The following is a 72,089-nucleotide window of genomic DNA, read 5'->3' as shown; positions in this document are numbered from 1 at the left end:
CCCTTGCATTAGGCTCCCTAGTTCACTGTCTACAGTTTCCACAATGACATGGAATCTACAGTCACTGAGCTCTGATGCCAGGGCTCTTCTCATAAATTTATTCCTCGCATTTATGGTAAACAGGATGCCTTCTGGACCCTCCCAGTGTGACTGAATAGGTCCTAAGTGACAAATCCACCCTAACATTTCAGTCCTCCCTAAGTCTTCAAATGTCTTCCTCTATATTCCACCTATGCAGGTCCAGCATTTCCTGTTCTCCCAGAGCGGTCTACCTCTTGGGTCATGCTTCAGGCAACCAACCAGACAGATGCAGCCCTCCCTAACCCCTAGAGTTGCAGCAGTAAATGTAAAATCTCTGCTTAGTGGGCCCTCGTGTATGAATTTGGCTTAATTAAACTTTATTCTCCTTCCACCATTACTCCTTAGCCTTACATTCAAGTAGTTCTTAGAGAGTGTAATGCACCTCCTCATGGGTCACACCTCACTTTAAGGGCCTGCTGGAACTTAAGTCTAGTCAAAGGTCTAGAAGCACAGAGGGAGCTAGAGTGGGTCCTAAGGAGAATAGTATTTCGCAAGGCAACTGCCTCAGGGGATGCCAATGCAGTTTCCTTAGGCAATGCAAGGTCCAATCCCTCAAACAGAAGTAGAGAGGCTATTCTACTGGGAAAGAAGAGTCATCAGAATTTAAGGGCTCAAAGTCTCCAACTCTACCAGGGTCCTCCCACACAACCGCTTTCCAACTTTCAGAGTTCCATTCCTTCCTAGTCAATACCCTCACTTTAACAGTAGATAGCCTATGAAGCTGGGTATTCAGTTTGCATTGTAATGATTGCATTGCATTGCATTGCATTGTAATCCAGCAACTTGCAAGATGAGATCGTGGGTTTGGTTTTCAGCATCTTAGCCCTGCAGGTATAGGATACGAGGGCCTCTTTCGGGGAAGACATAAAGATTTCAGTTCACGTACATTTGCCTGGATTCTTAGAGCAGTCTTGTAATTCCAGCCCTTTACTTTCTCCAAACCATTTTTTTTTTTTAAGATTTTGAGAGAGGTAGACAGAGATAGCGACAAAGAGTGCAAGTGGGGAGGAGAGGAAGAAGCAAGCTTCCTGCTGGGCAGGAAGCCCAACATGGGACTCAATCCCAGGACCATGGGATCATGACCTGAGCTGAAGGAAGATGCTTAACCAGTTGAGCCACCAAAGCACCCTTCTCCAAATCATTTTATAGTCTACTTCATGTTATTCTTAAAAAGCAGCTCCAAGTGTGCCATTCTCCTGCTCAAAACCTTTCAGCAGTAATCCATTGACTACCAAAGTAACCACACATTCTCTGTCATAAGAAACTTAAAAAGCCACAATAGCATATTTCCATTTCTCTACACATTTGGTCAACATCGTGTTTCCCACATTTTCTGATTTCAGGATCCCTACACACTCTTAAAAATTATGGAGAACTCAATTCCAGGTGTGCAGGAGTTATGATGGTGGAGGAATATGGGGACCCTAAGTTTGGTCTCTTGAATACAACTAGATAGTTATCAAATCATTCTGAATACCTGAGACATCAATTGGAGGTCTGAGAAAATAAATACTGCAAATCTACAAGTAGAAAAACAACCACCTTTTGGAAGGTAGGAGATGTGGAAACTTGACTCCGGGGTGATATATCTAAGGATATGAAGGGAAGGAGTCTGCTTAAAGAGGTACTGCAAAATATTATAAGCAGTGGAGTGCAAAATTGGAACTTCTAGAAGTCTGCTACAATGGGAGACATGCCTGGCTTAAAGGTGCTCAGGTAGGGAAGTGGGGTGGAATCCCAGGTGTGACAATGTGGTTGGAGGATCTCCAGGGTCACAAGAAGGAGTGATACCAGAGTGCAGCACTGTTCCCAGGAATAGGAGCAAGGAAGCCAGCTGAAAAGTGAGTCCAGGTGCTAACTTTCTGCTCTGTGGTGCCATAAACTGGGAACTGCTGCATGGTTCTGCAACAAATTTCCTGGGAGGGGTCCAGCAAAAGGCAAAAACATGGCCAGATGCCTCCCCTCCCTGAGAGGAACAGCACAGGCTGCACCAAATGAGTCCTTAAAATTTGGAGTTTTGAAACTTAGTCTTGTGCTTGAGATAAAAAAGCTCAGACACAGCCAGGGTGAACACAGAGTCCTGGTGGAAACTGGAGACAAGAGGAATTAATTGTTCTTCTGTGAGGGCTCAATGAAGAGTAGGCAGCACAAATTTTCAGTTCCAGGGCTAGAAAGCAGGGATCTGCCATATTCATCCCACCAGTCAATGCTGAAAGCATCCAGGGAGCAAAACAATGCCCCCTAGTGGAATTTGAAGCCACATACACTGAGCTCTGCTTCTGCACACTGGAGGCACATTTCCGCTAGGTCAAAACCACCTGAGAACCAGCCCAACAGGCCCCTCCCCAGAAGACTAGCACAAACAACTCACCAAGCTTACTGATCATAGAGGGCTGCAAAGCTTCAGCTCTCATCCTCTGCACTTTTATTCTTCATCTTTTTAAATTTTTTCAGTTTTCTTTTTTCAATCTCTTATTTTTTAAGCTTTTTTATATATACTTGTTATATATTTTTGTTTCCTTTCATTATATTATATATATATATAGATATAGATATAGTATAGAAACTATATATATTATTATATAATATTATATATATATATAGTTTCTTTCTTTCTTATTTTGTAATCTAGTTTCTTTTAACAAGCAGAGCAAAACACACCCAGGATCTGTTGTTGTTGTTTCTTTTTCTTTCTTTTTTTCCTTCCTGGACAAAATGATGAGATGAAGAGAGTCATCCCTAAGAAAAGAACAGGAGGTAGTACACACTGCCAGGGATTTGATCAATACAGATATAAGTAAGATGTCTGAAATAGAATTTAAAACAATGATTATAAGAAAACTAGCTGGGCTTGAAAAAAACATAGAAGACACCAAAGAATCGGTTAATGTAGAGATAAAAGAACAAAAATCTAGCCAGGCCAAAATTAAAAATGCTATATCCAAGATGCAGTTCCAAGTGGAAGCCATAAGAACAAGGATAAATGAAGCAGAACAGTCAATCAGTAACATGGAAGATAAAACTATGGAAAATAACAAACCTGAAAAGAAAAGGGAAAGAAAACTATTAAATCTAAAAGTAGACTTAGGGAACTCAGCAATTCCATAAAGCGAAATAATATCCATATTATAGGAATTCCAGAAGAAGAGTGGGAAAAGGGGGGCAGAAGGCTTATTTGAACAAATTGTAGCTGAGAACTTCCCTAATGAGAACTTCCCTAATCTGGGCAAGGAAACAGGCATTCAAGTCCAAGAGACTCCTCAAAATCAGTAAAAATAGGAGCACCTGGGTGGCTCAGTCAGTTAAGCATCTGCCTTTGGCTCAGGTCATGATCCCAGGGTCCTGGGATTGAGACCCACTTCAGGCTCCCTGCTCAGTGGTGAACCTGCTTCTCTTTCTCCCTTTGCTGCTCCCACTGCTTGTGCTCTCTCACATGGGCGCTCTCTCACTCTCTTTCTCTCCCTCTGTCAAAATAAATAAATAAATAAAATATTTTTTAAAAATCAAAATAGGTCAACACCACAACATATTATAGTGAAACTTGCAAATTACAAAGATAAAGAGAAAATTTTGAAGCAGCTCTGGAGAAATCCTTAAGCTACAGGGGTAGATAACATAAGACTGGCAGCCAACCTGTCCATAGAGACCTGGCAGGCCAGAAAGAATTGGCATGATATATTCAATATGCTAAATGGGAAAAATACACAGCCAAGAATACTTTATCCAGCAAGGCTGCCATTCAGAATAGAAGGAGAGATAAAGAGTTTCCAAGACAAAATCTAAAGGAATTCATGAACATTAAACCAGCCCTGCAAGAAATATTGAGGGGACTCTTTGAGTGGAAAGAGAGACCAAAAGTAACAAAGACTAGAACAGAGACAAACTACAAAAACGACGACTTTACAGGTAATACAATGGCACTAAATTCATATCTTTCAATAATTACTCTGAATGTAAATAGGCTAAATGCTCTAATCAAAAGACATAGGGTATCAAAATAGACTTAAAAAAATACCCATCAATATGTTGCTGCCAAGAGACTCATTAGACCCAGAGATACTTCCTGATTGAAAATGAGGGGGTGGGGAAACTTTATCATGCTAATGCAAATCAAAAGAAAGCTGGAGTAGCCATTCTTATATCAGACAAACTAGATTTTAAGCCAAAGATTATAATAAGAGATGAAGGACATTATATCATAATAAAGAAGTCTGTCCAAAAAGAACATCTAACAATTATAAATATTCATGTCCCTTATTTGACAGTAGCCAAATGTATAAATCAATGAATAACAAACTTAAAGAAACTCATTGATCAAAATACAATAATAGTAGGGGACTTTAACATCCTACTCACAGTAATGGACAGATAGATCATCTAAGCAGAATATCAATAAGGAAACAAGGGCTTTGAATACACACTGGACCAGATGGACTCAACCAGATATATTCAGAGCATTTCATTCTAAAGCAGCAAAATACACATTCTTTTTTTAAAAAAGATTTTATTCATTTATTCATGAAAGACACAGAGAGAGAAAGGCAGAGACGTAGGCAGAGGGAGAAGCAGGCTCCAGGCAAGGAGCCCGATGTGAGACTTGATCCTGAGACCACGGGATCACACCCTGAGCCAGAGGCAGGTGCTCAACCGCTGAGCTACCCAGGTGTCCTCACATTCTTTTTTTTTTTTAATTTTACTTATTTATTTTAGAGAGAGAGAGAGAGAGAGGGAGAGAGGGAGAGAGAACAAGCAGTGGGTAGGGGCAGAGGGAGAAAGAGAGAGAAGCAGCCTCCTTGCTGAGCAGGAAGCCTGATGCCAGGCTTCATCCCAGAACCCCGAGTTCATGACCTGAACTGAAGACAGACACTTAACCAATTGAACCACCAAGGCACCCCCAGAATACACATTTTTTCATGTGTATATGGAACATTCTCCAGGATAGATCGTATACTGGGTCACAGCTCAGTCCTCAACCACTACAACATGATTGACATCATACCATGCATATTTTCAGACCACAGGGCTATGAAACTTGAAGTTAACCACAAGAAAAAGGGAAGGGCCATAAATACACAGAAGCTGAAGAATATCCTGCTAAAGATTAAATGAGTCAGCCAGGAAATTAAAGAACATTTTTTTAAAATATGTGGAAACAAATGAAAATGAAAACACAACAGTTCAAAACCTTTGGGATACAGCAAATGTGTTCCTAAGAGGGGAGTATATAGCACTACAGGCTTTCCTCAAGAAGCAAGAAAAGTCTCACCTTACTAAAAAAGCCACCACAGCATATTTCCATGTCTCTATTCATTTGGTCTATACCAGTGGTTCCCACATTACACCTAACTTTACATCTAAAGGAGCTTGGCATTACTTTGATTCCCAAAACCAGAGACTCCTCTAAAAATGAGAATTACAGACCAATATTCCTGATGAATATGGATACAAAAATTTTCAACAAGATTCTAGCTAATCATATCCAACAGTACATTAAAAGGATTGTTCACCACGACCAAGTGGGATTTATTCCTGGGCTACAGGGATGGTTCAACATCCACAAATCAACCAATACGCTAAACCACATTAATAAAAGAAAGGATTAGAACCATATGATTCTCTCAATAGATGTAGAAATGCATTTGACAAAATACAGCATTCTTTCTGGATAAAAACCATCCACAGTGTAGGGATTTAGGGAACATTCCTTAATATCATAAAGGCAATATATGAAAGACCCACAGCTAATATCTTCAATGGAGAAAAACTGAGAACCTTTTCCCTAAGGTCAGGAACATGGCAAGGATGTCCACTCTCACCACTGCTGCTTATACAGTACTGGAAGTCCTAGCCTCAGAAATCAGACAACAAAAAGAAATAAAAGGCAATCAGATCAGCAAAGAAGAAGTCAAACTTTCACTCTTAACAATGACATAATACTCTATGTAGAAAACCCAACAGTGCCTGGGTGGCTCAGTCAGTTAAGCATCTGCTTTTGGCTTACATCATGATCCTAGGATCATGGGATCAAGTCCCACATCAGGGCTTCTCCCTCGCCCTTTGCCTGCCACTACCTACTTGTTCTCTCTCTCTCTCTCTCTCTCTCTCTCTCTCTGCCAAATAAATAAATAAAATCTTAAAACACACACACACAGAAAACCCAAAGTCTCCACCCAAAAATTGTTACAACTCATACAGGAATTCAGCAATGTCACAGACTATAGAATCAGCACACAGACCTCAGTTGCATTCCAATACACTAAAAATGATACAGAAGAAAGAGAAATCAAAGAAGCAATCCCATTTATAATTGCACCAAAAACTATATGATACCTAGGAATAAACCTAATCAAAGAGGCAAAAGATCTATACTCTGAAAACTATAGAACATTTATGAAAGAAATCCAATGGAAAAAAGACAGTCTCTACAACAAATGGTGTCAGGAAAATGGTACCAACTACACACAGAAGAATGAAAGTGGACCATTGTCTTTTACACTATACACAAAGATAAACTGAAAATGAATGAAAGACCTGTGAGACAGGAATCCATCAAAATCCTAGAGGAAAACACAGGCAACAACCTCTTAGTCCTGGGCCACAGCAATTTTTTTTGCTAGACATGTTTCCAAAGACAAGGGAAACAAAAGCAAAATGAATTGTTGGGACTTCATTAGGATATAAATCTTTGCACAGCAAAGGAAACAATCAACAAAACTAAATGGCAGCCTACAGAATGGGAGAAGATTTTGCAAAAATCATATCAGATAAAGCTAGTGTCCAAAATCTATAAAGAACTTAGAAACTAACCATCCGAACAACAAAAAAATCCAGCCAAGAAATGGGTAGAAGACAGGAACAGACATTTCTCCAAAGAAGACATATAAATGGCCAACAGGCACATGAAAAAATGCTCAACATCATTCATCATCAGGAAAATACAAATCAGAACCACAATAAGATACCACCTCAAACTGGTCAGAATGCCTAAAATTAACAACTCAAAAAATACAAGATGTTGGCGAGGATGTAGAAAAAGAGTAACCCTCTTACACTGTTCGGTGGGAATGCAAACTGGTGCAGCCACCCTGGAAAACAGTATGGAGGTTTCTGAAAAAGTTAAAAATAGAACTACCCTAGGACCCAGTAATTTCACTACTAGGTATTGATCCAAAGGAAACAAAAATAGTGATTCAAAGGGGCACGACATGCACCCTGATGTTTATAGCAGCAATGTCCACAATAGCCAAACTATGGAAAGAGCCCAGAAGTCCATGCACAGATGAATGGATAAAGAACATGTGGTATACACAGGCAATGGAATATTAGCCATCAGAAAGAATGAAATCTTGCCATTTGCAGTGACATGGATGGAACTAGAGTGTATTATCCTAAGGAAAATAAGTCAGTCAGAGAAAGACAAATGCCATATGATTTCACCCATATGTGGAGTTTAAGAAACAAACTAGATGAACATAGGGGAAGGGAAGGGAAAATAAAACAAGATAAACACAGAGAGGAAGGCAAACCATAAGAGACTCTTAAGAATAAGGAATAAACTGAGGGTTGCTGGAGGGGAAGGGGATGGGAGATGGGATAATTGGGTGGTGGGCATTAAGGAAGACACTTGATGTAGTATGGGGTGTTATATGCAACTGATGAATCACTAAATTCTACCCCTGAAATTAACAACACATTATATGTTAATCAAATTGAATTTAAATATTAAACAACTATTGAGGGGTGCCTGGATGGCTTAATCGGTTAAGCATCTGCCTTGGGCTCAGGTCATGATCTCAGGGTCCTGGGATTGAGCCCCCTGCATCAGGGTCCCTGCTCAGCAGGGGAGCCCACTTGTCTCTCTCCCCCTGCTCCTCCCCCTATTTGTACTCTGTCACCCTTTCCCTCCAATAAAGAAAGAAAATATTTTTCAAAAATTTTTGAGAACCCCAAATAGGTTTCATTTATTACATAAATGAAATATTTCTAACAATATTTCCCATATTAGAAATTAAAGCTGAGAAATAAAAAAAAAAACCAAGAAATGTTTAAAACACAGGAATACCTAATACTCATTCCATTACCCCATTTGTTGTCAAAATAATGGCATCATCACAGATACTATAGCTCCAGAAAACTGCACTGTACACTCCTAAAGAAAATGAGTCTGTAAAATGCAAACATCATTTATAATTATAAAAACAGTTTTGATCTCACACACCCTGTAAAGAGTCTCAATGATCACCAGGGATCCCCAGAGCACATGTTGGAAAATTGCTGCTCACTGTTCAAGTCAAACAGGATTAGTCTATTCTCCCAAACAGACCTAACACCTCCCAAGCTCCTCCTCTTTAATGAGACTGTTTCCTCAATCAGAATCCTATCTGTCCCACTACCTCTAATCATGAGACTTCTTTCTTTTCCTTTGAAAGAGGAACTTACATGTGATTTCTTTTGTGCAATTTTTCATGATGGGCCACCACCGTTTGTGTGTGTGTGTGTGTGTGTGTGTGTATGTTTCCTTCTTCAGACTCTTCAAAGTATTTTATTTATATCTCTTCTATGGTACTTATAACATGGTCCCTTCAATTATTCCTGTTTATGTATTTATCTTATTCCTTCCTAATACACACCTGTTGTTCTCACTTTTCCAACACTAATTCCTCCTCCTCCTAGTACCATCTCAATTTTGCTTTGACAAACTTCCCGCCCTCAAGTGTATACTATTTCATGGGATTAGCCATCAAAGAACCCCACCTTTCTCTGGAAAAAGGGTAAAAACATGAGCCAAACTAAGCCAGTCAGATACTTAGCTTTAGAATTTTAAGTATGAGCAGACACTGGATTTACTTGGTGCTCACTTAACTTGAGAGAAGTGCCCTGAAGAGAGATTTTTCCTTAGGTATTCTACCTAGATTCTTAGAGCTGCTTCACTTCTTGCCCTAGTTCTTTCTCTTTTCTTTTGGTTTTGTGAGCTAACCTGTATTTAAATAAAATATTTGTGTCTAACTTAACCATGGTCAGTTGGTGTTGCTTACAAACAAGCCCCTCTTCAGATTGCCCCAGAGTTCTTCCCCCATCATACCTATCATAGTACAGCCCTCCCCTTCCCCACCGGTAGTTAGACCCAACCCAGCATGTAAGACTGCCCTAGTTCATCCAATCCACAAGGTGAAGTCCAAGGGTTGCCTCTACCCACCACCTCCCCTCTGTCTCTACCTGGTGTTTGACCATCTTCACTTGTCATAGTTGGAACTCTCGCTCAACTTCCCTCTAGGCTGCATCCAACATCACCTACCTCTGCCCCAAGTCCCTATGTTCCATTAATGCCTCCCCTCCCTGACACTGCAAGTTATATCTGTTTCTGAGCCAAAGTGTCACTGATCAATCATGTCCATAATCTGTAATACTCAGAATGTATTTCTGGAAGCAATACAAAAATGTATCCAGTATGAAAAGTAAAAGAGCAGGATGAAACAAGAACTATACATGAACACATTGAAAATCATGTTGCCACCATCCTGTCCTGCTGTACTGCTGTGGAATATAGTGATTCAGAAGATGATTCAGAATTTGATGAAGTAGACTACTTGAAGTAAGAAAAATACATTGATGAATATTATAGAACAAAATGCAAGCTTCCTTTGTGGTGCTTGTTCTTTGAAAATTCTTGATCTTTCTGGTGTTTTTGCTTTCTTTCCCTTATGATAACCCCTTTCCTCAATAAATTTTTATTTCTAAGAAAATATTAGAATACATTTCAAACTAAATGTTTTGTGGTGGCTTATCTTTTTTTCCCCCTGAAAAGACCTAATTCGGTCAAATAAGCCACTAAGTATTAAGCGTGGAAACCTCTTGCTAGAGTAACAAATTTAATAGGGTCTTTTTGATAAACATTAATTATGCACTTTGTGAGTTTTAATTTATTTATTTATTTATTTTGTGTGAGTTTTAATTTTTTTTTTGAGTTTTAATTTAAAGAAAACCCATAAGATTGAAATCTTAAGGGCAGTTGCATCTATTTATATGTCATAATGCATTTCCTGATGTTTTAAAAGAAGAAAAGCTGCCTCAATGATATGAACAACTCAGAAAGTGCATGCAAAAAAAAAAAAGAAAAAAGAAAGTGCATGTAGCTTGTAGTGCTGAATTCTCTTAAGGAAATACTTGAAATTTTTAAAATTATTTTATTGTTTTTAAACACTTATCTTATTTGAATGTTTAGTATTATCCCCTCCCCATGTATACAATTTTATGTATACACCCAAAAGAAATGAAAAAGATCGATATGTTATATTCCTCCTCAGAGAGTGGATTTGATGGGGGAGAAACAAGCAGTGTATGCTTGTCCTGGACACAGACCCCCCAGAATTCTGTGTTATGTCTCTCCCACTGGTGGTCACCCTCTGCTTGAACCTCTGTTCATCTCTGCCTAGGGCTATACAATGGAAAGCATGGCCCAACACCACTTCCACTTCTTCTGAGACAAGGACACAGGCCCTTTTGTTTGTTTGGTTGGTTGTTTTAATTGAGACATAATTGATGTACAACATTGTATTAGTATCAGGTGTACAACATGATTCCATAGTATTGTGAAATAATCACCACAATAAAGCTAGTTAATATCCATTACCACACATAATTATAAATTGTTTCTTGTGTTGAGAATTTTTAAGATCTACTTTCTTAGCAACTTTCAAATATGCAGTACAGTATTATTATTATTATTTTTTTTACTTATGATAGTCACACAGAGAGAGAGAGAGAGAGAGAGAGAGAGGCAGAGGGAGAAGCAGGCTCCATGCACCGGGAGCCCGACGTGGGATTCGATCCCGTGTCTCCAGGATCGCGCCCTGGGCCAAAGGCAAGCGCCAAACCGCTGCGCCACCCGGGGATCCCCGCAGTACAGTATTATTAACTACAGTCACCATGCTGTATATTACATTCTAGGACTTACTTATTTTATAACTAGAAGTTTGTGTTTTTTGACCACTTCCACCTTCACCCATTTTGCCCATCTCACATGCTCCACCTCTGACAACCACTAGTTTGTTCTATCTGTGGGTTGAATTTGTTGAGTTCTCTTTTTTCTTTTTTTTAAGATTCCACATCGGGATACTTGGGTGGCTCAGTGGTTGAGCATCTGCCTTCGGCTCAGGGTGTTATCCCAAGTCCGGGGATCAAGTCCCACATCAGGCTCCCCATGGGAAGCCTGCTTCTCCCTCTGCTTATGTCTCTGCCTCTCTCTCTGTGTCTCTCATAAATAAATAAATAAAGACTTTTTTTAAAAGATTCCACATATAAGGAAGATATAGTATTTGTATTTCTCTGTTTTGTTTCACTTAGCATAATAGCCTCAAGGTCCATCCATGTTGTCACAAATGGCAATATTTCCCTTTTCTATGTCTGAATAATTTTCCAGTGTGTATATGTAAATCACATTTTCTCTATCCATTCATCCACCAATGAACGCTCTTGAATATTTTAAATAATGATACAAAAATCAGTGTACATGAATGTCTATATATCTTTTTGAGTTAGTGTTTTGTTTCCTTGGGATAAATACACACTAGTAGAATTGCTGGATCATATGGTAATTCAAGTTTGAGAGAGTGCTCTGTCCTCTCACTGTGGTCTGATTTTCATGGAAGAATGTTCATTCAGTCATTTCCTTCCACAGTTAGGAATTAATTCACCTTGTGTTGCACTTTGAACAGAAACCCAACCCTGACTCTGTATACCTAGGTGTGTTCAATGCTATCAAAAGTAAACTTTTTGATTAGGGCCCTAAACAGGGTGACAAATGAATTGCAACCCTACAGGCTACACGATTGCCAAAAATGTAGCCACATGCCTCCATAGTGGGATCAGTGGTGAATGGACCTCCATGTTGCCATTTTATCCTGGATCAAGTTGCTCAAACAGCCTAAAGGTGAAGCCTGGTAAAAGTCTCTAAGGAATATCTAGATCTGGTCCCCGACTTCCTTGCCTGAAGATATACCACTTGCCTTTAAACACCAACTGTAAGTAATTATAAAAACGGAGAGAGATTGTATTTGCAGCTCTTCTATTAGTCTTTTAAATGAAATGGATTAAAATATTGAAAATGAAATATGTTATTAATTTTGAAAGGGGGTTAGATTGTTAGCCACTTGAAAAACAAAAGTAAAGTTCAGGTGCACTTGACTCCTAAGAGAAACGGTTTTTTACTTCTTTTTTATTTAATTACTTCCCACCTTTATTGACATATACTTGACATATTACTTTATGTAAGTGCAAGGCATATAGTGTCAACACACTACATACACTTACATGTTTCAAAATGATTACCACCATAGCATTAGCTAACACCTCCATTATGTGACATAACTACATAACTAAAAAAGTGACCCAATCTGAAATATTCCTCATGTTTTGGAGGAGAGAAAATTTAAGGTGTACTCTCTTTTAACAACTTTCAAATTCATAATACATTATTGTTAACTATACTCACAGTGCTGTACATTAGATACCCAGAAATTATTCATCTTACATTTGGAAGTTTATACCCCTTGACATTTTCTCTACCCTCCAGACCTTGGTAATCACCATTCTGCTCTCTAATAGTTCGGTTTTTTAGATTTCACATATATGTGAAATCATGCAGGAGTTGTCTTTATCTGACTTATTTCAGTTAGCATAACGTGCTGAAGGTCATTCCATGTTGTCACAAATGGCAGTGTTTCCTTCTTTCTCATAACTGAATAATATTTCAGTGTGTGTGTGTATGTGTGTGTCCCTTCTTCTTTATCCATTCATCTGTTGATGGACACTTTGGTCATTTCCAGGTCATGGCTATTGTGAATAATGCTACAAAAAAACATGGAATAGAGATGTCTCTTCAATATTCTTTTTTCATTTTATTTGGATATATACCCAGAAGTGGAATTACTAAATCATAAGGTAGTTCTATTTTTAATGTTTTGAGGAAACTATATTGTCTTCCACAGTGGCTGCGCCAATTTACATTCACACCAACAGTACACAAGTTCCTTTTTTTTAACATACTTGCCAGCACTTGCTATTTCTTCTCTGTTTGATAATAGCCATTCTAACAGGTATGAGGTAACATCTTATTATGATTTTGATTTGTATTCCCCTGATGATTAGTGATGTTGAGCATCTTTTCATGTACTTGTTGGCCATTTGTAGGTCTTTTTTAGAAAAATATTCTTCAGTTCCTCTGGAAAAGAAAAGTTTTTAAACAGTGATATTGCTCCACACTCTGAAATATCAAAGTATCCTTTACACTTAATGTATAAGACTACAAAGATGAGCAAACAATTCCTTTGAAGGAGAAGATGAATTATAAGTGATTTAGAGATGTGACCCAGAGAACATATGGGGAAGGGACTCAGGAGTAGGCTGTTCTTTGAGAAAGTATCTGTGGCCCTTTGTGTCCAGATATTGAGGCTGGAGCTCTGACCTCAAAAAAAAGTGACCCAATCTGAAATATTCCTCATGTTGTACCAGTGCTACTTTACAATCACCAGAAAACAAAGCTATAGAAGTTGGACTTAAAACATGCTGTACTGGTGTTTAAAAGCCTGCACTAGGGATGCATCCTGCTAGGGTTCAAATTGTGGCTCTGTTGCTGTGATCCAGAGTAGGGTATTTACTCCTCAAGTCCCTCAGTGTCATTGTGCTGTGACAACAGTAGTAGCAGCCACCTCACATTAATTTAAAGGTCTAAATTAAATAGTTAAAAATCTGAGGGGTACCTGAGTGGCACAGTTGGTTAAATGTCTGCCTTCGGCTCAGGTCATGTTCCCCACACTGGGCTCTCTGCTCCATGGGGAGGCTGCTTCTCCCTCTCCCTCTGCCTGCTGCTCCCTCCTACTTGTTCTCTCTCTCTCTCTCTCTCTCTCTCTCTCTCAAATGAATAAATAGAATATTTTTTTAAGTTTTAAAAATGTGAGGTTCTTAGAATGGTGCCAATTATATGATATATTATTGTGCCATCATCATGAAATGCCATAAAAATATTTTAATTTAAAGAAAGGGGAGAAGGGGCAAGATGGCGGAAGAGTAGGGTCCCCAAATCACCTGTCTCCACCAAATTACTAGAAAACCTTCAAATTATCTTGAAAATCTATGAATTCGGCCTGAGAATTAAAGAGAGAACACCTGGAATGCTACAGTGAGAAGAGTTTGCGCTTCTATCAAGGTAGGAAGACGGGGAAAAAAGAAATAAAGAAACAAAGGCCTCCAAGGGGGAGGGGCCCCGCGAGGAGCCGGGCTGAGGCCGGGCGAGTGTCCCCAGGACAGGAGAGCCCCGTCCCGGAGACGCAGGAGCTGCACCGACCTTCCCGGGCGGAAAGGGGCTCGCAGGGAGTTGGAGCAGGACCCAGGAGGGCGAGGATGCCCTCGGGCTCCCCGGGACACTAACAGACACCTGCGCCCCGGGAGAGTGCGCCGAGCTCCCTAAGGGCTGCAGCGCGCACGGCGGGACCCGGAGCAGCTCGGGGGGCTCGGGGGCGGCTCCGCGGAGGGGGCTGCGGGGCGGGAGCTCGAATCCAACAGCGCAGGCCCCCGGGGCACAGGGCGCCGGGACACAGCCCAGGATCCGGCCTCCCCCCGGGACAGGCAGAGGCCGGGAGGGCCCAGGACAGCGAGGACGCTCCTGCCCCGAGCTGAGCAGATCAGCGGCCCCGCCCCGGAGCCTCCAGGCCCTGCAGACGGAGAGCTCCGGAGTTCCTGCGGGGGCTGAATCCAGGGCTCCAGGGCTGGCCCCACCATTGGGGCTGTTCCTCCTGGGGCCTCACGGGGTAAACAACCCCGACTGAGCCCTGCACCAGGCAGGGGCACAGCAGCCCCCCCAAGTGCTAACACCTGAAAATCAGCACAACAGGCCCCTCCCCCAGAAGACCAGCTAGACGGACAAGTTCCAGGAGAAGTCAAGGGACTTAAAGTACACAGAATCAGAAGATACTCCCCCGTGGTTCTTTTTTTTTTTTTTGCTTTTTGATTTGTTTCCTTCCCCCACCCCCCTTTTTTCTCCTTTCTTTCTTTTTCTTTCTCTTTTTCTTCTTTTTTTTCGTTTTTTTTCTTCCTTTTTTTCTCTTTCTCTTTTCTTTCCTTCTTTCTCTCCTCTCTTTTTCTCCTTTTCCCAATACAACTTGCTTTTGGCCACTCTGCACTGAGCAAAATGACTAGAAGGAAAACCTCACCTCAAAAGAAAGAATCAGAAACAGTCCTCTCTCCCACAGAGTTACAAAATCTGGATTACAATTCAATGTCAGAAAGCCAATTCAGAAGCACTGTTATACAGCTACTGGTGGCTCTAGAAAAAAGCATAAAGGACTCAAGAGACTTCATGACTGCAGAATTTAGAGCTAATCAGACAGAAATTAAAAATCAATAGAATGAGATGCAATCCAAACTAGAAGTCCTAACGACGAGGGTTAATGAGGTGGAAGAACAAGTGAGTGACATAGAAGACAAGTTGATAGCAAAGAGGGAAACTGAGGAAAAAAGAGACAAACAATTAAAAGACCATAAGGATAGATTAAGGGAAATAAACGACAGCCTGAGGAAGAAAAACCTACATTTAATTGGTGTTCCCGAGGGTGCCGAAAGGGACAGAGGGCCAGAATATGTATTTGAACAAATTCTAGCTGAAAACTTTCCTAATCTGGGAAGGGAAACAGGCATTCAGATCCAGGAAATAGAGAGATTCCCCCCTAAAATCAATAAAAACCGTTCAACACCTCGACATTTAATAGTGAAGCTTGCAAATTCCAAAGATAAAGAGAAGATCCTTAAGGCAGCAAGAGACAAGAAATCCCTGACTTTTATGGGGAGGAGTATTAGGGTAACAGCAGACCTCTCCACAGAGACCTGGCAGGCCAGAAAGGGCTGGCAGGATATATTCAGGGTCCTAAATGAGAAGAACATGCAACCAAGAATACTTTATCCAGCAAGGCTCTCATTCAAAATGGAAGGAGAGATAAAGAGCTTCCAAGACAGGCAGCAACTAAAAGAATATGTGACCTCCAAACCAGCTCTGCAAGAAATTTTAAGGGGGACTCTTAAAATTCCCCTTTAAGAAGAAGTTCAGTGGAACATTACACAAAAACAAGGACTGAATAGATACCATGATGACACTAAACTCATATCTCTCAATAGTAACTCTGAATGTGAACGGGTTTAATGACCCCATCAAAAGACGCAGGGTTTCAGACTGGATAAAAAAGCAGGACCCATCTATTTGCTGTCTACAAGAGACTCATTTTAGACAGAAGGACACCTACAGCCTGAAAATAAAAGGTTGGAGAACCATTTACCATTCGAATGGTCCTCAAAGGAAAGCAGGGGTAGCCATCCTTATATCAGATAAACTAAAATTTACCCCGAAGACTGTAGTGAGAGATGAAGAGGGACACTATATCATACTTAAAGGATCTATTCAACAAGAGGACTTAACAATCCTCAATATATATGCCCCAAATGTGGGAGCTGCCAAATATATAAATCAATTATTAACCAAAGTGAAGAAATACTTAGATAATAATACACTTATACTTGGTGACTTCAATCTAGCTCTTTCTATACTCGATAGGTCTTCTAAGCACAACATCTCCAAAGAAACGAGAGCTTTAAATGATACACTGGACCAGATGGATTTCACAGATATCTACAGAACTTTACATCCAAACTCAACTGAATACACATTCTTCTCAAGTGCACATGGAACTTTCTCCAGAATAGACCACATATTGGGTCACAAATCGGGTCTGAACCGACACCAAAAGATTGGGATCGTCCCCTGCATATTCTCAGACCATAATGCCTTGAAATTAGAACTAAATCACAACAAGAAGTTTGGAAGGACCTCAAGGAGGTTAAGGACCATCCTGCTAAAAGATGAAAGGGTCAACCAGGAAAATAAGGAAGAATTAAAAACATTCATGGAAACTAATGAGAATGAAGATACAACCGTTCAAAATCTTTGGGATGCAGCAAAAGCAGTCCTAAGGGGGAAATACATGGCAATACAAGCATCCATTCAAAAACTGGAAAGAACTCAAATACAAAAGCTAACCTTACACATAAAGGAGCTAGAGAAAAAACAGCAAATAGATCCTACACCCAAGAGAAGAAGGGAGTTAATAAAGATTCGAGCAGAACTCAACGAAATCGAGACCAGAAGAACTGTGGAACAGATCAACAGAACCAGGAGTTGGTTCTTTGAAAGAATTAATAAGATAGATAAACCATTAGCCAGCCTTATTAAAAAGAAGAGAGAGAAGACTCAAATTAATAAAATCATGAATGAGAAAGGAGAGATCACTACCAACACCAAGGAAATACAAATGATTTTAAAAACATATTATGAACAGCTTTACGCCAATAAATTAGGCAATCTAGAAGAAATGGACGCATTCCTGGAAAGCCACAAACTACCAAAACTGGAACAGGAAGAAATAGAAAACCTTAACAGGCCAATAACCAGGGAGGAAATTGAAGCAGTCATCAAAAACCTCCCAAGACACAAGAGTCCAGGGCCAGATGGCTTCCCAGGGGAATTTTATCAAACGTTTATAGAAGAAACCATACCTATTCTCCTAAAGCTGTTTGGAAAGATAGAAAGAGATGGAGTACTTCCAAATTCATTCTATGAGGCCAGCATCACCTTAATTCCAAAACCAGACAAAGACCCCACCAAAAAGGAGAATTACAAACCAATATCCCTGATGAACATGGATGCAAAAATTCTCAACAAGATACTGGCCAATAGGATCCAACAATACATTAAGAAAATTATTCACCATGACCAAGTAGGATTTATCCCTGGGACACAAGGCTGGTTCAACACCCGTAAAACAATCAATGTGATTCATCATATCAGCAAGAGAAAAACCAAGAACCATATGATCCTCTCATTAGATGCAGAGAAAGCATTTGACAAAATACAGCATCCATTTCTGATCAAAACTCTTCAGAGTGTAGGGATAGAGGGAACACTCCTCGACATCTTAAAAGCCATCTATGAAAAGCCCACAGCAAATATCATTCTCAATGGGGAAGCACTGGGAGCCTTTCCCCTAAGATCAGGAACAAGAAGGGATGTCCACTCTCACCACTGCTATTCAACATAGTACTGGAAGTCCTAGCCTCAGCAATCAGACAACAAAAAGACATTAAAGGCATTCAAATTGGCAAAGAAGAAGTCAAACTCTCCCTCTTCGCCGATGACATGATACTCTACATAAAAAAACCAAAAGTCTCCACCCCAAGATTGCTAGAACTCATACAGCAATTTGGTAGCGTGGCAGGATACAAAATCAATGCCCAGAAGTCAGTGGCATTTCTATACACTAACAATAAGACGGAAGAAAGAGAAATTAAGGAGTCAATCCCATTTACAATTGCACCCAAAAGCATAAGATACCTAGGAATAAACCTAACCAAAGAGGTAAAGGATCTATACCCTCAAAACTATAGAACACTTCTGAAAGAAATTGAGGAAGACACAAAGAGATGGAAAAATATTCCATGCTCATGGATTGGCAGAATTAATATTGTGAAAATGTCAATGTTACCCAGGGCAATATACACGTTTAATGCAATCCCTATCAAAATACCATGGACTTTCTTCAGAGAGTTAGAACAAATTATTTTAAGATTTGTATGGAATCAGAAAAGACCCCGAATAGCCAGGGGAATTTTAAAAAGAAAACCATATCTGGGGGCATCACAATGCCAGATTTCAGGTTGTACTACAAAGCTGTGGTCATCAAGACAGTGTGGTACTGGCACAAAAACAGACACATAGATCAGTGGAACAGAATAGAGAACCCAGAAGTGGACCCTGAACTTTATGGTCAACTAATATTCGACAAAGGAGGAAAGACTATCCACTGGAAAAAAAGACAGTCTCTTCAGTAAATGGTGCTGGGAAAATTGGACATCCACATGCAGAAGAATGAAACTAGACCACTCTCTTTCACCATACACAAAGATAAACTCAAAATGGATGAAAGATCTAAATGTGAGACAAGATTCCATCAAAATCCTAGAGAAGAACACAGGCAACACCCTTTTTGAACTCGGCCACAGCAACTTCTTGCAAGATACATCCACGAAGGCAAAAGAAACAAAAGCAAAAATGAACTATTGGGACTTCATCAAGATAAGAAGCTTCTGCACAGCAAAGGATACAGTCAACAAAACTCTAAGACAACCTACAGAATGGGAGAAGATATTTGCAAATGACATATCAGATAAAGGGCTAGTTTCCAAGATCTGTAAAGAACTTATTAAACTCAACACCAAAGAAACAAACAATCTAATCATGAAATGGGCAAAAGACATGAACAGAAATCTCACAGAGGAAGACATAGACATGGCCAACATGCATATGAGAAAATGCTCTGCATCACTTGCCATCAGGGAAATACAAATCAAAACCACAATGAGATACCACCTCACACCAGTGAGAATGGGGCAAATTAACAAGGCAGGAAACAACAAATGTTGGAGAGGATGCGGAGAAAAGGGAACCCTCTTACACTGTTGGTGGGAATGTGAACTGGTGCAGCCAATCTGGAAAACTGTGTGGAGGTTCCTCAAACAGTTAAAAATATACCTGCCCTACGACCCAGCAATTGCACTGTTGGGGATTTACCCCAAAGATACAGATGCAATGAAATGCCGGGACACCTGCACCCCGATGTTTATAGCAGCAATGGCCACAATAGCCAAACTGTGGAAGGAGCCTCGGTGTCCAACGAAAGATGAATGGATAAAGAAGATGTGGTTTATGTATACAATGGAATATTACTCAGCTATTAGAAATGACAAATACCCACCATTTGCTTCAACGTGGATGGAACTGGAGGGTATTATGCTGAGTGAAGTAAGTCAGTCGGAGAAGGACAAACATTATATGTTCTCATTCATTTGGGGAATATAAGTAATAGTGAAAGGGAATAGAAGGGAAGGGAGAAGAAATGGGTGGGAAATATCAGAAAGGGAGACAGAACGTAAAGACTGCTAACTCTGGGAAACGAACTAGGGGTGGTAGAAGGGGAGGAGGGCGGGGGGTGGGAGTGAATGGGTGACGGGCACTGGGGTTATTCTGTATGTTAGTAAATTGAACACCAATAAAAAATAAATTTAAAAAAATAAAAAATAAAATAAAATAAAAAGAAAGGAAGATGCTAGCAATGATCTAAGGTGGTTTATTGAAGTTTGTTCATCAGAACATAAACACATTAAAGAACTATACTATAACATCAAAACAAAACAAAAAAAACAATACTACTCTCATTGGCTGACATCCACATCATGGAGATGTACATAGAAATAAAATATCATCCTAGGTAAGTCTGCCGTGTACCTATACAACTATAAAGTTTAATGACTATCACAATTTCTGGAAAGAAATATATCAGAATAGGAATTCGTAGAAGAACTGAGGCCCGAGAAACAGCAGCAGTGACCAAGACCCTGTCACTGATTCCATTCAATTAGACTCAGAGGTACAATTCCCCACCACCGTGGAAGTCATCCACACTCTACCTGTTGTGAGGCACGAACCCACAACATGTTCCTGAAGTTCTTCCTTCAGAAGTCAAAAATTCCGTCCTTCAGTTTACCCTCCACAATCTGTTTCTATGAAATTACCCCAAGCACTCTGAAGAACCAGAGTAAACCCACCAGATTTGTTTACATAGATCCCTCAGTTGAGATGCAGAGCTGAGGAGCATTTTAAAAATTAAAAAAAAAAAAAAGACTATTCTCTGGAGAAAAATATCATTATATTCTGATTACAGAAAAGCATCATATCAGTTGAAAATTGGGAAAATACAGAAAAGAACAAAGAAAAGAAAAGGCAACTGTCATTGTATCCTAGTTACTCATCATTCCCAAAACTTGACAAATCCTGTCTTTTCACTCTTACACATTCTAGTGGTTGGATAGTTGTATTGGGGGTTTAATTTTTTATTTAATTTATTGATTTGATCTATTCTCTGGTAATTAATGATGTTAGTATCTTTTCATGTATTTCTTGGCCATGTCATATTTGTGAAGTACCCTTTCAAGTCTTTAGCCCATTTATCTCTTGGGATGTTAGTCTTTTCCTCACGGATTTGAAGGAGTTCTGTGTATAACCTGGATATGACTCTTTTGAGAAATACTTTCTCCTACTTTGTAGATTGCCTTTTTATTCTCTTAAGGTGTTTTTGATGAACATAGTTCTTCACTTTAATTTAATCCAATTTCGTGATTGTTTTCCTTATGGTAGATGTTTGTTTTAGTCTATTTAATAAAGGTTGGCTTTTCCAAAGATCATAGAAATATCCTTTCATGTCCTTCTAAAAGCTTTATTGTTTTACTTCTCACATTTAGATCTACCATCTGCCTAGAATTGGTTTTCAGGTATGGCATATGATGAGGTGAGAATTCAGCTTCTTCCAGATGGATATACAATTTCAAGCACTATTTATTGGAAAGATTGTGCTTTCCTCTTCTCCTTTGCAGTGACACCTTCTTCATAAACCCAGTAGCTGTCTCTGTGTGGGTCTGTTTGTGGATTCTCTCTTCTGTCTCATTGGACTATTTGTCCTTGCACAAGTACCACACTGCCTTAATTCATGTGCTCTTATAGTAAAACTTGATATGACGTCGTTTCAGTTAAAAGCATTCAGATTTGGGGCCATAAACAACCAAGGGATAACTTGATCTGAACTCATAAAACTTAATTTATATGCTAAGTGCATGAGAAACCAAACAAGAAGAGGTCAGAGGTGAACAGATCTGCTAGAAAGTTCTGCAATATCATACTTCATCTGAGGGGGACGTGGAAGAAGCCAACATGCGGAGCAGTTTCTAACTGGAAATTCTTTGATTGAAAGAACCACAGGTTTATTCACTGCTTACAGTTGCATTCCGTAACTATATGTTAGATGAATAACCGATATTGTTAAGTAGAGGGCCTTCCCCATCCTTAGTCCAAGATGATGTTTCAGATGTGTATGCTGGTGCTACCATGACCAGAAGACAGCTCGTGACAGGCAAAACACGCGGCGCAGGGTCGCTCTGATTTTGGCAGAACCTTACTTAGCAAGTGGTTGGAAATTATGGTTTTGTCAGTTAAACAGTTAATGTGAGTTAATGCTGAGAACTTATGAGTCAGCCAAGGTTCCAAGAGTTAACAGCACTGGAGTAAGTGAGGTTGTCAAAGAGAAGAGAGCAGAACGAAGAAAAATGGATCGAGATTATAGAAAGAAAAAAAAAAAAAAAACTTTGGAAAACAAGGAAGAGGTGTCAATGAAGAAGCATCCGGAGGTTCAGAGTCAAAGGAGACAAGAAGACATTGGCAGGAGGGGTGACCAGGGTTTAAATTCCAGGAAGAAAAATACTAGGTCACAAATAAGATTGGGAGTCAGCAGGACTGTAGCGGTTCAGAGATTATTTACCACAGGGATGGATTCTAATTTTCAGGTAGCCAAGGCCATTAGGGAATATACTCAGCCTCCATGGAAGTATGCCCTCTAGGATAAGGCACGGTAGAAATAAATACACACATAGCTGGACTCTAGATTTCCGTTCTCTATGCATTCAGGTTTGACTGAATACACTTTGGGAAGAAGGCATTTTAAAGCATTTGCCCCTGGGGCGCAGCGGTTTAGCGCCGCCTGCAGCCCAGGGCCTGATCCTGGAGACCCGGAATCAAGTCCCACGTCGGGCTCCCTGCATGGAGCCTGCTTCTCCCTCTGCCTGTGTCTCTGCTTTTCTCTCTCTCTCTCTCTCTCTCTCTCTCTCAATAAATAAATACAATCTCTATGAATAAATAAATAAAATAAATAAAATCTTTTTAAAAAATTAAGCATTTACTATGTAGTAGGCAAGGTGTTTTCATTAACATTGCTGTTTTTAATCTTAAAACATTAGTTGGAGACAGGAACAGTCACCCTCATGCTGAAAGTGAGTCAGACTAAGAAGCCAAGCAAAGGAAGGAGAACACTAAGGGAGCAAGAGTCTATTTGGAGCTGGATGCATCTGTTCCTGAAGCCAAGTTCCATTTTCCCACAGGTCCAAGTGTTTTAGACTCTCTGTAGCACCAGAGGAGCTGCAGCAGCGTCAAAGCCAGGTTCAGCCACCAGGCTCAGTTACTGACAGGCATGCACAGACGCTAGGCAGTGAGCTCAGAGGAAGGAACGGTGTGTTCATCCAAACATCCCTGAAGTTCACATAAACTCAAGGGACCTGAGATTTGCAGAGAGGTCAAAGCCACATTTGACCTTGTTTATATTTCTTTCACCTCAGGCCAGGTCACAGGGCTTGTTCCCGTTTAGTACCAATTCTCACAGAAATGGCTCCATCTTGTGTTGATGCCAAGAGCTCCCAGAGGAACTTTACCTCCCGAAGGCCCCACGTGCCTCAGACACAGTAGTAATTTGAGCCTCTGCAATTGCCATACCCAGGGAATGCTGCCCTGCTTCCTTGGAATGTACTTTATGTGCCCACTGACCCTTGATCAGAACTTTGGGCTGCTGATTTTCAGCTGGAACTTGAAGGTAAGAATATGGCTTAGAAGAAATCCTTAACTTGATGATTTTTTTTTTATTTCTATTATCATGATGTACTTACTGCTGTATAGACAGAAGTGATTAACTAAAGCCAGAGAATGTTTTAAGGAACCTAAAAGGTAAAAGAGATTTATAACCAAGATATCAACCTAACAGTGGAAAGCCTAGAAATTCAGGACCCAGAGGCAAAAATCTCCAAAATCCCTGTCCTATAATACCATCTCTCCTTCCCACCTGGATCTTCCCCTACATGCTGAACCTACAAAGGGGATTAGACCAGGTCCCTGAGCTCCAGGAGAACTAGACACGAAAACAAGTAATTGCAGGGCATTTACATTTCCTAAAAAGCTCTAAAGTCCTGGCACTCATTTTATGCACCAGTTAAAATGAGTTATTTATACAAGGCACTAAGCCCAGCACATGGCTATCTCAATAGCCAATTATTCTGGAGTAGTATGGCCCACTTCTCCTGGTTTCCTCATTTTGTGCATTTAAAGCAAAAAAACTTGGGACTCCTGGGTGGCTCAGCGGTTGAGCATCTGTCTTGGGCTCAGGAGTGATCCTGGGGATCTGGGATCAAGTCCCACATTGGGTTCCTTGCAGGGAGCCTGCTTCTCCCTCTGCCTATGCCTCTGTCTTTCTCTGTGTCTCTCATAAATAAATAAATTAAAATATTTATTTAAAAAATATAGTAAAAAAACTTAAGAAATGGGCAGAAAATTTAAGTGGATATTTCTCCAAAAGAGATATATGAATGACAAATAGGCACATGAAAGGATGCTCAACATCACTAATAATTAGGGAAATGAAAATCAAAACCACAGTGAAACATCATATCATACCTATTAGGATGGCTAACATAGAAATTAAAAAAATTTTAACATATACTTAATAAATAAAAATAATAAACAGAAAATAATTAGTGTTGGCAAGGCAAGGGTGTGACAAAATTGGAACACTTGTGCCTTTCTGGAATGTTAAATGGTGTAGCTACTGCAGAAAACAGCATGGCAATTTCTCAAAAATTTAATGTTCTCAAAAACATAAAATTATCATATGATTCAGCAATTCTAATTCCAAAGAATTATAAGTAGGATCTTGGAAAAATACTCGCTTACCAGTGTTCATAACAGCATTATTTACAAAAGCCAAAAATTAGAATTAACCCAAGTTCCATGCATGGATGAATGGACAAACAAAATGTCACATATACACATGATGGAACATTATTCAGCCTCCCTGCTACAGCATGAATGAACTCTGGAGGCATTTGGCTGAGTGAAATAAACCAGTCACAATAGGACAAATAGTGTGTGATTCTATTTATATGCAGGATCTAGAGAAGATCAATCTATAGAGACTGAAAGTGGAAGGGGATGGGGTAAAAGGGCAATGGGGAGTTCATGTTTAATGGCATAGTTTCATTTTGGGAAGATGAAAAAGTTCTGGACATGGATGGTGGTGATGGCTGCACAACAATGAGAATGTACTTAATGCCACTGAACTGTACTTAAAAATGGTTAAAATGGTAAATTTTATGTGTATTTTACCACAATTATTTTAAAAGTGCCCTCTGTCTTCTGCCCACAGGGACCTCCCCTCTCATTGCAAGACAGTATGGCCCTGGCCACAGCATTGGAGGCACAGCTACAACTGAGAGAGGTGGCAGGCATCCCCCTGCAGGCTAGCACTGTGGACAACTGGAACCAGATCCAGAACTTTGAGGCCAAGCCAGATGATCTCCTCATCTGTACCTACCCTAAATCAGGTGATTGTGGGACCAGGGGGACAATCAGACTTCAGCCTGTGGAGTCAGCAAGGGCTGCTCACATCAGTTAAAATCCCCCTCAATACAGTGCACTCATTCAAGGAAAGCTGCTTCTTTTTACTGGCCCATGATGAGGTGATCTTGGGATGCTTAGTGTCCCTGGGTTTAGCCAGGGTCAAGCATGATAGGGTTAGGGGACCCAGCCTGCTGTCCTCTGTCATGGACAGCTCTTGGGTGACAATGTCATGTGGCTTTGCCTCTGCTGCTCTTTCTCTTCATGGAGACTTCGTGGGTTTTTCTCACATGGCCATCCATCTGTCATGGCTGACAGGATCCTGACCTGAGGGGAGGTTGAACCAAACATCATTAGTCTCCACATCCCCTTTTCTCCCCCAAACACATAGGACAGATTGTCTAACAGGTTTCTCCTTCTCATCCTTTCCACATGGGTTCCAGGGACTACATGGATTCAGGAAATTGTGGACATGATTGAGCACAATGGAGATGTGGAGAAATGTCAGAGAGCCATCATTCAACACCGCCATCCTTTCATTGAGTGGGCTCGGCCACCCCAGCCCTCTGGTGAGAGCTCCCTGCGTACTGCCCTGGCTCCTTTCTTTTAAGATCTTATTTTTTAGAACAGTGTTAGGTTTACAACAACATAGAGGCACAGAGATTTCCTACACGTGCACAGCCTTCTCCATTGTTCAATATTCACTCCTCCCCCAGATTGTATTTGCTACAATTGATGAGCCTACACAGACATGTCTTAATCACCCAAAGTCCATAGTTCACATTAGGATTTGCTCTAGATGTTGTATGTTCTTTGGGTTTGGACCAATGTATAATAACGTGGATCCAACAATGTACCACCATACAGAGTAGTTTCACTGCCCTAAAAATCCTCTATGCGCCCCCTCTTCACCCTCCCTTCTCCCCAGCCCCTGACAACCACTGATCTGTTTACTGTCTCTACAGTTTGCCTTTTCCAGAATGTCATATAGTTGGAATCATACAGTACATGAACTTTTCAGACTGGCTTCTCTCACTTAGTAATGTGCACTTCAGTTTCCTCCATGTCTTTTCATAGCTTCAGAGCTCATTTCTTGCCAGTGCTGAATGCGATCCCATTGCTTAGATGTACACAGTGTATTTATCCTACTGAAGGGCAGTAGGCTCTCCTGTGGCTGTCCTTCTTCGTTTCTCTTCCTCTCTCTCCTGTCTCTGTTTTCTTTTCTCCTCTGTTTTGTTTCTTTGTTCTTCCTCCCCTCTCATTTCTATCACCATGGGTTTCCTCCTCCTTTCTTCCTCTTTGTTTCTTTCTACAAATTACCTAAGTTTGTTTGCCAAAAATGAATCATCAAGTAAAAAGGAATCTGCCTTATTTTCTTTTTCAATGCTCCCTCTGACCATTGCTGCTGTAGAACATACAGAGAGGGTGGAAAGCTATATGTGGAACACTTCACACTCTCTTCTTTCCTTACTCTACCCATACAAATTCCCAGTGGAGTCAAGGAGGTGCCAGATAACTAGAAAAAATAGTGCATTTGCAGCCAACTATTTCTGTTCTGTAGGGAAACTTTTTAGAGTAATACTCAACCCAGAAATTTTTTTCTTCACACCAAAAAAAAAAGACAATCAGAAGGCAAAAGAAGCCATTCCAGGTAACAGGCAGCTACTGGATGCATTTTGCAGAACAGAGATAGGAGGAAGGCCTACTTTTCTGTTTCAGCATTGTATAGTTCAGCACAATAAAAAAAAAATGGAAACACACCTAGCTAGAGCCACAAAACTATAAGCAATACAACTCTAGTGTGGAAGTTTAATTTGGAGAAAGTGTGGACAGATAAATCTACCAATGCCTTGCCCAGCTGCTCAGACTCCTCTGGTCCTTAGTTCCTATCCGTCTGGTTGACCACTAGCTTAGCAATCTAATGCCTGGTCTGACCCCTGCTCTGAACTACCTGTGGGGCTCTGACCCCACACACAGGGTCAGAGCCCCACAGCACTGCCTGCTTAACTGTGATCCCACTTTGGCAGAGTCAATATGTGTAAAAAGGTTAGAGCAGTACCTGGGACAGAGTAGATCTTATTTAAGTGTTAAGTATTACTGACCACCTCTTAGGCTAAATCCTTTGCCCCACAAAAGCATGTGTTCCCTGAAGCATCCAAGCCCAGTGTTTGATCTCACTTCTACATCCCACACCTGCCACCATTGTCTTACCTCTGACAATTTGGGGGATTAAAGAGAGGGGAAAAAAAGCCTAAGCATGATTTCTAGTGAGGATTCTTGACAGTGGGGAGCAAAGTATCCAGTCACTAAGTTATCATAAGAAACAGGATAGAACTTATCTCAAGGCAATGCCAGGAGCTGCAGAATTCAAGAAAAGTCGATAACCAAGAACCGAGCATGGCACATCATATACAAACCAAGATAGTTTCTTAAAAATCAAAGTGCCTCATGTCCAAAGAGATGACAAGCAGTTAAGGCTTTACAGTCTTTCCATCCAGGCAGTGGTTTTATTTCAGAGTACATGATCCCTGCCATCAAAGGCAAGGACTTACCATTAGGAGGGTAGGATGGTTGTCCAAATAGACTGATGGGAGCTGGTCAAGTATACTGACCACACTCAGAGGATTCAGGAGTGGACGAACACTGCTGGATATAGTGCAAGTTTGTGTCCCACATAGCGAATCTCCCTCCCAGGCCTCCTTCCACTCCCCCTGCCCCCCACACTACCACCACCTACAGCTAGAGAGCTGTTTGACATCAAAGGTATTGCAGGGCTGACCTAATGAGAGCAGGGCTGGGAAGAAAGAATATATAGATGAGATCTAGGAATAACCCTTTCAGCTCAACAAGCATTTATACTACAGGCCCTAGGCTGTACTTATAAGACTCTACACCTCCACTTGCCCTCAATAATCCATGGTCCAATGGAGGAGACAAATGCAGACCATATGATGACAAGCAGTGGGTATGTTGGGTGGAGTTAGCATAGGACTTCATAGGACTTCACCATTGGCAGGGTAAAGAATGGGCCTGAAGACCAATGCCTGGGAAGGTGACACCTGCAGTTACAAGCTGCTACTGCTATTGCTGTGTCTCTCCTGCCAGACTGCAAGTTCCTCACGCAGATGATGAGAGCCAAAAATGACTCCCTTGGCCCCCTTCCTTCATGGGTCAGGCTCAGGAATCAACTCTGTGGCTTGAGGTGTGTTCACGGACACTCTCTCCTGCGCTTCTCAACCCCAACCCTAAGGCTGAGCACTCATGTCAGTGACAAAGGAATAAGGCCACCCAACCAGCTCCTCTGAGGTACTGATGTGAGAGAGAGAGAGAGAGAGAGAGAGAGAGATGTATAATTTACCTGAACCTCTGAAAAAAGACATTCGTGGATGCTCCATGTAAAGCCCTAAACCCACAAAATTTCTGTCTGCTATAGGGGTTCTTCAGCAGCAAACTTTGAAACTGGAGCTGGGTCAAGCCTGCTGGGAGAGTTGCATGTAGGAGGAGGAAAGCCTAAGCGTACCAGCCTCCTTCCCACATAGAGGTCATTGGGCCCCAGAACTAAGGGGCAAACATGCTCAGGTCATCACAACCTCTCTCTCTCTTCTTCCTTCTCACCTCTCTGTCCTGTACTCCCTCTGCACTTGGGCCTCTGGAAAGCCCCATTAGTTTCTTGCCTGGCTATACATTTAAAGGCTGTTTGTAGTGTTTCAATCAGATTTTGCATGTGTTTTATAACAGGACAGGTCTTCATAGTGTCCAGGCCACCATACTACTAGCAGTGGAAGTGTCTGGAGAGACTCTTAAAGAACAAATGGGACCAACCAGGTGCCCAGAGACATAGACAAGAAGGAAGGGGCCTGGAGCAGCAGGATGAATGTAGATAGCTCTGAAGGGGAACATGTGAGCAGGAGACATGACAGAACATGAGGAAGGGAGCTAGAGACAGGACAGTTTTACACGTCTTGCTAAGGAATATAAACTTTAAGTATAAACCAGTGGTTTTAAAAAATAAATAAATAAATAAACCAGTGGTTTTCCAATTTTTCTTTTCAGTACCAGGATTTTTTTATTTAAAAAAAAATTGTTGGGGCCCTGTCATCCAACAATTCCACCTCTGGGTATATGCCCAAAAGAACTAAAAAACAGAGACTGGAAAAGATAACTTGCACACTCGTGTTTATGACAGCATTATTCACAACAGCCATGGATGGAATCAACCAAAGTGTCCATGACAGATGAACAGATAAGTAAAATGTGATACATACATGCAATGAAAGACTATTCAGCCTTAAAAAGGAAGGAAGTTCTAACACTGGCTACAACATGAATAAACCTTGAGGATATTATGCTAAGTGGAATAAGCCAATCACAAAAAAAGATGAACACTGTATGATTCCACTTTTATGAGGTAGCCAGAGTAGTCATAGAATCAGAAAGAATAGTGGCTGCCAGCGGCTGGGGGAGGGTGGAATGGGGACTTAGTGTTTAACAGGAATGGAGTTTCAATTTTGCAACATGGAGAGTTCTGTAGGCTTCTTGCACAACAGTATGAATGCACTTAGCACTACTGAACTGGACTCTTTAAAAGGATTAAGATGGCAAATTTTACTTTATATGTATTTTACTACAATTTTTTAAAACTACTAGGGATTCCCAACATATAAAATAAGCAAAATCAAAAATGACCAGAATGAAGCACATCCTTTCAACTCCACTTTGAATCCAGCCTCTTAAACACATAGCTTGGGGAGCAAATGTGAAAAACCACCTTGAGTATGGAAGGTTTCCAAACAAGAGTCACGTGGTCTGAGCTGCTCAAAAGCAGCAACAATCTGAAAGCACCAGGGAGCATTTACATTTTCAAGTGTAGGTAACAAGACCAGTTCCAGACCTACTCCCTCCTAGGGTGAAGGGCCTTGTCTTCCTCCTCTTTACTGTGATCTGCAGAGATTCTTGCTCCTCCCAAAGCCGGGGATAATAACCAAAGCCGTAATGCTCATACAGACCACGTGGACAATTTATATCAGCAAGAGGGCAGTTTGGACTAAGTGACCTTACCTGGGATCCAGCTTTTTACAAGTCAAACATAACAACAGCACTCTCAAGATGTCTGTCAGGGGCATCTCCTTCACACCTTTCTTTCTACCCCCCTTGCCCATCTTTGGAAAACCAACCACTCACTGGAGTACTCAGGGATGAAGAGATGTGGAAAGCCAGTGTAGAAGGTTGCTTCAGAGCTTAACTTGTTGATACACATTTACAATAAAATGCTTCTTTATTACCAGGTTTGTTTCCCTCCTACATTCCAGCAGCCTTTCTGACCCTTCATATAGAGGCATTTTTCCCATCAACTACATATCAGGGTCCAAATTCAGTGTGTCCCTGGACAACATCAATGTACTCCAGATCCTTGGGGCTGATTCATTTCTCATAACTAACTCTGTTCACTTTGCATAAGCCTGTGATTCCACTAGAATGGAAGCTTCTTAGAGAAAAGGAGCATGTCTTCTTTAACTTTTCCTTTCTGCTGTATTAGACTCAGACCCCAAATCCAACATGTGTCTGACCGCGGCTGGGGGGTCCTTCACACCAACAACAGACTGTCTATGACACCAGCCATGTGTCCTACAATTCAACTCAAATCTGACACTACCTACCTGCAGATGGTATCAGATCTCACAGGTGAAGTGCTCACGAAACTGCTCTCCCTGCACTTTAGGTGCCAACTGCAAGTAGTAGATTCCCAGGTTACCCACAACTTCTGTCCAACTTGACTACTAATCAGGTGTTCCCACAACCCTCTCTTTGGCTAGATGGAAGAGACACCTCAGACAAACCATAGGGAGAGGACTCGAAGCTTCTATGCCTTCTTCAGGCACCATCCTCCCCAATCTCATGTTCATCAACCCAGGAGCTCTCAAACCCTGGACTTTGGGGATTTAATGGAGCTTCATCACACAGGCATGATCTATCATTTATTTCATTTTCAGCCCTTCTCCCCAATTTGGAGAAAATTCCAAGCTTCTAATCATGGTTGGTTTTGCTGGTGACCAGCCCCCATCCAGGAACCTCCCCCCTGGAGTCACTTCATTAGAATAGGACACACCTGGGGCACCTGGATGGTTCAGTCAGTTGAGTGGCTGACCAGATTTCGGCTGGGGTCATGATCTCAGGTCGTCAGCTTGAACCCTGCATCAGGTCTGTGCTGAGCAGGGAGTCTGCTTGGAATTCTCTCTCTCTCTCTCTCTCTCTCTCTCTCTCACCATCCACTCCTCTCCCTGATGATGCATGTGCACAGTCTCTTACTCTCTCTCAAATAAGTAAATAAATCCTCAAAAAAAAAATAAAGAACAGGACACCCCTATACCCAAACAACAGGGGTTTCAGGAACTCTCTGCCAAGAAGCAGGGGCAGAAACAAATATAAATTTTCTATTATCTCACATCGCTTAACCTCAGTCTATGCAATGATTGCACAGAGCGGGTGCCCAGTCAGTGTTTTAGAGTACAGAGTGGAAATCACGACTCACATGCCATGAAGTACATGTGTTTTTAGAGATGAAACAAATGACTAACACGTAGGTCAGGTACATGGCAGCCTACTGCAGACATGCAGGGATGGGCGCTATCTAGAAGGCAAGAAAGACTTGCACTCTGGTCCCCTTGGCTCTGCCACAACAAGACCTAGCTTGTCCATTCTCAGCTTTCATCTCCTCATCCTTAAAGTGGCATATTAATTGAAGCTCCCTTCCAGTTCTCTAGCTGTAGAAGTCTACAAAAGTGGTAGTCATCTCAATAATCTCATTATGAAATCAAAAAGGAAAGTCAAGAGATAAGCAGAAAAAGGGAAGGGAGGTGTTAGGACATTCTGGACAGAGCCCAAAATATAAGTTTCCCATGCAATGCTTGTACTATGCAGATGTTTCCTCTTGATTTACTTAAAGGGGTGGAAAAGGCCAACGCAATGCCCTCTCCACGGATACTAAGGACTCACCTTCCAACTCAGCTGTTGCCTCCATCTTTCTGGGAAAACAACTGCAAGGTAAGACAGCAACAGCTTCCCTGGGGACAGGCAGGAAACTGGGGCCTCCTGGGAGCAAACCATCCAGTCCCTAACTCACAACAGTGTCATTATATTTACTCTTCCACCATCTCTGATGTATTAACTGTTGATAAGCAGGAAAATAAAATGTAAAGTTCTATCTATACTCAGCAGGATATTCACCTGAAGGATTTCAAACAAGACATGAAGGCAAAAGCCAGACTGAATTTTTGGTATGAACTGGAGACACTGAGTGTTCAGAGTGACGCAAGGGTGTGAGCAATTAAGAGAAGAAACAGAGCAGAGAAGAAAAACTGAGGAGAAAGAAAAAAAAAAAACCCTAAATATTGTTTAAAAGGGTGGAGCAATGTTTCTTAAAGGGAGCCTTGGCTCTGGCCTCTCACAAAATCTGGGCTCTGTATTTATTCTGGGACTTTATTTATTCTGCACTCCAGTGCCTAGTCAGCTCCTGGCACAAAGAGGACATTCAGATGCTGAATGACAGCAAGTGAGTGGCTGTAGAGTGAATGGAGGTGAGGGGAGAAACTGAGGTGTCAGCCAACACTGGTAAGAAAGTTTTCTCCAAAGTGGGAATAAAGGGGACAAAGGACTAACATGGGTGTATTTCTAGGGAACAGTAGCAATCACGGGAGTCCTTTCAGCCCAGTTGTCTCAGGGAACAAGAATCTCCACTTCTGGATTATAGCCAGCTAAGTACCCTGAGAGCTTCTGTACGAAACACCTTGCAATAATACATAACACACGACAAGTTTCCTTGTAAATGTGTCACTGAGATCCAGAGAGAGGAAAGGAAATCTCTAAGCTCCTCAATGAAAAGGAGAGGTCACTGAGCCTGGAGCTGTGCTGCAGGTATTTGACGACCTGAAGAAGCCAGCAGCGTGGGATTCATGGCTTGGGTCTCATGGAGTCAAAGAATGAATCTCAAGGACACAGGAGAATGAGCAAAGCGATAGACGTCTATTAAGCAGAGATACAGAGCAAGCTCTCAGAAGCGAGCGGGGTCCTGACAGGGTTGCCACCAAGGGCTTGTAGTGGGAGCTTTTATTGAGAACCTAGCCTGGGAGCCCATGGCCTTGAGATTCTTGTGCTGTCTTGGTTTGAGGAGGGATATTGATAACACCTTAATGATTTATTTCTTTGTGGTCTGGGGAGTTTCTGTGATTACTTAGTAACTATCAAAGGGGGACACTCCCTAACATTTTGGAGCTGGGAAGCCAGGTTTATCTTTTTTCCTGTTTTTGCTGCTGTATCTCTGTTTCCTTGGGATGGGTGGGAGACTGACTCTGGGGCCTCTCAATGGCCTTGGCATTTATGGGAACCCACAGATCTATGGGAGCCTGACTTTGGGCCTTTCCCTTATCTTTCCCTGCCTAGCCCCATCTGCCCCTAACTCATTCCTACATCAGCTGCACTGGGTCAAAGCCCAGAGCAGAAGGTATCAGAAAAGTGAGGAACCAAAGCTGGGACAGTTGAAGGGCCTCATCCTCAATGGGTGGATGGAGGGGGCCAAGGCCGAACCGAGGAAACCTCTCTGTCTTCACCTGGGCTCTCAGCTGCTCTGAAAATGTGTGGCCATAGTCCTCCTGTCTCAAGGAAGGAGGTTCAATGTTATAATTCTTGCATTGTCCAAGAAGCCCCATGCTGAGAAACTAGCATAAGGTGGTTCCCATTGCCAGCCTCCCCAGGATGACCTGCAGAAACAAACACTGGGGGACGTAACTCCAGCATGGGCCACAATGGCCTGCTTGAGCTCACCACCTCACATTAAAAAATAAGGAAAGGGGGATCCCTGGGTGGCGCAGCGGTTTAGCACCTGCCTTTGGCCCAGGGCGCGATCCTGGAGACCCGGGATCGAATCCCACGTCAGGCTCCCGGTGCATGGAGCCTGCTTCTCCCTCTGCCTATGTCTCTGCCTCTCTCTCTCTCTGTGTGTGACTATCATAAATAAATGAAAAAAAAATTAAAAAAAAAAATTATAAAAAAAAAAAAAAAAAAAAAAAGGAAAGGAACAAGCCAGCAAGAGAAAGTCTGCAAAAAGCACAAACAGCAGGGGTAGACCTCGAGGACTTCAGATATAGAAATGTAAGAATGTTGAAGTTGTGTGAGTAAATGAAAGATTGAATCAAACATAAAAGAAATAAGATACTATTTTTAAGATAGAATTTTTTTTACTAAAGTAAATAAATAAATAGGATTTCTGTAACTGAAACAATATATAAGCATTTGCTACAAAAATTCAACCATAGGTCTCTGGTTTGCCAGCACCTGGGGTGACTCTCCCTCAGGGACTGGGGAGGGCACAGTGCCACAGGCATGGAGGGGCCGCCGAGCCTCAGACGGACCACCAAGGCCCCAAGGGGGCCAGGGCACCAGGGCTGGTTAGAGAGCTTCATGAGTGGCAGGGTGGCCATGGAGACAGAGACCCTGCTGTGGGTGAGGGAGGAGGAGCCCTGTCCCACGTCATCTACACACTTGCTTCTTGGTCTCCTGTGCAGTAGGACCCCATCTCCCAGTCTGCACCTGCAGAACTGACTTCCTCCCTCTGTCTCTGCATTTGTGGACTTCAGCTTCATCACCACCATCTCTGCTTTACAAAGATACAAAGCACCAGTCTTAGAGATTAAGATCGTGTTCCTAGCACCCGAACCAGCAGCACAAAACTGGTAGTAGAACCCAAGCCCTGACGATCAAATTTCCTCTCAGTGTTTGTGGGATGTGAGATTGCCATGAAAATAATTTTTGTTGCCACTTACTGTCATGCATCCTTCACAGAAAGTGTTATTGATCACCTGTGGCTATTTCACATTGGTTTCTTAGTTCTTTTCTTTCTAGTCCTTTCCATTTCTGGATTTAAAAACTAACAAAAAAAATAGTAATACATTAACACAAATTCAACAACAGGTAAAATGCAGAATAGACATAGCAGAAGAGAGAATTGGTGAACTTGCAGGGGGAAATGGGAAGAAGTTTTGAGGAGAGAGCCTTGTGGTTTGAGGTGAGAAATACGAGAGGAAGATTGATAAAATGAATATCAAGCAGTAATGAAGCCTCACACCTGAAAAGCACCAGGGTCCATCAGGAGGCAGAGGGAGCAAGGGTAAAATGTGGGCAAGAGTCTTTATTGTAGTTTTTGATGGAAGGAATGGGTGAGATAGGTAATCAGGCTTAGGACTGGGTACTTTGGGTGATTTCTGGAGATGCTGGGACATAGGGACTGCCCCTGGTTATATGGTCCTGGCCCTGGGGTGATTAGAGCAGAAGGATTGTGACCCAAAGCATGAAAGCCCAATAAGGGAGATAAAGGCTCCGGACTGGTTGCCTTACATGCAAAAAATGAGCTTGATAGTGAGTTGTCACTATCTGTAGTAACCGGCTAAACCTGGCAAAAGCAATCCCTCTAAGGTCAGCAAGGCCCCAGGATGTCAGAGTATCAGAATGCAGAAAATGTCACTATTGACATTTTAGGCCAGAAAATTCTTTTGAGGGAGTTGGGGTGAGGGGCTCGCCTGAGTATTATAGAATGTTGAGCAGCATCCCTGGTCTCCACTCATTAGATGCCAGTAGAACTACCACCCCCAGTTGTGACAACCAAAAATACCTCCAGACGTTGCCATAGGTTGCCTAGTGTGCAAAATCATTGCCAGTTTTAGGGTTAAAAAAAAAAAACAGCATCACTATGAAATGACTAGTTATAGATCTGAGGTGGCTGGCCAGTCAACAAGGCCAGCTTGGGATTGATGCATCAGAATTTGAGTGGAGTACGTAGCACTCACAATGAGATCAAAGGTCAAATTAGGTTAAAGTGGGAGGGTAGAAAGATACAAGTTGTAGTCAAAATGAAACAGGATGCTTTGTAGAGCAGGAGTTGAGTGATTTGAGATGAAAATAATAGAGCTGATGAGAACAGGAGAAAAATAAGAACATGAAGCCATTCCGATTTTCCAGGACATGGAGATGAAGGTATTAGGAGGATCATCAGCAAGCACGTGGAAGTTTCTGTCTCATGGTAGTTCATAGTTGCTAGAGAAGGATTGGACCCTGACAACTAAAAGGGCAATCAGGAGTCAGGCTACTTACCAGGACTGAGTTTGGAATAAAGAGGAGAATCAGCAGAGAAACAGGGACAGCCAGAGGAAGACGAGGTCATAGGTCAAGTGGAATCAACAGAGAAGCAAGAACAGCCAGAGGAGGAAGAGGTCACCAGCCAAATTGAACTGCCAGCACAGGAGAACTGAACCAAATGTGCAAAGCATGAAATTCACCTGAGTGAATTCTGTGAAAATTCACTTTTCATACCATCTTTTACTCACCTCTCTTCTTAACCCAAAGTTCCTTTATGTAGCTCGAAATGCCAAAGACTGCATGGTTTCCTACTACCATTTCCAAAGGATGAATCAAATGCTTCCTGACCCTGGTACCTGGGAAGAATATTTTGAAACCTTCATCAGTGGAAAAGGTAAAGAATAATCCTTCACATCTTTGCATGCCCACTCCATGTAGGGTCAGTCTAGGAATCAAGCATAGCATTTTGAGTCCTGAGAAGCTTATGTTCCTCCTTAGGCATGTCCTACCTCAGACTGGGACTTGGAGGCGCAGGGTGGCTGAGCTCAGAATGAATACCCCCAGTCCCAGCAAATATCTCTCACCCAATCTGAAAGGCTTTATGCTAGGTCACTTGACCTGTAGAGTCACCCTCCTTCCAAAGGGTATCCTTGTGCTGATATCAGGGCATATATGATTATACACAATAAATAGGAAGCCACGTTAGGTAGCATGTTGGGATAAATTACCCCGAGGCTGTACCATACCACGTCACCCTCCAACTTAAACACATGTGGACTCAGGACATATCTGAGGCTTTGAATGATCCTTTTGCAGACTGTTCTGTTTCCTGTGTCTGTTACAGTGGGCTGGGGTTCCTGGTATGACCATGTGAAGGGATGGTGGGAGATAAAAGACAGATACCAGATTCTCTTCCTCTTCTATGAGGACATAAAACAGGTGAGTAAAAGCCCTTCAGAAGGACTGCTCCAGGCTGTCTCAGGGCTGTGCTTCTGGGAGGGACATCCTGAAGAATTTAAGTGCCATCCTGATACCTCCTTCCACTCCAATGTGATGTTATTATCACCACAGGACCCAAAGCATGAAATTCAGAAAGTCATGCAGTTCATGGGAAAGAACCTGGATGAAACAGTGCTGGATAAAATTGTTCAGGAGACATCATTTGAGAAAATGAAAGAAAATCCCATGGTGAATCGTTCCACGGTTCCTAAATCTATCCTGGACCAGTCCATTTCCCCCTTCATGAGAAAAGGTTTGTGTGGCCTCCAATACTGTATAAATACAAGTATAAATGAAACACTCAGTTTGTCTAGTAATATGCTGTCTGCTTCTTAGCAAGGAGATGTTAGGTTTTATTAATTTCAAGAAAAAATATTTGGCTTATTAGGAACAATTTACCACTAATAAGATGGGGATTTGATCCTGGGTGGCTCCCAACACAAGGGGCTTTTTAGAAGGAGTCATGTACAGGTGTAAGGGAAATGTGGTCTCACAGGTAGTTAAAAGCAGGAGCCACTGTTGGTCCAGACCTCATGGGGATCCCTGAATCTCAGGGACAGGACCTCAGCAGTAGGGGGGTACAGCTCTTTGCCCAAAGTCCCCACCACTTAAAGGACTCAGCTGCCCTCCACATGTCTGCCACGAGTCCTTCCTCCATTGATCAGCTTCCCATCTCTCTACCAATTACACCTTTTTCCTACTTTCTATCTTCTGTTGACTCAGCTTCTGCTCTCAGCTTGGTCTTGATCATGGCCCAGACATGCTCTACATCATGACTTCCAACTATAACTACCGTTGAGCACTGCCTCATTCTTTTAATATTTCTTAGTTTCCAATTCCCAAAAGAGGAATTCTAATTGCCCCAGCTAATATTTTTTTGAGAAAAAAAAACATTCTCATCTTTCAAAAGTTCCATCTCATGGCCCTTTCCAGTCTATCTTCACTCTCAGATACAACCACCATTATAATTTCTATCACTACAGATTGATTTAGCCTGTTCTTTGACTTCATATAAATGAAATCATACAGTATGTACCTTCTTGTGCCTTGTGTCTGTCACTCAATGTAACATTTTGATATTCCTCCATGGGGCTATAACAGTAGTTCCTTTTCATTTCTGTGCAGTGGTCTATTATGTGAATATACCACAGGTGGGGTCAAGGCACCAGCGCCTTTGTGCCTTGGCATCAATAGTATCCTTGAGCTAGGAGCCCACCCCCTGCACAGAGCACCCCAGGGCCCTTCTCAGAACTGAGAGCTGCAGTGGATGGGTATGCATTCAAGGGGAAGTGGAACAAGGCAGGAGTGTTTTATGGCCACAGAAACTTTCTGTCAGAGTGACACCTGCATCTCGATTTTTTCCTTTTCTAGGAACTGTGGGGGATTGGAAAAACCACTTCACTGTGGCTCAGAATGAGAGATTTAATGAAATCTATAGGCAAAAGATGGAAGGAAGCTCAATACATTTCACAGAACTCTGAGCAAGACATACATAGAAAGTCCTTCAGCCCAGCCAGAGTATCTCTGAAAGCATTTTGTAAAGTACACAATTATGGTACCACTGAACCTGTGATTACTATGTACTAGCTTTATTTTTTTAGAAGGATCATGTCTAATGCTTATTTTCTCAACCATTCTTTCCAAAGTAAGAAATAAAGAGGCTTATTCAACAAAGTAAAATATAAGACTTGAATACTGCAAGGATTCTTTAGGTCTCCATCATTCTGGAAAGTTCATCCTTGTTTTTTAGTCTGTAATATACCTTGGGCATAAATATGAAAATATTAGTTTCTATCTATTTTGATAATATGGAATCTCCAACATCTGTCTTGGCCATTCAAACTAGCTGTGCTAGTTTGTGGGGTTCCACCTGATTACCATGAAAGGGACACTCTGAGGGCAGTTCTGATGCAGTCTACTCTGTGAAAACATGTCCCAAGTGCCATCCCTGGTGGTGAGGAAGGAAAGGGAAAGGCACGGAGGGAGAGGCCAGAAGACCAAACACTGATAAGGAGTCATAGTGCTTAATTTCAGAAACAGAAGGGGTGTCCATTCTGGAGCCTGAGTTATATCCTGGTAAAAGCAGAAAACACAGACAGAGGAGCGCAGCACCAACAAAGTCAGCCCAGGCATGGTTGTCAGACTTGGAGATAGTCTTTTCTGCAACGTTGTGCCCTCTAGAGGCCAACGTTACCAAGCTACGTGCCCTTTTCACTGGTTTCCCATACTTATCCTGCTGAAGCCCTGTTGCTTCATATTTGTTGATTTACTTGTCTATTTCTCCCACCGGAATGTAAATTCTTTACCATTTGGTTCCATGTCTTATTCAACATCTCACTCCCAGTATGCAATGCAATGCATGGTACATAACAAGTGTTCTGCAAGTACTTGGTAACAAGCAAATGAATGCATAGATGAATAACTACAAGAAGGTAGGCACATTTCAGATTACAAATTCCCAACTTTGAGTCCCAACTAGTCGCATTCCAAAGCTAAGGGCAGTAGGTGCTCCTGCTTCACCCGAGGGGAAGGCAATAAGAGGTTAAATTAAGCCCAAATACAATTCTGACTGCTTTTTATTATCACCCACCTCTAGCAGCTCTAAACAATGTCAGTGATAAAAAATACTCTGTGGTGAAGGAGAAGGATCTTCTATTAGCCCTAAATTCTATTTATTTTTATCTACATTTTTTAGATGGGGGTGCAAAGAGAGAGGAGAGAGAATACCAAGTAGGTTCCATGCCCAGTACAGAGACCACCGTAGGACTCCATCCTACAACCCTAAGAGCATGGCCTGAGCCAAAATCAAGAGTTGGATGCATAACTAACAGTTACTCAGGTGCCTTCTTGACCCTAAATTCTAAGCAATTGCTTGGTCACTACCACGTTTTAATCATACATATATAACTTCAAATTAGCGCCTTCTAATTGTGTAAAAAAAGCTGTCTATATCCCCCACATTTGGCAATTTTAGATTGTAAATTTTTTTTTGCTGTTTGGTTTCATGTCTGTTTACATCTGTATGGAAGTTAATTCAGAGAACACCCAAGCACAGAGACAGCTTCTGTAACTGACACACAGATGCAACTAGGCCTGCTTCCTCAGGGTAAGCTCATTACAGCTCAGGATCCTTCAGGCTCCCTTCAGGTACAATTTGCGTCCCTGTTGTGTATGAACATCCCTGTGTTTAAACAGTAGTAGATTCAGAACAAACACTGATAGCATAGTTATTATAAGAATGAAGAAGCAAATTTTGAATTTCTTCAATTCTATCATGCTTTGTGACTCCTTGGAGTTTTTGTTTGTATTCAAAATTTAAAACGGTGAAATTTTAAAAAATGGGAACTGCAAGGTATAAAATTTTTGTTTAATAAGTGCAGAGTTTTGTTGTTACTGGAAATAGTTTGCTAATTTTGAATATCTGTAAATGGAAATTTACTCTCTTCTCTAATTATTAGTAATGGTTTTAAAACTCAAGAATGAATAAAGAGAATGAACATCACCTCAGTGGTATGATTCAGTAATTGAATTGTACAGGAAATGTAGTTCATCTTTAGGAACAGGACGAAATTTCCTGTCCCCCCTCCCTCCACCCCACCAAGAGAATACTTATAGAGATTTTCAACAGTAGAAAACCATGGTAAAACTGTGAGGGATTCTGGGATGCCTGCATGGCTCAGCAGTTGAGCACCCGCCTTTGGCTCAGGGTGTGATCCTGGATTCCCGGGTTCGAGTCCCACATCGGGCTCCTTGCAGGGAGCCTGCTTTTCCCTCTGCCTGTGTCTCTGTCTTTGCATGTGTGTCTCTCATGAATAAATAACAATGAGACCTATTCTTAGGTCTCCGATGAACCGTTTCAGAGTGTGCTCCCACTCTGCTTTGTTATGATGTAATAAAATAGAAATTACAGTGCCTCGGCTAGAATCAACAGCACTGTAAGTGAAATCATACCCCATCCTCTCTTTCCAGTGAGGTATTTCCTTCCTAGCCAGCTGACAGCTAGAACCACCCCAAATCAGACAAGCTTGTACATTTCTGAACATCTCTAGTGAGACAACCTACATCAACTAAAATAAAATATTTTGCCCTCTCTTTGTTATTTTTATCTTAGAATACCATCTCCTAGTGGCCACAGAGCAGAAAGGCCAAATTCAACACCCCAAAATGGATGATGTGCAGGGAATTTTGCTGACCAAAGCCATGTATGCCTCTTGAGACAAAATACAGCACTTCCAGCTGGGCCTAATGATCTCATTGCCACATATCTTTTTTTTTTTTACTTAATTTTTTATTAGTTTTGGATAGTGGAGCCTTAATCCATTTTTTTAATGAATTTATTTTTTATTGGTGTTCAATTTACCAACATACAGAATAACACCCAGTGCTCATCCCTCCAAGTGCCCCCCTCAGTGCCCATCACCCACTCACCCCCATCCCCGCCCTCCTCCCCTTCCACCACCCCTAAGTTTGTTTCCCAGAGTTAGGAGTCTCTCATGTTCTGTCTCCCTTTCTGATATTTCCCACACATTTCTTCTCCCTTCCCTTATATTCCCTTTCTATTATTTATATTCCCCAAATGAATGAGAACATATAATGTTTGTCCTTCTCCAATTGACTTACTTCACTCAGCATAATACCCTCCAGTTCCATCCACGTTGAAGCAAATGGTGGGTATTTGTCGTTTCTAATGGCTGAGGAATATTCCATTGTATATATAAACCACATCTTCTTTATCCATTCATCTTTCGATGGACACCGAGGCTCCTTTCACAGTTTGGCTATTGTGGCCATTGCTGCTAGAAACATCGGGGTGCAGGTGTCCCGGCGTTTCATTGCATCTGTATCTTTGGGGTAAATCCCCAACAGTGCAATTGCTGGGTCATTGCGACATATCTTAACACAAGTGTGCAAAGGTGCTTGGGAAGATAGGAAGGCAGGTTGTGCAAAGCCAAAGAGCACATCTAAGTATCAAGCCTTTACTCACATACCCTCATGTATAACATAGGGTTATTCCTCACTCATGTCACCTCCAATCTCCTGGTTATTCCCATTGGCAGAGCAAGCAACAGCTTGAGTAGTGCTAGGCAATATGCACCCAAACACCAAAGTACTGGCACATATGTATGCATGCACACAAACACATACAGAGTCAGGCAGTATTGTCATCTATCCCTGCCCAGGAGTGAGATGAGTACATGTGAAGTCAGTTTTCCTAAACCTGCTACCTTCTGACCCTGAGCATTCCCTCAGCATGCTTCCTTATAATTTTATTTTATTTTAGATTTTCTCCTCATATCTTCTTACTTCTCTTCCCATTAGCTTTTGATTATGGAAGAGGAAGAAGAGAAAGCAATCGAATTCCTCGTCAGTTGGTGATGTGTATAAAAGAGATAAGAGTGAGGCACCCCACACCCTTGAGAAAATGCTCTAACCCCTCTGGTTTTCATTTCCTTACATACATAATGAGGAAGTGGAAGAGAGTGTTCTAAGATACTTGCATTTATTGTTTTAATAAAAATTTACTGAATTTTACAGTGTGCTAAGCACTGTGCTATGTATGACTAGAGATCTGACGATGAGTAGATAAATAGTCCTTACTCCTAAATATAAGAGAGACTAAGATGTGGATCTGTAGAAAGAGAAAGTCCTGCAGCCTCAGACTCTTCCACTTATAAGCTGTGTGATCTTGGACAAGTTAATTAACTTCTCCAGGCCTCCCATGTTGCCCAGGTCCCCAGTTTGAGCACCTGGGAGGATGGTGGGTTTAGTCTTCCTTGAGGAATTAGGAGGTACCCATGAAATGTGTTAGTGGAGATGGGACCCCAAAGAGACCTCTGGACTAGAGAAGTAAATAAGAGAGTCACCAGACCATGGCCAGGCAGTAAAGCCAGGAGAGAGACTGTGATTGACCATGGAGAGCATACAGATTGAGAAAAAGGCCCTCCTCTGGAAGCAGAGTGCATTGATCAATATTGATCCCAGCTCCCAGTGAAAGGGAAAGGCAAAAAAGCAAGGGCATTGAGAGCACTGGCAAGAGTAGCTGCAGAGATAAAGGCAGAAAGGAGGGACAGACTGGGAGCAAGAGTGGTGACAAAAGGAACTGATGGCAGCAATGTGTTTGGATGAACAGAGGAAAGTGGAATCAACTGTGTCCAGACCACTGACTTGTGGAGGGCAGGCCGTTAGGGAAGAGCATCTCTCTGTGACCCTAGTTCCCAAGACATGCTGGGAGTAAAGTAGTTATTGATAGAGTATTATACTATTAATTATATAAGCAAGACTTCAGAAGGAATGTTTTAACCCAGTTACAACTTATAGGATTAAATGGTACTGGAGTACTCTTGTATGTTCATTATTCTGACACAAATCAACATCTCCAGATGCTTAGTGATAAACTGTGATGTGCACGATAATGCTCTGTTGCTAATTGTAGAGAACATTTTGACTCTATTAAGTAAAATTGGTTAAGATCTCTCCTTGAAAAGATTGATTAGTGCTTATCCTAACTCATCAAATGTAATTTAATGTAATACATTATTGTTTTGAAGCAATTCTGAAGTTTAGCTCATTCTTTAATTTGCATGTCTTCTCTCTCCATTATTCAAATTGGTGAGTTATTCCCAGTTGTTATCAGGTCTTGTAAAGAAGCCCCAGGAATGGCTTGGGTACCATGTTACTGGCTACTTACACACCATAGCAAATCATACTTTGCAATGGAATTTAAAACCCCTTGACCATTAAGCCAATAGGCAACTCGAAGATCCCAAGGCTATCTCAATTCACAGCATTCAGGGTGGGTAAGGAGTTGGGGTAACTGGGTGATGGGCATTAAGGAGGGCACTTGATGGAAGGAGCACTGGACATTATATGCAACTGCTGAATCACTAAATTCTACCCTGGAATTAACATATATGTTAACTAACTTGAATTTCAATAAAACAAACAAAAAAAAATATGACAACATTCAGGATTCTGAGTCCCAGTAGCTTCCATGGCCCTTAGAAATTCTTCCATGCCCTATTGAGAGACTAGCCCTTTCCGCATTTAATGGAAGGGGTGATTAAATAGAAACAACTAACTAGTGAGCTTCAGACATTTTAAATACCAGTAATCTCCTGTCTGAATTGGAATCCCTCCTTCCCAGCTCACTCACCATCACTTCCAATTACTCTGCTTTTTAATTGTTGTCTTCAACTTGTAAATACCTAGGTCTGAATCCATTCATCTTTGAGTTTTCTCCCTTTTGAGCCACAGAACTGCTAGACAAAAACTGTCTAAGAAGGCTCAGAAATCACTACAAATTCCAGTGTCTCTCCTCAGCCAGAACAGTCACTGCCTCCCCATTTCCTTGTCTCTATGCCAAGCTTTCTTCTGACTTTTCAAAGTCTGAGCCCCCAAAGTCCCCTAGCAACTATCTAGTCCCCTATCCAACTATCTGGATCTCCTCTCTGGTCTCTAGGACAGATAGGACCCTTTTCCCACCCAAGACTGACCATGCCATCTGTGCTTCAGCTCTCAACCACCCCATCACTTCCTTGGTGTCCTTTCAATGATCCCTTTTCTCATTTCTTTGATGGCTTAGGAGGGAGGGGTGTCTCCAAGGAGCTTTCAAAAATTCTCCCATTTTTACAAAACACAGTGTATTCAATTAATTATTAGAATAATTGTTTATTCTTTGACTTCCTTATTAGAATGTAAGTGCCCCCAGCGCAAGGATCATATCTGTTTGATTCAGTATTATATACACAGTGTCTAACAGGTGCTGGATAAGTATTTGATGAATGAATAAATGAATGTAGGAACTTAAGAGCAGAGGAGCAAATCAAGAAGGGAGTGGTCAGTAGGGGCCAACTTACAGAGAGGGCAAGAGAAAAGAAAGTTTCCTTTGGGTTTAGCAAGGAGATGGGCATCATTCATTCTGGAGGTCCCCATAGATTCACAATGAGTGGGTGCAAGGAGTGGGAGCTTGTGCTGTGCCTGCCCTAGTGAAGGTCTGGAGCTGAAGCAGTGGAGATTTGCACTTACTATATGTCAGACATTATAGTATTATATTTTTTTAAGTAGACTCCATGCCCAGGGTGCCAGGCATTATTATTCTAAATACTTCCCATGTATTCCTTTAAAAGATTTTATTTATTTATTCATGAGAGACGCAGAGAGCGAGGCAGAGACATAGGCAGAGGAGAGCCTGATATGGGACTTGATCCCAGAACCCCGGGATCACGACATGAGCTGAAGGCAGATGCTCAACCACTGAGCCACCCAGGTATCCCTACTTTCCATGTATTAATGCATTTAGTCTTCACAACAGCCTTGTGAGGTAGCTGCTATTTTATACCTGTGTTACAGAGAAAGATACTGAGAACAGAGAGGTTATGATTTGCTGAAGATCCACTACTAATAGGTAACTGAGCCAATATTTGAACTCAGGAATTCTCTTTCTAAAGTCTATGCTCTAAACCACTAAGCTATAGTTTGTGTGTGTGTGTGTGTGTGTGTGTGTGTGTGTGTTCCCTGTTTGGACTACTTCTGGTATATGTATCTGAGGTAAAGGATGGAGTTTAAAAGACTGTGGCGGACCAGCATGGGGAACTGGCCATATTTAATAACTGTTTCTACAGAAATCCATTCTAATTTCATCTGGAAAAAAACCTACTTATAAACTCTTCTTTGGAAAATGATTCAACTTATGTTCATTGTCTTGTCTTTTCTCCTCTCTCTCTCTCCCTCTCTCTCTCTCTCTTTCTGAAGTAGCCAAATATGTGCCATGTTTCAAAACCGTTTAGTCAGTATCATACCAGGATGCTTGGGGAAAAGTGGCAAAAGTGAGGTTTAAAAATAAGCAGATCTCAGTTATTCTAGGCTATACTAAATAATTTGGGTTTGAGTTAGAGACCCATCTGTCTCTAACACATTTTTGGGAGTCCTCAAGACCTCTACAACAATTTCTTAGTTATTAATTTGAGTGGCAATTTAAAAATACAATAGGCATGCTCTGGATTATCTAAATGACCACTATATACCCTAATTCCTGCCACATGGTCTAAGTGTCCTCATTTGCATCTATGTCAACAACCCCTTTCTGCTGAGTGCTACTACTATAATTATTGAAGATTAACAGGATGAGAAATGGAGAGGGGGACTTAAATGTGACTAGGGCAGCAAGTGAAGGCTAATGTATCAAAGATTTTAACATGCAAAATGAAACATAAAGTACCAAGAACTAAAAGAAAACAAAAAAGAATGTTTTTTATCATCTAGAAGAAAAGAGCTAAACATTACACAAAACCCAGAAGCCGGGAGTGAAAAAAACTGACAAAATTAATTACATGAAAAATAAAAACTTTTTCAAAATTTAAGAATAAGTACAACAAGTTTTCAGAAGTTGACTGAGCTACTGCAATACTGCAATGCTTCACTAAAGACTCTGAAAACTCATCTTCCCATGCAACTACATGCAAGATAAATTTGAAGCAGAAAATAAAGATAGTTGGATTTCTCCCATAAGAATCTTGGGATGCCTGGGTGGCTCAGTGGTTGAGCACCTGCCCCTGGCTCTGGGCGTGATCCAGTGGTCTCAGGATCGAGTCCCACATCAGGCTCCTTGCCTGGAGCCTTCTTCTACCCTCTGCCTCCGTCTCTGCCTTTCTCTCTCTGTATCTTTCATGAATAAATAAATAAAATCTGTAGAAAAAAAAGAATCTTATTCCAAAACATTGTCCAGTCATCCCCATGTTGCGTCCATCAGGAGCACCAAGGAACAGATCGATTATGGGGCCCGCATTCATCTTCCATGTTCTTCATCCTTCATTGATAAGGATGGGCTCAGTATACACTTATGTTGAGAAGAGGGAGAGGACTAACATATATTAGGCTCAATTTTGAGCATCTATCAGCCCCTCAATAATATTATGAGGGGGAGGTACAAATGAGCACACTATAGATCAGAGGTGTCACACAACTTGTCCAATAATAAACACAGGAAGGTAGAAGAGTTGTGCTATTGATCCAGATCTCCTTGACCTGACAGCCCATGATCTTTCAGCCATCCCACACTACCTACTCTATGCCTCTCCTACAACCACATTTTTCCTAAGCTCATATACAGCTGGCCTGCTTCTAGCCCTGAAGTAATGAGTATGTATTTAAGTGATCGGAAGATGGCATTGAAGAAATCTCAGAAACCATGTGTTCTATTATCCTCTTATTTTAGTTTGCTGTAGCCAAACTGTCTCTTTCAGGTGTCTAATGGCACCTACAAGTTCTAGTCATTCTGACACTTGATGAAAACCGGATTACTTTGTCAAAATTTTATAATCATCAAAATGACTTTCCATATTGAAGCCTATATTGGTGCAGGTGCATTTTCACATACATCTTCAGTTGGTTACTAAAGAATTTGTTTCAAGTTTCTCAGAGACCCAAGAGGCCATTTATCGCATTCTGGTCTAAGTAAGTGCTTGCTTACAGAGAGTCTACAGATGGGTCCTTGGCACTAAGTCAAGCTCCTGCCCTTCCCTTTCCATGGGACAATTCTGTGCCCTTTGACAGCCTTATCAAGATCAGCACTTTATACCATTCCTGGTTCTCCAGAGTATATGCAGGGCTTTAATCACTCCACCTTGCTGATCTTAGTACATACTCCTGTGTAGAATGGAGTCTAAATAAAAGAAAAAAATAGTTGAAGACAAATGTCAACATAATGTTAGTGTAGACAAAGCCAGTTCTGGGTTGGGGGTAAGAGTAAAATTAAAATAATTATAACAGCAATCTGGTGAATACCAAAATGAAGAGCTAGGTATGGTGTTCTGGGAGGAGAAAGGTAGGAGTACATAAGTCCTTGACAAAGAGGGTTGACAAGGGTAACAGAGGAGTTAGGTCGTGAGGAGTAAACAGAAATTTACCAGTGATAAAGGAAGGAAGTGCATTCCTGTTTACTAGAAAAGCATAAACCAAGACTCTTACACTTAAGAGAATATACACAATGTCAGAAATGAGGTTTGGAAGGTAGACAGGAGCACAGGGGAAGGGCTTCATTGCCACACTAGGATGTTCAGACTTTGTCTTACAGGTGGCTAGGTTCCACTGAAGAATTTATTTTTTTTAAGATTTATTTATTTATTTATGATAGACATAGAGAGAGAGAGAGAGAGAGGCAGAGACACAGGAGGAGGGAGAAGCAGGCTCCATGCTGGGAGCCCGACGTGGGACTTGATCCCGGGACTCCAGGATCACGCCCTGGGCCAAAGGCAGGCGCTAAACCGCTGAGCCACCCAGGGATTCCCCCACTGAAGAATTTGAACAAGAAAGTGAAAGGAGCCCGTTTACACTTTAGACAGCTCCCCTGGGGTGTGGTGGTGTGGAGGGGCGAACAGAATGGAGTATGACTGAGAGCAGGATGTTAGTGAGGTGATGGTGGCAAGAGTCCAGGGAAAGAATTAGGCAGATGTGAAGTGAGGCAGAGGCAGTGAGGAAGATATGTTCCAAATGTACAAAACAGACAGAATCTACATACAGGATTTGTCAAGGTTTGACCGTGGAAAGAAGTGGAAAAAGAGACATCTAGTATAATTTTGATTTTAATTGAGTTAAATGTGGTACCAGTAATGGAGAGAGGGAATGAAGGAAGAGAATAAGTTTGTCTGAAGATGAATTGAATCAGAGCCCACTGAATCTTAAATATCCACAACACACTCAGGTGGAGACACAGACACAGGAAACTGTAGCTTAGGAAACAGGCATTGTTTAAGGACAAATTTGTGAATAATAAATATATGAGATTTAAAAAATAAAAAAATAAAAATAAATAAATAAATATATGAGATTTACAGCAGTGGAAGAACATGGCAAAAAAAATAAAACCAGGAAAAGTGAACAAAATGAGAATAAACACAGGCTTCTGGCAGAGCCCTAAAAAAAATGAACATTTAAATTAAAAGTTTTAGACTTTTAATCCTAACAAAACCCATGGAGAATCTGAAAGAGTTATATCTCCACTTCTGACAAAGTGCACATCTACACAGAAGTTTACATAGTTTAGGGCCATACGTATTTTAGGGCCAGTGTTAGTTTGCAAAACCCTCAGGAGCTTCCTGGGTGCACTCTGAGTACAGCCTCCATATTTGGAGGGAAGGGAGAGACCAAAGAAAGAGGCAACCACTCCAGATTGGTAGACGGTAGGTTTCATTAGCAAGAGAACTTCCATATAAGCTTGTCTCAGGCAAGATGAATGGATTCCCTGCACCCACCCAAATCTTAAAGTTGATATACAAGCGTCAACTAGGTTCAGTCTCATATATCATCCAACCACAGCATTATCTCAAGGCTGTGTCCTTGAGTGGACTCTGGGATCAGGAAAGGCAAGCAGAACCCACATTCCCAGGACAGGGGCAAGGGTGAGGAGCCTCCAATTGTCAGGGTCCAGCTCATGGGTCAACTGGCAGTCACATCCTCTCAATTACTTCCCTCAACAGAGAGGCACAGTCCTCTTGATTTAAGAGAGGAAAGGCAGAGCAAGACACACTGGAAAAAATTAAAGAAGAGACACAAAGAAGGTGCTACTGCAGAAGGAAGGAGGGTAAGTGTGACCTGCAATCAGTGGGCAAGGGGAAGTGGAGGACTAGTCAAGAGCCAGTTCACACAGGGCCTGGCACACCAGGTCTGGGATTCTGAGCTTAATCCTAAGAGCAATGTATAAATAATGAAAAGGTTTATACAGGGGAGCAACTTGATCAGATTTGCATTTTCACAAGATTATCCTGGCTAACTAGAGGATGAGTGGAAGAGAACAAAGATGTGATTATGCCTTTTAGGACTTCTTACTATGAACACAGAAACTACAAACTCAAGGCAAGTCATCTGAAATTACTCTCTTAGAGGAACGAAAAGATATAGAATAGAAAGAGTAAAGAAAGTCTGTGGGTCATACAGAATACCATCAAAAAAAAAAAAAAAAACAAATATACAATCATGGGAACACCAGAAAAAGGAGAGAGAGAGGAAGAGAGAAAGGGCAGAAAGCTTACTTAAAGATAAAATGGCAATGGCTGATGGAATTTAAGAACAAAACAAATTGGGGCACCTAGGTGGTTCAGTCAGTTAAGCAGCTGACTCTTGATTTTGGATCAGGTTATGATCAGGTCATGTGATCAACCCATGTCAGGCTCTGTGCTGGGTGCAGAGCCTGCTTAAGATTCTCTCTCCTAGAGGACACAGGCAACACCCTTTTTGAACTCGGCCACAGTAACTTCTTGCAAGATACATCCACGAACGCAAAAGAAACAAGAGCAAAAATGAACTATTGGGACTTCATCAAGATAAGAAGCTTTTGCACAGCAAAGGATACAGTCAACAAAACTCAAAGAAAACCTACAGAATGGGAGAAGATATTTGCAAATGACCTATCAGATAAAGGGCTAGTTTCCAAGATCTATAAAGAACTTCTTAAACTCAGCACCAAAGAAACCAACAATCCAATCATGAAATGGGCAAAAGACATGAACAGAAATCTCACAGAGGAAGACATAGACATGGCCAACACGCACATGAGAAAATGTTCTGCATCACTGGCCATCAGGGAAATACAAATCAAAACCACAATGAGATACCACCTCACACCAGTGAGAATGGGGAAAATTAACAAGGCAGGAAACCACATGTGTTGGAGAGGATGCGGAGAAAAGGGAACCCTCTTGCACTGTTGGTGGGAATGTGAACTGGTGCAGCCACTCTGGAAAACTGTGTGGAGGTTCCTCAAAGAGTTAAGAATAGACCTGCCCTACGACCCAGCAATTGCACTGTTGGGGATTTACCCCAAAGATACAGATGCAATGAAACGCCGGGACACCTGCACCCCGATGTTTCTAGCAGCAATGTCCACGATAGCCAAACTGTGGAAGGAGCCTCAGTGTCCATCGAAAGATGATGGATAAAGAAGATGTGGTTTATGTATACAATGGAATATTCCTCAGCCATTAGAAACGACAAATACCCACCATTTGCTTCGACGTGGATGGAACTGGAGGGTATGATGCTGAGTGAAGTAAGTCATTCGGAGAAGGACAAACATTGTATGTTCTCATTCATTTGGGGAATATAAATAATAGTGAAAGGGAATAGAAGGGAAGGGAGAAGAAATGTGTGGGAAATATCAGAAAGGGAGACAGAACATGAAGACTCCTAACTCTGGGAAACGAACTAGGGGTGGTGGAAGGGGACGAGGTCGGGGGGGTGGGGGTGACGGGGTGACGGACACCGAGGGGGGCACTTGACGGGATGAGCACTGGGTGTTATTCTATATGTTGGCAAATTGAACACCAATAAAAAATAAATTTATTTAAAAAAACAAAAAAAACAAACAAACAAACAAAAAAAGATTCTCTCTCCTTTCCCCTCAGCCCTTCATCCCCTGCCCTGATCTTGCTCTCTCTCAAAAATAACAGACTGCTATAGGGGTGCCTGGCGAACTCAGTCAGTGGAGCATGCAACTCTTAATCTCAAGATTATGAGTTCCAACTCCACATTGTAGAGATTACTTTAGAAGAAAAAAAAAAAACCTCTTAAAAAATAATAAAATAAAATACAGACTGCTATAGGAGTTGCCAGGCTCAGAAACTAGTCCACAACCTCCACAGATCACAGATACCAGTGAACAGCTTTAGCCATAGGAGTAGGTACCAGATTCATGGCTAGAGTTTTGAAATGAAAGCTGAATGAATATTGAATATAGAAAGTTGCAGAAGATTTGTGGAAGAGAAGTATTGAGAAAGGAATTTAAATGTGTTCAAGCTACAACTGGAATGGATTTACTTAAGTTAAAAAGAAAAAAAAAGAGAAATATCAAAAGTACACTGGTGTGAAATTAGAATTAGAATTCGGTTTTCTCTCTGTTTAAAAAAAAAAAACAATGTTTTCTGAGATTATTGGCCTGCTCTTAGTAAGAAATTGTAAACACACTTTATCTTTACCTTTTACATAATGTCTAGAAAAAAGACTGTGTTTGACATGTTTTTATAATGTTTTGGACTCCTTGAGAAAACTGAGTCTTCTCTATTAAAAGAGCTAAATTTGTTATAACAATGTAGCTTTTTACATATGTTAAATTTCATGGGAAGCATTGTCAAATAAAAAGTGATGCTAAACTCCTTTTAGGATCTATTTGTACGAAATTCCTAAAATCCTATGTCCTGGTATAATGGTATGCCCTACTCGATTGCATTATAATGAATGGATCTTTAACCATGGCCATTTTTCAGTCTTTTGCAGATGTTATTGTTTTATTCTGATGCTTTGGGGGGGAAAGTTCCTGCAGAAGCTTTATTTCAAGGAGATTCTTGGAAAAGACTTTAACAAGTACAGGTTTCTGATAACTAAGATCAATTTGCCTTCACCTGGAAGGTGACATGATTTGACATGGGGTCCCAGTGAACAGTCAAGAAAAATTCTTCAGATGTTTTCAGTAGAAAAAAAAGGTGTTTTTATTAGATCACGGGACAAGACCAATTGACAGAAAGAGCTGCACTAGGATTGTGAGGATCGATTGATTATATACTTTTAAGTTGGGGAGTATAGAGACAAAGCTTCCAAAAGGATTTTTGTATGTTAGAGAAGACTTAAGGAAGCTTCCAAAAGGATTTTTGTATGTTAAAGAAGACTTAGAGGATCCAGGAGACCTGGCTATTGTCAGGCTAGGGTGGTTTTTTCCTCCAGCAAGACATGAACATTAAGATAGTTGGGAGTTCCTGAAGGAATGTCTTGCTCTGCCTGTCTCAAGTATTCGTCAGTGGGCTGCAAGTTATAAGGAAATTTAATTTTATATACATTTCTTTTGCCTTTGTTCTCCACATTCTCTAGGAACTCAGCTGCCTAGATGTTGATAACCTTACTAAGGGCAAAAGGCAACCTTAGCTTAACATTATTCCAACACCCCAGGATCTCATGAGTCTACTTTGGAAAAATTCTTTGGAAACTTCGTCTCTACCCCACCGAGATCCATGTTGGCAATCATCCCCCAAGCTTATGACCCACTGGTATACATCTGAAAAGTCTCTTAACTGGGGTTCTGCTGGACAGCAATAAATGACTTTTTCCTTATAGTAGCTAGCCCCCGCGAGGTCCTAGAAACTTTGCTTCCAAAATTCGTTACAGACTTATGCTATCCCTTAAACTCCCCTCCCAACTTGAAAGTATATGATTAGCCACTCTCCATAATCCCTTGCAGCTCTTTCTGTCAATGGGTCCTGTCCCCATGCTTTAATAAAACCACCTTTTTGCACTGAAGACATCTCAAGAATTCTTTCTTGGCCATTGGCTCTGAACCCCACCACTTAAACCACATCAGGCTGAGCTCAGAGTGGTCTAATGAGCCCTAGCCATTAACCCTTTGCACTGATGTGTAGGCTATTCTAAAGGGATTAACCCTATGGCTCAGATAACAATGGAAGGCCACCAGGTGGATGATTATGAATAAGCTTGTAAGGCGTCAGGATATGTGGAAAGACACTTGAGTCCATCTGCAAGAGCCTGAGGTGGTTCTCATCATTTTTCATTTCCCAGCTCAGACACTGATACCCCTTGGCAGTCAGGAAGCTGATCCCTTAGCTCAGATACAAGCTGTAGCTACTGAATCTTCAGTAGCTACAGCAGATTGGCTGCACAGGAAGAGAGGAGACCACAGTGCCCAAGTAGCATGGCATATTGTCAGGGATGCCAGATCGCCTTTGAAGTACAGTGACTTGGTTAATGCAATAACAACATGCCATGTGTTCTAAACAATACCCAGGGCAACTGCTAACAGAATCTAGGGTTATCCAATGGAATTCCCAGCTGCTGAAGGACTGGCAAATTGATTACATTGATCCCTTCCCTCAGAGTGAGGGTTCTAAATATGCCTTGGTTTGTGTGGACACCGCATCTGGCCTAACTCATGCTTTCTCCTGCTGTGTGCAAACCAAGCTGCCATCATCAGGGACCAGAGAAGCTAAATACAATGTGTAGTAGCAAATTAAATTATTAACAGGTAAAACAAGCTAAGCCAGGTGGACTAAAGTATCCTAGCCTTTAATACATTTAAATGACCAACAAACAATTCAAAGTTCTCATATTCCTTTACCAGTCCTAAAACTTTCCCTGTTCATTTCAAATGACATATAAAATATTGGCCTTTGTAAACCAAAGTCCTTCTTAAAGAAACTTGCATTCATTCTGTTTCTTAAAGTTATAAATCTTACCATGTCTTTGAAATTTAAACAGCCTACAGTCTCCTGAAACTAAAGGGGGGAAAAGGAAAAAAGACTTTTTCAAATACAACTTGCTAGAAGGGCTCACCTGCCCAAATTCTAGATCTCAGCCTCCTTACGAAAAATACAAATCTCAAAAATCTTCTCCACAGTAATCAATAACCAAAAGTTCTCTGCATCTGTCTGCATGTTTATATGTCTATTGTGAATAATTGGCATTTTCTACCTTCAGATGATATTGCTAAAATTAATTTGTAATAGAGTTGTATTTATTTGGCTTAAAGAAAATTAAGTGCTTATACATAAATTTAGTATTCATAAAATTTCTCAAAAATAAAATAGAAATATAATCTAAATGAATTTCAGGTTCACATGGTCAAGGAAAATATTTGGTATTAAAGCTAATTCAGGTGTTCATCTAATTAAAATAGGCATGTCTTTAGAATTATTAAATACAAAATTTTATTCTACAAAATTGAATTATTAAATTCAAAATAAATACAAAAATTTATTTTAAATTTACTAAAATAAGCTCATGCTATAACTGTTACAAAATTTGTCACCAATAATTTGCTATAATAAAACTTTTACTTGAAAATAGCTTCAGGTGCCTGGCTCAGTCAGTTATGCATCTGCCTTCTACTCAGGTCATCATCTCAGGGTCCTGGGATCCAGCCTTAGTCTCCCTGCTCAGTGGGGAGTCTGTTTTACCCTCTCCTTCTGCCCCTTCTTCCCCTTCTGTGCCCTCTCCTTCTCTCTCTCAAATTTTAAAAAACTTTTTAAAAAATGAAAATAGCTTCTAAAATCTTTTTGGTAACCTGAAACCTTAAAATTTTGCTAAGTTAAGAGATAGGTTAAGTTAAATTCATTGAATATCTAAATTATTTCAAAATAAGATAAAATAATGAAACTGAACACTAAAGATAGATTTATACATTTTGGCTTCCTTATTAAAAAGAAAATAAAGATAAATTTGGGTCCATTAGTGAACATTTTTTTGTGTTTCATTGAAATATTGTAGTATTAAAAACATATCTAGAAATTATGAAATATATTGATCAATTTGCCAGTCTAAAGAATGCTGTATAACACAGTTTACAATCGCTTACTACTTAGTTTTTACTAGAAATTAAAGTTCTCAGGGTTAACAATTCTAATTACATATGTGGCTAAAGGTACTAAAAATCATAAGAGAAACAACTCTATGTACCAGAAAAGTAGGTTATGTGCTTTCAGTGAAAGTAAATATGAGGAATGGAGATACTCTGTTTGGTTGGAAAAAAGAGAAAGTAATTTTTAACTAAAGTAAGGCTACTTATTTGAAGAAGTAGAATATAGGACATAATCTTAATTTAAAAAAAAAGAAGGAGGAGATGGTATTAAATGTTTATAGAAAAGGAACTTTTAAAAGGAAATTTAATGTATGGTTAGACCCGGTTATGATTGGATACATTTCATTAAGTAAATAAGATTTAATATCAAATGTATACTGGTGCAAAATTAGAATTGTGTTTTCTCTCTGTTAAAAAAACAAAGTTCTCTTAGACTATTGGTCTACTTTAATAAAAATTTGTAAATAAAAGGATTTTTCTTTTTACTTTAATAAAATTTACCTTTAATAAAATAAAGATTCCGTGTTTTCTTCTTCATCAGGATTACTAGTACTTGAAAAAACTGTGTATTTCCATAACATTAAAAGATCTAAGTTTTTCTCACAACTATGTAATCTTCTGTATTTTCCTTTAAAATCTTTTACTGTTACTTAGGTTAAATAGATAATTAGGTGTCAAAATGAAGTGTGATCCTATCCTATTCAAATGTTTGAATCTTTTGATTTTTTAAAAGTTTTTATTTAAATCCCAGTTAGTTAACATGCAATGTAATATTAGCTTCAGGTGTACAATATAGAGAGCTTTAGCACTTCCATCTACTACCCTCTGCTCATCACAGTGCATTCTTTAATCACCATCATCTATTTAACCCATCCCCCACCCACCTCCCCTCTGGTGACCATTACTTTGTTCTCTATAGTTAAGGATCTGTTTCTCAGTTTGCCTCTCTCTCTTTCTTTCTCTTTGCTTGTTTGTTTTGTGAAATCATATGGTATTTGTTTTTCTCTGACTGGCTTATTTCACATCAAAAAATCTCATTCTCTTTGATGGCTCAGTAATATTCCATTATATATATACCACATCTTTTTTTTTTTTAAGATTTTATTTATTTATTCATGATAGTCACACAGAGAGAGGGAGAGAGGCAGCGACCCAGGCAGAGGGAGAAGCAGGCTCCACGCAGGGAGCCCAACGCGGGACTTGATCCCGGGTCTCCAGGATCGTGCCCTGGGCCAAAGGCAGGCGCCAAACCCCTGCGCCACCCAGGGATCCCTATACCACATCTTTTTTAACCATTCACCAATTGATGGACACTTGGGCTGTTTCCCAATAATTTGTCTATTGTAGATAATGCAACTAAAAATATTGGGGTGCATGTATCCCTTTGAATTAGTATTTGTATTATTTGTATAAAAACGTAGTAGTGCAATTGCTGGATTGCTGGGTAGCTCTATTTTTAACTTTTTGAGGACCCTGCATATTGTTTTCACAGTGGCTACACCAGTTTGCATGCCCACCATCAGTACATGAGTGTTCCCCTTTTTCCACATCCTCACCAACACTTGTTTCTTATGTTGGTGATTTTAGCCATTCTGACAAGTGTGAGATGGTATCTCATTGTAGTTTTGATTTGCATTTCCCTGGTGACTAGGAATATTGAGCATCATTTCATGTGTCTGCTGGCCATCTGGATGTCTTCTTTGGGGAAATGTCTTTTCATGTATTCTGCCCATTTTTTAGTAGAATTATTCATTTTGAGGGTGTTGAGTTTTATAAGTTCTTTATATATTTTGAATACTAACCTTTATCAAATATGTCATTTGCAAATATCTTCTCCCATTTGGTAGGTTGCCTTTTAGTTCTGTTGATTGTTCCCTTCACTGTGTAGGAAGTTTTTATTTATTTTCATTATGATGAAATCCCAGTGGTTTATTTTTGCTTGTTTTTTTCCTCTTGCCTCAAGAGATATATGTAGAAAGAAGTCACTATGGCCCATGTCAAAAAAGCTACTGCCTGTGTTGTCTTCTAGGATTTTTATGGTTTCAGATCTCAGATTTAGGTCTTTAACTTATTTTGAGTTTATTTTTGTACATGACATAAGAAAACAGTCCAGTTTTATTCTTTTGCACATTGCTGTCTAGTCTTCCCAACACTGTTGAAGAGGCTTTTTCCATTGGATATTCTTTCCTGTCTTATCAAAGACTAACTAACTGACCATATAATCGTGGGTTCATATCTGGGTTCTCTATTCTATTCTACTGATGTGTGTGTCGGTTTTTGTGTCAATACCATGTTGCCTTGATGATCACAGCTTTGTGATATAACTTGAAGTCCAGAAAGGTGACGCCTCCAGCTTTGCTTTGCTTTTTCAAGACTGTTTTGGCTATTTGGGGTCTTTTCTGGTTCCATACAAATTTAAGATTGTTCGTTCTAGCTCTGTGAAAAATGCTGTTGGTATTTTGATGGGGATTACATTAAATGTGTAGAAAGCTTTGGGCAGTATAGACATTTTAACAATATTTGTTCTTCTAGTCCATGAACATGGAACATCTTTCCATTTCTTTGTGCCATCATTAATTTCTTTCAACAGTGTTTCATAGTTTTCAGAGTACAGGTCTTTCACCTCTTCAGTTAGGTGCATCCCTAGGTATCTCATGGCTTTTAGTGCAGTTGTAAATGGGATTAATTCCTTAATTTCTCTTTCTGCTGCTTCATTATTGGTGTATAGAATGCAACAGATTTCTGTATGTTGATTTCGTATCCTGAGACTTCACTGAATTTGTGTATCAGTTCTAGTAGTTTTTTTGTTGACTCTAGTAGGAGTCTTTTGGATTTTCTACATAAAGTATTATGTCAACTGCGAATAGTGGAAGTCTGACTTCTTACTTGCTGATTTGGATGCCTTTTATTTCTTTTTATAGTCTGATTGCTACGGCTAGGACATCCAGTACTATGTTAATAAAAATGGTGAGAGTGAAGCCCCATCTTGTTCCTGACCTTAGGGGAAAAGCTCTCAGTTTTTTTTCCCATTGAAGATGATATTAGCTGTGGGTCTTTAGTATATGGCCTTTATCATGTTGAGTGTATTCCCTCTATCTCTACTTTGTTGAGAGTTTTTATCATGAATGGCTGTGAACTTTGTCAAATGCTTTTTCTGCATGCATTGAAAGGATCAAGTGATTCTTAACCTTTCTTTTACTAATGTGATGTATCACGTTGATTGATTTGTGAATATTGAACTACATTTGTAGCCACTTGATAGTAGTGAATGATTAATGCATTCTTAAATTTGGTTTACTATGCTTTTATTGAGAATTTTTGCATCTATGTTCATCAGGGATATTGGCCTATAGTTCTCTTTTTCAGTGATATCTTTATCAGGTTTTGGTATCAGGGTAATGTTGGCCTCATAGAATGAATTTGGACATTTTCTTTCCTTTTCTATTTTTTAGAATAGTTTGAGAATAAGTATTAATTTTTCCTTAAATGTTTGTTAGAATTCACCTGTGAAGTCATCTGGTCCTGGACTTCTGTGTGTTGGGAGTTTTTTGATTACTGATTCAATTTATTTGCTGGTTTTTGATCGGCTCAAGTTTTCTATTTCTTCTTGCTTCAGTTTTGGTAGTTAAGTGCTTCTAGGAACTTATCCATTTCTTTCAGGTTGTCCATTTTGTTGGCATATGGTTTCTCATATTATTTTCTTATTATTGTACTTTTGTGGTATTGGTTGTTAATTCCCCTCTCTTATTTGTGATTTTCTTTATTTAGGTTCTTTCTCTTTTCTTTTTATAAGGCTGGCTAGAGGTTTGTCAATTTTATTTACTTATTTAGACTTTATTTACTTGAGAGAGAGCAAGCTAGAGACAGAGAAAGCACGCACACATGAGGAGGGGGGAGGGGCAGGGGGAGAGGGAGAAGCAGACTCCCTGTGAGGAGCCCAAAGCCATGCAGGGCTCAACTCAGATCCCCTTAACAATGACCCAAGCTGAAGGTAAATGCTTAACTGACTGAGCCACCCAGGCACTCCAGAGGTTTGTCAATTTTATTAATTTTTTCAAAGAACCAGTTCCTGGTTTCATTGATCCTATTATAGTTTGTTTTGGGTTTCTTGGTTTGTTTTTGTTTTTTTGTCTTTCATTTTTAGTTTCTGGATCATTTATTTCTGCTCAATTTTTATTATTTCCTTCCTTCATCTGCCTTTAGGCTTCATTTGTTGTTCTTTTTTAGCTCCTTCAGGCATAGGGTTACATTGATATTTTTCTTGCTTCTTGAGGTAGACTTGTATTGCTATATACTTCCCTCTTAGAACTTTTGCTACATCTCAAATGTTTGGGGCCATTGAGCTTTCATTTTCATTTATTTCCATGTATTTTTAAATTTCTACTTTCATTTCCTGCTTGACCCATTCATTTTTTAGTATCATGTTATTTAACTTCCATGTATTTGGTCTTTCCAGACTTTTTCTTGTGTTGACTTTAAGTTTCATAGCATTGTGATCAGAAAATATGTATGGTACAACTTCAGTCTTTTTGTATTTGTTGAGGCCTATTCTGTGATCTAATATGTGATCCATTTTGGAGAATGTTCCATGTGCACTTGAAAAGAATGTGTATTCTGCTCTTTGGGATAGAATATTCTGTATATATCTGTTAAGTCCATGTGCTCCAGTGTGTCATTCAAAACCAGTGTTTCCTTGTTGGTTTTCTATTTAGGTGATCTGTCCATTGATATAAGGGGGTATTAAAGTTCCCAATATTACTGTATTATTATTGAAGAGTTTCTTTACGTTTGCTATTGTTTTATATATTTGGGTGCTTCTATGTTGGGTGCATAAACATTTATAATTCATAGATCTTCTTATTGGATTGTCCCTTTTATTATGATATAGTGACATTCTTTGTCTCTTATTACCATCTTTGTTTTAAAGTCTATTTTGTCTGATATAAATATTGTTACTCTGGCTTTATTTTGACATCCATTTGCGTGCTTGATGTTTCTCCAGCCTCTCAATTTCAATCTCCAGGTGTCTTTATTTCTAAAATGAGTCTCTTGTAGTCAGCATATACATGGGTCTTCTTTTATCCATTCTGACACCCTATGTCTTTTGACTGGAGTGTTCAGTCCATTTATATTCAAAGTAATTATTTTTTTAAGATTTTATTCATTTATTCATTAGAGACACGGAGAGAGAGAGAGGCAGAGACATAGGCATAGGGAGAAGCAGGCTCCTTTTGTCACGAGCCCGATGTGGAACTCCATCCCAAGACCCTGGGATCATGACACCCTGACGGTGCTCAACCGCTGTGCCACCCAGGTGTCCTCAAAATAATTATACATATATATATATATTACCATTTTATTACTTGTTTTGTGGTTGTTTCTGAAGAATTATTCTGATCATGACTTGTCTTTCTCACTTTGGGTGTCTCCTGTCCACTCAAAGAGTCTCCTTTAATATTTCTTGCAGGACCTGTTTAATGGTCATGAACTCCTTTAGGTTTTGTATGTCTAAGAAACTCTTTATCTCTCTTTCTATTCTGAATGATAGTCTTGCTGGATAGAATATTCTTGGCTACAGAATTTTTTTTATTCAGCACTTTGAATATATCATGCTACTCCCTTCTGACTTGCCATGCTTCTGTTAAAAAATGTTCAGCTAGTCTTATGGGATTACACTTATAAGCTAAGGACTTCTTTTTGTCCTGCTGCTTATGTCTTGGTGTTGGCCTGTTTTGTTGTTTTTGATGGAAGTTCTCTCTGACTTCTAGATCTGGATGTCTGTTTCCTTCCCCAGATAGGGAAGTTTTCAGTATTATTTCTTCAAATAAATTTTTTTCCCTTTTTTCTGTCTCTCTGATTTTTCTGGGACTCTTTTATTATGTATGTTATTACATTTGATGAAGTCATTAAATTCCCTAAGTCTATTCTTAAGTTACATAATTCTTCTTTTTATTCTTGTGTTAAATAATTCTTCTTTCTTTTGTTCAACTTGATTACTTTCTATTACTTTGTCTTCTAGGTCACTAGTTCATTCCTCTGCTTCTTCCAGCCTATTCTTCTTGCATTAAGCCTGTTTCTAATTATTGCAATCTTCATCTCTGATTGATTCTTTTTTTAACTCTTTTATCTCTTTGCTAAGAGTCTCACTGATATTTTCTATTCTTTTCTTAAGCCAAGTGATTGGCTTATGATTGTTCCTTTAAATTCTCCATCAGGCTTGTTATTTATGTCTGTTTTGTTTAGATATCTTGTTCTTTCATTTGGGATAAATTCCTCTATCTTTGCCTTTTGTCTAAGTTTCTGTCTTCTTCTCTGTGTTAGAAATGCCAGTTATATCTCCTGCTCCTGAAAGTAATGGCTTTATGAAGAAGAGGTCATGTAGTGCCCAGGGTGTGGTGCTTCAGGTAGTGTCTCTGGTGTGTGCTACACACATTCTGCTGCTGTGTTTTGGCTGCTCTTTCAGGCCAGTCTATTGAAGATGCTCTCCTTGTCTGCTAGGGCAGTGTTTGGTCCCTGGCCTGAGTATGGCATTTTTACTAGGTGTGCTCTGGTCTGCTTGTAAAATGAGACCTGCCACTACCTCCATCAGAACTGCGGAACTCTCTGGTCAGGAGACAAGGTGTGGGCAGGGGTTTGTGCTGAACTTTCTGGAGAAGGGCCTGCTGCACTGGGGCTGAAGCAAATCTGACTGAGAAGGGCAGTTCTATGGGAGTGGGAGCACAGAGGTGGGGTTTTGTGTATACAAGTTAGGCAGCCAGTGTCTGTGCTGTGCATCTTCCTGCAGGTGGCTTTGTGTTTATACTGAGAGGTGGGGGAGGGAAATGGTGCCTGCCAGCTCCTTTGTTCCCAAAGAGGTGAGTCCATGAATGCTGTCTCTTGGTGACATGCTCTGAGAAGAGCGAATCTCCACTTGTGTGCTCCAGGTGTTCTTCAGGTCACTGTCTCCATGCTCTCTGACCCTGGGTTGTTTGCCTGCCTTCTCTCCAGGAGCAGCACAGTGCCCTCCAGGCTCTATCCCAGCCAATTCCGCTGACCTTTGAAACACCAGGCTTTAAGCCCTTCTGGTTGCAAGAATTCATGAGATTCAGCCCCTCTCATTTTCCAAGCCAATGGCTTTGGGGAAGTGTTCTCCAGTGTGTTCCCCTGTGTGTTCCTCAGTCTTTCTCACCTTTCCCTGTGACCAGAGTTCTCTCCTCTCCACAGCACTGTGATCTGTTTCTTCCCTAAACCCTGTCTCTGTACTTCCTACCTTCTCTGATGTAGCCTCTTCTCTCCCTTTCATGGTGGAGGTTGTTCTATCAGTCTCCAGATCTATTTCTGGGGTATTTAACTAGTCATCTAGTTGTGTTCATGGGACAAGAGGAGCCAACCGTCCTCCTACTCCACTGCAATCTTCCTTTTCTCTCTAAATCTTCTGATTTTTTTTTATAAACCTCCCTAAGTCAAATTCTAACTTTAAATTTTTCTAGAGGATCCCTTGAACATTTCAAAAGTTTTGTTCCCCTCATAAAAGAGAAATATTCAACAGTTAGGGTTATTTGGTATGTTAAATTACATGGGAAACATTGTCAAATAAGTGACACTAAACCTTATTTGATTATATTCTTTTAGATATATGTTATTACAATAAATGTTTTACAAATTTTAAGAAACTCCTAGAAATCTGATATGTCCCATTATGTTATCTTGAAATACTGTGTATTGCAGAAATAAAAAAATTTCCTTGTCAGTTGCATTGTAATTAACTCTAAGCAGATCCTTAGCCATGCTATATTTGTCTTTTGTCATTTACAGTTTACAGTTACTGGTTTACTCCAATGCTTTTGCAAATGTGTTTTATCTTCAGAGAGATTCATAGAAAGGACTTTTAAAGATATAGGTTTCTGATCATCTTATGATCATAAAACTGAACTGGGTAAGAATTTCTGAAACTAGTGAAAAGGGTGGATTCAATTAGAACAATAATTGGGTACCTGGATGATTCAGTGGTTGAGCATCTGCTTGTGTTTGGCTCAGGTTGTGATCCTAGGGTCCTGGGATTGAGTCCCACATCAGACTCCCTGCAAGGATCCTGCTTCTTCCTCTACCTCTGTCTCTGCCTCTCTGTGTGTCTCTCATGAATAAATAAAATCTTAAGAAAAGAACAAGAATTAATAACATGGTACTAAATGCACTACAGACAATAATTTTAATTTTTATGATTTTTTGTTTGAAACGTTGACTTTTTAATGTCTTGTTTTTCTAGATTTAAGAAAACCTTTTCTCTTAAGCTAACTGATTTAAAGCAACTTGATAAAACATACCTTTGTGAATAAATCAAAACATTAATTTCTGTCTTTCTACCTATTCTTTCCAGAATTTGGAATCTCAGAAAAGACTACTTTTGAATCTCCTTGGAAAGGACTAGTGTAGGTTCTCCTCACTACCCAGATATCAGTCAAACTTCAGCAATTTAATTTTGGATGTGTATCTCACAGTTGAAAAAGGCTCCACCTGACATTTGGTCCCATACAAGTGTTGGAGATTTCCCAATCAGATTGACTAGTAAGAGAAGTGACCGATATCAAGGTAGATTGCCTCCATTGGAGATACTGGATTAATATTTCATATTTTAAGCACAAAATCTTTTCTTCTTCCCTTTCTTTCCTTTATTCTGACAATGGCCTGGAATGAAAACTCCATTATTCATATCTCCCAGGCCACTGCTAAAGGGAGTAATCCTGGCCCATTAAGTTGTTGGATTTGTGATAAAAAAAAAAACTCCTGTCCATTAAAAGTGCCACTTTAGTGGAAATGATTTGTGTCAAGGTGATGGGGGAAACACAGGGCTAGCTGAGGACAAGGCACAAGCTTTGGGCAGCACATTGACAAGTCCTGGAAACAGGCAAAGGAACATTACTCTACAAACTCAACTGCCTCAATGTTCATACTTTGCTAAAGGCAGAAGGCAATCTTAGCCCAACCCCCAGGAGCCTGTAAGTCTATTTTAACATACAAAAATTCCTTTAGAAATTTCCTTTATCTCTAAACCCCCAAAATACATGTAGGCAATCATCTTCCAAACACATGGCCCACTGATACACATCTGAAGAGTCTCATGACTCAGGTTTTATTAGACAGTGATATGACATTTTCCCAGAAATAGCTAGCCCTCTCGAGGTCCTGGATTGGATAATATTAAGAACCATGATGATCATGATGATGATGATGATGATGATTTTTATTATGGCAATGTTGAACATGATAGGGACAATACTCAGATTAAACACCCAGCATACCAACTGTATATTTAATAAGACACTTATTGATTCTACAAAAAAAAATCTGAAATAAACTACAAACTATCTCCACTTCCATGCAAACAACATGGTCTTGAGTAGAACATATGACACAACATACAAATATTATAAGTGTGAATCACAGGCAGATTGCTCTTCTGGTGATGAGACAGGAATCTCTAAACTAATATATGCATTGGGCTGAATGAAGAATAATGTAGATATAAACACCACCAAATGGGGGGCAAGAGCATGGTCATATCAGTTTAAAACTATTTGTTACATTAATAATATATAAAAAATTGGACAGCCCCGGTGGCACAGCGGTTTAGTGCCACCTGCAGCCTGAGGTGTGATCCTGGAGACACAGGATGAAGTCCCCCGTCGGGCTCCCTGTGTGGAGCCTGCTTCTCTCTCTGCCTGTGCCTCACCCCTCTCTCTCTCTGAATAAATAAATAAAAATATTTAAAAATAATAATAATAATATATAAAAAATTGCCAGTTGGAACAAAATTATGCTCTATTTGTGGAAGAAAACACATAAAGAATCAATAGATGACTGGTGAAAACCAAGAGTAAGAAGCAAAATATTAAATTCAAAAATTTGGGAAAACATAGAAAAAATATTTTAAAATTATGAGATGACTTTACCATACAGAATACTAAATATGTAGTTTCAGCCATAGGTAATGATGATCCTTTAGGAGTAGACATTGTCACAGCATATCCACATGAATACAGTTGAACAACTATATCTTTAAATATAAATAAGCCCAAACTCGATCATTTATTATACTCCCAACTTACAGCTTTTAAGTCATACTTAGCTACTAGAAAATTAACAGTAGATCCATGGGCACTATGTCCAGATTTTAAAAGAATAGGGACATTTCTTAAGGTATATAGAGAACATATAGGAAACAGCATATAACACATATCATTATCTTTGGTAGTATACACTAGGCTTCTATCAACAGATTTCTACCACAAGAATATAGGAACCTGTGCTAATAAAACCTTCATGGTCATATTGGAACCTACAGTACTAACCTATACCTTGAAATTTAATATACAGAACTTTCAATCCAGATAGAGATTCCCAAATTGTGCCTAGTTTTATACATCTTAATTTATTCCCAACTTACAACCTCTACCAAAAACAGATTCACTAAAATGAAGGTAACCTTTACAGTTCCTTCTTGGACCAGTAAGAGGCTTAATTGGAGAAGCAATCGCAAGTGCTTTTCCTCAATTATAAATTGATGAAATCACATTAAATTTTTAGAATTTTGAAATCAAACAATCTCAATTTTACACACATGCAAAGGCAAGCTGCAAAGGCAGCTTTCTCATCACTGGACACAGAGACGGATAAAATTAGCAATATATTACAAAACATAAATGAATTTCATATAAAGGTAAATAGAGCCATGGAAATTCTTCATAAAGTAGTTGGAAGAAACACTAAAAATACCAAAATACTAAAAAATAACATGAAGGATGTTTCTCTAATTGTAGAATGTCGGTTTTCACAGTTAAGATTGGTTGATACGTGGAATACTTTTAGGACAACTACAATCTTGGGGGCAATGCTGGTCACCTAAGATAACAGACAACCAAATCAGAGAGAAAGTAGATAACAACATATCCTAAAGGCTATGGTTCCTTGAGCAACAGTGAAATTAGCTTATTGACACTTAAAGGAGGTAACATGACATTGAGTTACCACATTTCTGTGGTTCTCCAATATCAAAAGAGAGACTTAATCCTACAGGTCACAGAAAGACCCTTTATGATAGAAAAATGGTATCCCAGGATAGGTTTTTTGGTTTTTTTTAAGATTTTATTATGCAAGGAGCCCGATGAGGGACTCAGTCCCAGGGAATCCAGGATCAGGCCCTGAGCCAAAGGCAGATGCTCAATCCCTGAGCCACTATCCTGGGCGTATATCCCTAATGACTAATGATGATAAGGATTTCTTATGTGTTTACTGGCTATTTGTATATCTGTTGGTTTGCAACCCTCTCAGGAGCTTCTGATGTATAATCTGATATTAGTCTCCAAAGGCAGAAGGCAAGGAGAGAAGACCAAAGAAAGAAGCAGGTCATTCCAGGTTGGTAGGTGTCAGTTTTAATAAGCAAATAGGATTTACATAAGAGACTTGTCTTGGGCAGGAGCAAGATGAATGAACTCCCACCCCCAACTACCAAATTTTAAAAATTTATATAGAGGCCCTAACTGGGTTTAGTCACTGTACAGGTATTCTCAACACCATATCACTAACTCAATGTTGTGTCCTTGGCACAGCCTCTAGAAGTGGGAAAGGCAAGAAGAACCCATATTCCAAGGACAGGGTAAGGGATAAGGAACATCAGATCACCTGGGTCCAGCTCACAGATTGATCAGTGATTATGTCTTTATGGGGACAAAAGGAATCCCTCATCTGGTGACTCGTGATGCTCACACCATCCGCTATCCTGATCCCCACATCAAGGTGAATGACACAATTCAGATTGATTTGGAGACTGGAAAGATTATTGATTTCATCAAGTTTGATACTGGTAATCTGTGTATGGTGACTGGAGGTGCCAACCTAGGAAGAATTGATGTGATCACCAACTGAGAGAGACACCTTGTTTCTTTTAATGTAGTTCATGTGAAAGATGCCAATGGCAACAGCTTCACCACCAACTCTCCAACATATTTGTTACTGGCAGAGGCAACAAACCATGGATTTCTCTTCCTTGTGGAAAGGGTATCCACCTCACCATTGCTGAGCAAAGAGACAAGAGACTGCTGGCCAAACAGAGCAGTGGGTAAAACGATCCCTAGGTGATGTGATTGGAAGTCTTTAAACTTAAAGAGTCTACAGCACAGAAAAAGAAAAGTAAAGTTAAAAATGGAACTACCCTATGACCAGCTGTTTCACTACTACTAGGTATTTATCCAAAGGATACAGAAATAATGATTCAAGGGGACACATGCACCCCAATGTTTACAGAAGCAATGTCCACAATAGCCAAAAGCAAAATTCTGAAAAGATCCCAAATGTCCATGGACAGATGAATGGATAATGAAGATGTTTCTGGTTTTTAATTAAGTTATCTTTTTATTTTGAATTATAAGAATCATTTATATATTCTGAAGACAATTTCATTTTCAGACATAGGATTTTTCAAATATTTTTTCCTATTTGTGGGTTGTCTGTCTACTTTCTTGATAGAATCCTTTGAGGTACAAAATATTTTAGTTTTGATAAAGTAAAATTTATCTATTTTTTTTTTGTGCTGTGTTTTTAGTGTCATATTTAAGAAATTGCCTAGGGAGGGCGGGGCAAGATGGCTGAGAAGTAGGGTCCCCAAGTCTCTTGTCCCCCCACCAACTAACTTTGAAGATAACTTTCAAATCATCCTGAAAACCTACGAATTCAACCTGAGATTTAAAGAGAGAAGAGCTAGAATGCTACAGAGACAAGAGTTTTCACTTCTAACAAGGTCGGAAGGCAGAAAATATTTTAAAAAATTAAAAAGAATCCAGTGGGGGAGGGACCCCCATGAGGATCCGGGCTAAGGCCTGTGATGAAAGCCTCCCGGGACAAGAAAGCCCAGTCCCGGAGAAGCAGGAACTTTAAAAACCCACACCGGATTCTTCCCAGATGGAAAGGCACTTAGCAGGGAACTCGGGGAGAACCGCAGGAGGGGCAGTGGAGCCTCCAGCCTCCCACGGTCACTAACAGAGGACGCGCCCGGGGAGAGCCGCTGCACACCACAGCCCATCTCGGTAAAGGGCTGGAGCGCCCGCCCAGCGGGTCTTCGGGGAGAGGCTGGTCCGTCAGGCAGGGCCTCTGGGTGGAGGGGGCTGCGCCCTGCTGCCTTCAGGCGCCCCGGGCCCAGGAGCTAGATTCCAGCAGCGCAGGCCCTGGATCCCAGGGCTCCAGGGGACACAGCCCAGGATACTGCACTCCCCCCAGGACAGGCAGAGGTGGGGATGGCACAGGACAGCAAGGACTCTCCTGCCGCCGGGCACCCACAAGCTGTACAGATCAGCACCCCCCACCCCAGGAGCATCCAGGCCAGTGTGGACTGGGAGACTCTGGTACTCCAGAGCTGGAGAGCTGGCTGCACCCGTGTTGTTGTTCCTCCTGTTGTCACCCTGTGCCTGGGAGAGGTGGGGCTGCCAGGGGAGAGAGGTCTCACAGGTGAAACAGCTCCCATTGAGCCGTGCACCTGGCAGGGGGCGGGGCAGCTCCCCGGGGTGCACACACCTGAGAACCAGCACAGCAGCACCTCCCACAGAAGACCAACTGGAAGGACAGGGGAAGAGCAAGTTATTGACCTAGCAGTGCTGGAAAGCTCCAGGGGAAGTCAAGGGATTTACAGTATATAGAACCAGAGGGTCCCTGGCCCGAGCCTGAGGGTCCCTGGCCTGAGCCTGAGCCCTGGCCTCCCGAGTCGCCCTCTGGCTCTCAAGCAGCATGAGCTTCACCACCCGCTCCACCTTCTCTTCCAACTACTGGTCCCTGGGCCACCGGGTCCGGCCTATCAGTAGGGCGGCCAGCATCTATGAAGGCATGGGGGGCTGGGGCTGCTGGGGCTCCTGGATCTCCGTATCCCGCTCCAACAGCTTCCGGGCAGCTGGAGGGGTCTGGGGGCCCCGCCAAGGGGATGGCCGGGGGTCTGGCGGGCATAGGGGGCATCCAGAGAGAGAAGGAGACCATGCAAGACCTGAATGACTGCCTGGCCTCCTACTTGGAGAGGGTGAGGAGCCTGGAGGCTGATAATCAGGGACTGAAGATGAAAATCCGGGAACACCTGGAGAAGAAAGGCCCCCAGGTCGGAGTCTGCGGGCATTACTTTAAGACAATCAAGGACCTGAGGGCTCAGATCTTTGCAATTGCTGTGGACAATGCCCGCATCATTCTGCAGATTGACAATGCCCAGATTGCTGCTGACGACTTCCACGTCAAGTATGAGACAGAGCTCAGATAGACTATATTCTTCCTCCACTATAATTTCTTCAGCACCACCATCTCCCAGTACCCCTCCCCCCCTTTTTTCCTCTTTTCCTTTCTTTTCTTTTTTTTTTTTTTTTCTTTCTTCTTCTTTAGGATCCCTGGCCCTTTATTTTTTACTACTTTGTTTTAAAATTCATTTTTCACTTTAGTGGTCCTTTTTTTTATTTCTTTCTGATCATTGTTTTCAATTTCTGGTCTCTGACCTTGGCAGAATCAGCTAGGATGAAATTTACTTAGGTCATGGTTGATATTCCTGACACAGCCCACTCATACAGCCACTCTGCACTGAGAAAAATGACTAGAAAAAAGGAAGAACTCACCACAAAAGAAAGAATCAGAAACAGTACTCTCTGCCACAGAGTTACAGAATTTGGATTACAATTCGATGTCAGAAAACCAATTCAGAAGCACAATTATAAAGCTACTGGTGGCTCAGTAAAAAAGCATAAAGGAACCAAGAGACTTCATGACTGCAGAATTTAGATCTAATCAGGCCAAAATTAAAAATCAATTAAATGAGATGCAATCCAAACTGGAGGTCCTAATGATGAGGCTTAAAGAGGTAGAAGAAAGAGTGAGTGACATAGAAGACAAGTTGATGGCAAGGGGGGAAACTGAGGAAAAAAGCAAAAAACAATGAAAAGACCATGAGAAAAGATTAAGAGAAATAAATGATAGGATCAGAAGGAAAAATCTATGTATAATTGGGGTTCCAGAGGGCGCCAAGAGGGACAGAGAGCAGGAAAGCATATTTGAACAAAACATGGCTGAGAACTTCTCTAATTTGGGGAGGGAAACAGGCATTCAGATCTAGGAGATAGAGAGGTCTCCCCCTAAAATCAATAAAAACCATTCAACACCTTGACATTTAATAGTGAAACTTGAAAATTCCAAAGATAAAGAGAAAATCCTTAAAGCAACAAGAGACAAGAGATCTCTAACTTACATGGGGAGAAATATTAGATTAACAGCAGACCTCTCCACAGAGACCTGGCAGGCCAGAAAGGGGTGGCAGGATATATTCAGGGTCCTAAATGAGAAGAACATGCAGCCAAGAATACTATATCTATCAAGGCTCTCATTCAGAATAGAAGGAGAGATAAAGAGCTTCCAAGATACACAGAAACTGAAAGAATATGTGACCACCAAACCAGTTCTGCAAAAAGTATTAAGGGGGACCTCTGTAAAATAAAGAGGAAGCCCAAAGAAATAATCCACAAAAACAGGGAGTGAATAGGTATTACGATGACACTAAATTCATGTCTTTCAATAGTAACTCTGAACATGAAATGGGCTAAATGATCCCATCAAAAGACACAGGGTTTCAGACTGGATAAAAAAGCAAGACCCATCTATTTGCTATCTACAAGAGACTCATTTGAGACCTAAGAACACCTCCAACCTGAAAATGAAAGTTGGAGAACCATTTACCATTCAAATGGTCCTCAAAGAAACCTGGGGTAGGAATCCTCATATCAGATGAATTAAAGTTTATCCCAAAGACTGTAGGAAGGGATGAAGAGGGACACTATTTCATACTTAAAAGATCTATCCAACAAGAGGACCTAACAATTATGAATAAATGAAACTGAAGAAAGAAAAATTAAGCAGTCAACCCCATTTACAATTGCACCCAAAAGCATAAGATACCTAGGAATAAACCTAACCAAAGAGTTAAAGGATCTATACCCTCAAAACTACAGACACTTCTGAAAGAAATTGAGGAAGACACAAAGAGATGGAAAAATATTCCATGCTCATGGAATTGGAAGAATTAATATTGTGAAACTGTCAATGCTACCCAGGGCAAAGTACACATTCAATGCAATCCCTATCAAAATACCATGGACCCTCTTCTCAGAGTGGGAACAAATCGTCTTAAGATTT

General features: G+C 40.7%; 1 protein-coding gene across 2 annotated transcripts; it reads left to right on the top strand.

The window, feature by feature from the left end:
- The first annotated feature begins 11,881 nt into the window (after positions 1-11,881).
- On the top strand, positions 11,882-41,063 carry SULT1C2 (sulfotransferase family 1C member 2). Of its 2 annotated transcripts, none has more exons than XM_025462754.3 (8): positions 11,882-12,101; positions 25,248-25,425; positions 25,882-26,007; positions 32,382-32,479; positions 36,830-36,956; positions 37,407-37,501; positions 37,634-37,814; positions 38,933-41,063. In XM_025462754.3, exons 2-8 carry the CDS (start codon positions 25,275-25,277, stop codon positions 39,040-39,042), a joined length of 888 nt encoding a protein of 295 aa, XP_025318539.1. In that variant the 5' UTR covers positions 11,882-12,101; positions 25,248-25,274; the 3' UTR covers positions 39,043-41,063. The 2 variants fall into 2 exon arrangements, with proteins under 2 accessions (XP_025318539.1, XP_048971337.1); XM_049115380.1 differs by lacking the exon at positions 11,882-12,101 and adding an exon at positions 23,447-23,645.
- Positions 41,064-72,089: the final 31,026 nt, after the last annotated feature.

This window comes from Canis lupus, chromosome 10 (genome assembly GCF_003254725.2).
Source record: "Canis lupus dingo isolate Sandy chromosome 10, ASM325472v2, whole genome shotgun sequence".
Classification (NCBI taxonomy): Eukaryota; Metazoa; Chordata; class Mammalia; order Carnivora; family Canidae; genus Canis; species Canis lupus.
Note: the sequence above shows the minus strand (reverse complement) of the source record. Positions and strands in the feature narration are given on the sequence as shown.

Coding starts and splice junctions, on each gene's coding strand:
- SULT1C2 (XM_049115380.1), top strand. CDS start 23,460: ATGCCAAGAGCTCCCAGAGGAACTTTACCTCCCGAAGGCCCCACGTGC. Junction 32,480..36,829: donor TCTGGGAAAACAACTGCAAG/GTAAGACAGCAA, acceptor CTTAACCCAAAG/TTCCTTTATGTAGCTCGAAA. Junction 37,502..37,633: donor TCTATGAGGACATAAAACAG/GTGAGTAAAAGC, acceptor TTATCACCACAG/GACCCAAAGCATGAAATTCA.